This window comes from Platalea leucorodia, assembly GCF_965183815.1.
Source record: "Platalea leucorodia genome assembly, chromosome: 8".
Lineage (NCBI taxonomy): Eukaryota > Metazoa > Chordata > Aves > Pelecaniformes > Threskiornithidae > Platalea > Platalea leucorodia.
In genome coordinates this window covers 42,960,682-43,032,770 of record NC_138830.1, presented here as the reverse complement: position 1 = coordinate 43,032,770, position 72,089 = coordinate 42,960,682, and the positions used below count along the sequence as shown (strand labels likewise).

Genomic DNA, 72,089 nt, shown 5'->3' with positions numbered 1-72,089 from the left:
AAATTTGGATAGAGGCCACTGATAACCAAACAAGACAGGGATCCAAGTAAAGTTGCCTAACCAAATAAAGTTGCCTAACCAAATAAAGTTGCCTAATCTTTTGCTGCCAATTTTTCCCCTGATTCTATGAGAAAAGGAGCATGTGAATCAAATGAGCACCCAATATAAACCAAGTCTGAATTAGTGCTGTGGTATGCTGGCTAACATGCTCAGAGAGAGGGTCTAGGTTAGGAAGTTTACAGTGGAGTTTCTGCCAGACGTGATTTCCACCAGTGAAAACTGGAAATTGCCCTCCAATACAATGGATTTTTTTTATCTGTTTGTTTTTCCGGTACAGGTGGAGAGAAGACTCTGGAACTTCTTTTATAAAGCAAAAGGATAAATACCTCTGCATGATTTTCCCTCAAATGTCTATTTTCTTCTCTTTTTAAACAAATTACATGAACTTGAAAGGGAGACGTAACAGCAATGGAATTCTTTCTGTAGTGTCAGATATGATTCTCTTCATGATTCTCTTACCCCTTCAAGATTCTGTTCTTTATGGTGAAATCTGAAAGCAACCAGCTACAGGAAAGTCTCATTCTACTTTAAAGCGAAACACAATTGGAAAGTAAAACAAAACCCAAAACATTTCCCCCCTGCAGAATTTTTCCTAATGCATCACACAAGCTTTTGCACCATTATTTTGTAAACAGTATTTGACAATGCCACAATATACAATCATATATAATTGTCAGGAATAGAAGTTTTCAGCCTTAGCAAAGATTTTACAGAGTAACATAGTCAACATTACAAAAACTTCTAAGATACTCTTCTTTTCTTCAGAAGTTCATGTAGAAGTCCATCATTGGCAAATTACTACTCACCTAAGTAAGAGTTTTTGTAGGAACAGACTCACAATCTTGCTTCAGCAGGGTTTTGGCATATGTAAGACTAGAATTTGGCCTATGGGAAGTGTTAAACTAATTTATATTACAGAGAACTAGTGACACAGAAAATGAAAGCAGATACAATAGCCATAAAAAAGCTCTCTCATGAATATTCAAGCTTTTATTTTAAGTAATAGTATACATTATCCTACTCAAAAAAGATATTCAACATTATCAGCAGATAAATAGCAGTGGGGCAGAGTGCAAAATTGTGATGTGAGGCAAGGCAGGAGGAAATTCTACTTACAAAGAGAAATATGTATATCTTTGGTTTGGGAACATACATTATGTAACACTTTTATAATCCTGCCTACATATTAATGGCCTAAATGTTTAGATTTGCATCTGGAACAGATGCTGGGCAGGACTTGCAAAGCCTCATTTTCCAAAGGTTTAAAAATCAGAAAAATTTCTTTCTTTCTACAGATACATATCACACGTCCAAATCACAAGAACATATGCACTCAAACATTGAAGGATATTAGCTGGGAAGCAAATTCCTATTTTATTAATGTTGCTTATTGTTTGCTCGTATTTGCTTTTTACCTTGGAGAGAGATGCCCTTACAGGTGAGAATGAACATTGTCAGTACTGGCTTTTAACAAAAAATATCCATATTGCATCCCAGATCCGTGAATTTCTGTCCTGTACTGCAGAAAGTGGGAAAAAATAGCTTTACACATAAGTGGCCAAGTACCACAATGGCTATAACTTGGATGGCTTTAGAGTGCATCTGTCTCGTGCAAGTAGTGGCTCAATCCTACACTCCCCAAACTCACCTCATATTCAAACAGGGGCAAACACTGGGGTATTGCAGTCCCATGCAACCCCTTTCAGCAGTGTGAACAAGCCAGGGAAAGCCCCGGATGAGCCCAAATTCTCATCTCCCATAATTCCTTCTTAAGACCTCACACAATTAAACCACAGGTGGCTTCTGAGTGTCATTTAGATGTGTGGGTTACAGATCAGGGAGTATGTTGTGCTTGAGCCCATTACTTGTTCCATCTTCTTATGAATAATCTGTAGTTGATGATATGGGCCCAGAGAATGTTCTAATAACCTCACATCATCTTGGATGCCCTGTTACTCCGCAGAGCTCATTTCTATGTCCATTTTCCGTAACTGAATCACGCAAATGGTCCTTTCCCACAATAGGTCTAAACCATTTATCTGTGGGAGCACAAGAGGCCACGTTTCTCCTAGACCTGTTTCACATCCATTATTCTACAGTATGGTTTCCTCTTCTTTCCATAACAAACATAGCTCAAAGTTTCCTTATTCGAGGCTGTGTGGAGTGATTCCCTAGGGAATTCTGGACACTTTGTGACAGCTTGACATGGAGGCACCTAGGATAATCAGCAACAGAGCCGCAGTACAGTATCCTTAATTATGAATTCCTGATTGCAGTTTATCTCCACTGACCCATATGTCAGAGAGCTTACCACAGCCCTAGCTCGTGTGGGAAAATTTTGTGCTGACAGGAGACAAATACAGCTAGATACAGTCAGCTGTTCATGCCCCTTGAAAAGAGAAAGGGAAAACTAACAACAAGCTGTATAGAATTCCACATCACGGGGCACTCCCACAGCTAGACCATTCCAGAAAAGCCTCTTTGAATTTTATCACTGCAGCTATTTATCAAATGTAACAGAAGTGAAAAACAAGGCAAACAAACTCCGAAACAAACAACTGGCACAGAAAGATTTTTTCTAATCCCCTCAAGTTTTCAGTTATTGCTGTTTTCAGAAGGAACATAGAACTCCTAAGGACACTATAGCTTGGCACATTTCATGTAAAGCAAATAATTGCCCTTCAAATAGATTTCCAGGTTATGAGACCTCTATCCATACAGCTTTTCTGTTTTTCTTTGGGAAGTGGGGGGATTTTTTTTTCTGGATGAGATTTCACAATCTTTAACCTTTCAGCAACCCCTAGAAGTAACAAAACGTCGTTCAGCTCCCAAAGCCCAGGAATGAAAAAGAAAGAAAAGACATTGTCAGAATCGCTTTGCTCTTTATTCACTATTTGAGGGAAGCAGGAAGACATTCCTGGATAAGAAAATAGCATAAAACACATTTGACCCTTTTACTGCCAAAGTCATCACAACTGGCAGAGAATCCATCTGTTCAGTGCAACACCAACGTATTTGCCATTCTGTCCGTTGATCACTAGAGATGTTACTTATTCATGCTATCACGGTCCTCTGCACATACAAAGTATTCATCTGTGTCTTCAGTAATTAACGTCACATTACCAAAGGGGAAAGCAGTTTCTCGGTAGAGTGCAACTAACTCCCACCTTACACATTACGCATTATTCCACAAACTTAGTCACATAACAAAGACCTAGCAGTGATGATGATGCATAAAAACAGGGAGCCTTGCCAAACAAGATGCCTGTCAGCCTTCTCTACTTGGGTTGTCCCTGAGGTAAGCAATGCAGAGTAAATCAGAGATATTCCTATTTCCACAGAGGAAATATAGTTCACTGATTTATTTTTGCTCTCTCAAACGGTAGACATGCAGTTCCAGATTTTAAGCTGGCAAGGTTATTTTGTTAGGAACATGTTATATTCATCTCCAGGTTCAACAAAAAACACCCACTGTTCTAATACGGAAATATTGGGTATTTCTCTCTTAAATAGGCCGTGGTGCAAATAGGCTGTGAGTGCACACATTTCACTACATATGTTGAAAACCTGTACTGAGAATGAACAGACTATTGTGAAAGATGGTCAGCTGCATGGGGTTTTCTGTCTAAAAGAAAGCACCAGTGCTTCCCCAAGGAAACCCTTCCAAAGAAGAAAGACTCTTTAAAAGGGACTTTCCTCAACTAATGCACAAAAATATTGACTGGAAATCAACCTTCCTGTGTCCTTACCCACCCTGTACAGAACCACGGTGGATAAACTGCATGCATGCAGAACACAAACACTATTACAATCTGGTATAACCAAGTGTTCAATAGCTCTTGCACTACAGGGCATTGTCTCAGCGTTTGTAAATGAGTATTGGCCAAATACAGCTGATAACTAGGAACAAGGCATGGGTTCTCTAAGGCAGAGGAATACGTGGGATTCCTTAAACCAACTGTTCACTTACTTACAAATGAGACAAACCTCAGGGGAATCATAGAGCATTTGAGGTCTTAGACTCTTTGTTCAAAGTGAAAACTACTAAGTAGGGCTGTCTCCACCAGTGACTTCAGAATGCACTCCAAAACCAGCTGGTTCCAAAAATATGTTGATTTCTACGTTTGTCTTGTTAAGCCTCATCTCTTTTTGTCTGGCATATGAGCACTCGAAAGGCATCCAGTATATATACAAGCTAAAATTTTAAGTCCTGGTGCCCTGCATCAAAAGTTTGCAGTTGCATTGATGTTAACTTGCCTTTTATTAACTGTTCAAGTTGTGAGATCAGGCATGCATGACACAGTTACATTTTTAACAACTTGCAGGGCATCTAAAACTTGAGGTAAAAATCTTGTTCTGTTTGTTTTTGAAGTCAAGGGGAAATAAGTATTGATACCATATAAAGTGAACAGGATATTTTACAAGATTCATACATTTCTTCCAGAGCAGGAAGACTCTGAGGATCAATAATCACTGTATCAAAAAGGCCATGAAACAATTGGCAGACACCAGATGTTACCCTTAGATGTTTCATCCAGTGTTCTTAAGATATTATTCCCTCTACCACCCAAAATGTCAAATATAAAACAAAGGTAATGAAATCCAAACAATAGAAATCTTCACTTGAAGCATGCTTATGTGGACCTTCCATTAGCCAAATAACAAGGTCATCCCATATAGTTTCACTTAGGAGTATTTCAGGAATTAAATCTACCTGGCTTGCTCATTGCTTCCTCTTTAGTAAATCTCCAGTAACATTTCACTGAAAGTATGCAGTAGAGCTACATCAGACAGCCACTACAAAGCTGTAAGCACTTTAAGACTCAGAAGATATCACCTTTGCAATGGCCACAAAACCTGAAACTGACATTTTAAGTTGCCTTAAATGTATAAATGTTTAAAAATAGAAGTAGAGACTCAGCATCAAAATTATCTGCACCAAATCTGAACAACTCTTACTGTCACTAGCTACCTAGGAAACTAAGGACCACCAATTTCCTGCAAGAGAAACCTGAGTATGATTTTTATAAGAATAATGAACCAAATTTTAAAAGATCTCAGAAGTACTCCTGATATAATTCCACTGATTTCAGGAAGTTTATCTTAGCAGTTATTTTACTTCTTCAAGTTTATTTGAACCTGAAACTGAACAAAAGGCAAAATCGCATAACCAGAGAACAGGCAGTCTGCATTTGCAGGCTTCAGGATTCCTTACTCTTTTCCGAAACTGGGCAGGGAGCCTAACACATTGACCATATAAAAATAAACAATCAAGATGGCTCAATGCCTGTGCAAACATTTTTCATAATTACTTACAATAGTGAATTGATTAAAAAGTATTCTAACTTCTTTGGAAGTCCTTCTATTGCACACCGAAGCCTGATCTACAGTTAAAAGTTTTTGTCAGCATAATTATGTAAGGTGTATTAATAACCTTACAGAACCTACCCCTTATAGCCATAACCAGCAAGAGCATTTTCCTCAGTAAAATCAGTTTCATTTGAAAAACAGGGAATGCTCTTTTTAGTATGAGGTGAGTTTCCGCTAGACAAGTTTTCCAGTATTCCTTTAATCTAGACCCAACCTTAGCTTAAAATGAACAAATAAATCCAGAATTACCAACTATTCTAAGTCTAGAGCTGAAGAATTTTCCAGTGTCTTCACTCCCTTAGAAATGTGCCTTAAATGTCTACATTTGCCTTTGAAATTTAATATGAAATTTTATAAACCACTGCAGTTTTTCACTGCTTGTGCCTATGAGCAACTTAAAACCCTCATAGAAGTTATCCCTGAATTTCGTTAGCCTAGAACTAACCAGTTTAAGATCAGCATTAGATATTTCATCACTTTACTACTTTGGCATCTGCAAAATACTCTCTCAGCAAATAGGGCTGCCTTCCAAACCACGTAAAGCTTCAGCAGGCCATGAACACAGCTATTTAACATCCCAGATTTCTTCCACACTGAACAAATTGTATGATGCAGTTATACTTCACTTCTTTTTCATGGTCTCAATGTAATTGAATATGTAGAATACGCTGGAAAGATAGGATGAGATTTCACAAATTGCATTGATTCCACCAGATTAATATGTCCAGTTTGCCAGGACTGAAGTTGTTTTACAAAGAACAGAAAAGAATGTGTGTGCAGAGTCATTTCACCCCAGATGTTCCTGGCACTGATTTGCTAGCTTAGCCAACTTTCACACAGCTCTCAGCTGGAAGTGGCAGCTACCAAAACGTTTGTAACTCTGAGAGTTGCTGATGCTGAGCCAGGAACTGGTGGTGCAATGAAACCCAGGAATCGTCACTTTGTCACAGAGGAGAGAGGGACTAATCCTTTTCTTTCTTTCACACACCACATCTTGAAGGAGCACAGATCCACTTCTTGGCATAAATCAGGATGATAGTGATGCATATGTGTTTCTCTGTCAAGGAAAGGGAAAAGATCTTCCAAGAGTCCAAGGCAGTAGAAGACTGAGAAGGAATTTGTACCATTACTACTGTAATGTACTCTCTTTGGTACGCTACAATGGTAATGGTACAAATTCCTCCTGTACCATCTCTGGCGCATTACAGTGCCAATACAGAAAGGTATGCAGGTAGTCTCAATGACTGCGGCAAAACTGCAAGAGCTCCAGGGGCAGAGATGGGAATGTTTGCCACCGTCACTGTACCACGTGACCAAAATATGCCAAAGACACTGGGCAGTGTTAGTCCTCCAATAAATCTATGGGTCATGCGCTAAGCCTGGCTAGATATCAGAGCTTTAACCCAAGATTGTTCTTTCTAAATCATATTTACGTTACATTCTTCTGCAGAAAAGGCCATTTCTCTCTGATTGTTTGGTGTTAGCTTGTCTTTCCTTTGTACATGTGCAGCTCAGATTATGATGGAGCCCTGCCCCCATATGGTGCTCTAAGCTTTACTAAATTGATTACAATTAAAATAGACAGTTCTTTGACTGATCCTCTTTTCTTAAGTAGAGCTAATGCAGCTTAACTGTCCACAGAAAGAGGCTTTAAGTATCCAGTGCAAGAGAAATCGCATATTAAACATTAGCAGTGGCATCACCATGTATCACCATCATTGTTTAATATGTTGTGCTGTTTGACAGTATAATAAGAATGAGCAACTAAAAATATACTTCTGTGCAAAAAGACCTAAGTTTTAACTATCTATCTCACTTGCATTTCATATGTGCCGTCTCATTGAATGGCAGTTCAGACTACAGCAAGAAGTAATCCTTGGGTGTCCTTCTGTCTAAGAATGAACACAGTTGTATATGCTGAAAAATTAGGCTGTCCACAGAGCCATAAATTTGAAATTTCTTAACTCCTTTTGAATCTTAATTTTGTTTCTAAACATATTCAAATACGTAAAATGAAAGAGGTGTGGAATATTAGAATGACTATTGAGACATGACAAACTCTTACAGTAGAGCATGACATTTGTCACAACTACATTCCAAGACATTAAAAAAACGCAAAACATGAGCATGCATAAATTAATTATTAAACCACAGGACTTTCAAAAATACATTTCTTAATTTTTAACAAGGGGTTTATTCTGCTTTGTCGGAAAACTTATGGTCAAGGAAATCATTTCCAGCATAAGCAAGCAAATGAATAGAATTTGTACAACTTAGATATAAAAAACACCGAGGTTTGTATGAGACAGTGTTTACACAAGAAACAGATGGATGCAAGGGACTGATTCATTGGATACTTTAAGTGAAATAAACAGTAACCTTGCTTCATTGTCATTAGTCCTTACAGAACAGATTGATGAGTATCTCACTAGCTGTTGAAGGCACAACAATAAATGCCTGTGGAATTTACACAATTTGCAAATCCATGCTGTTACAAGTTTTTTTAAATATTCGTTTGCTCTTCTCCATTTCTCCTCCAGTGACTCAGAGAGCTTAGACTACAGCTATTTAAGCCCTCTGAAGATATTCCTGGATACAAGCATGAAAGGCATGAATGAAGCCAATGACAGGGGAAAAGGAGCATGTTTTGATTCTTAATGAATATTCGACATGAATACTCAAGAATTACTGAAACATCACAGAAGGGTTATTCAAGCAAAATTAAGCAGTGGAATGTTTGTCAATGCTTCTGTAAGAAATGCACTTGCTTAACTATAATCCAATTTCTAGATGAAGATTTGGCTCAGTTTTGGGAAAGGTCCTCACTCCCAAATAATTTCATTCTTTATATATTTCAGTATATAAAGAAGTCTATTAGCTTTTAAAACTATACAAAAGTATGTCTTAAAAAACATGTTTTGCAACCACCACTTTCTTAAGAAAAAGTATCTTTGATGAATAATTCTGCAGAAACATAGGTATTTAATTTGACTGATATATACTTGATACTCCACTGCCTTTTAGGGACAGAGGGATGTTAAGAATGCATTGAAATAAATGCCAAGGCTAAACTTAGTTGGACTTCTATCAATATGAGAGAACAACCATGACAGCCATTACTTCAGCAACACAGTACATGCTCATGTTGAACTGGAAAGAAACACTTTTTCAAACTGGTTGTACATGGAAGATTTAGGTCTGATGACGTTTTATCTCAGCTGGAATTTGGCCAGGAGTATTAGGTTAACTATGCTGTGCCAGGAGAAATTACATTACACCAGTTTTAAAGATTTTTGGGTGGAGACTTAGACATCCTCCTAAGTTATTTGTGAAAGAATTTTGACAGTAGCCTACCTCCTATAAGAAAGTACTGTAGCACACTGAAATGCAACTGCAGCATCCAGTGGCTTGTAAGGATGCCAGTCTTTTTAGCAGTCACTACACTGTACCTATCACTATGCAGCCCACATGCCACATGCTGTACACTTGGTATTGTAATTCAACTCCCATGCATTGCATGAGTATCACTTTCAAAAAGTGTTTGCATGTGGCAAAGAGTTCTGAGAAGCAAGAACAAGCGAGCCAGCAAGTGTTCTTCAGAACAAACAGATTTTATTATGGCAAAGCACAAGAGCAGTCCAGAAGCCAAGAATACCTCAAAGATTATTACACCATCTGGTATTTTTAGAAAGATTTTTATTCAAATTTAAAATCATATAACCCCCCTGCCAAAAAAAAAAAAAAAATATCTTACATCATGTTCCTTTTTCCTTAATCTAACTTTCTGTCTGAGCAACAAAATGCCCAGCAGTAATACTCTTTCATGCTAACGGTTTAGACTTTATAATATTATCACGGGCAAAGAGTCCCTGCTGAAAGAAGGGATTGTGACAGATGGCATGAGATATTGCAGTAATTTTACTGACAAAGTAGTAAGCATGTGATAGAAGTTCAAAATCTATTCAATGTCATAGAATCATAGAATCATTAAGGTTGGAAAAGACCCTTAAGATCATCGAGTCCAACCATTAACCTAGCACTGCCAAGTCCATCAATAAACCATGTCCTCAAGTACCATGTCTACCCGTCTTTTAAATACCTCCAGGGATGGAGACTCAACCACTTCCCTGGGCAGCCTGGTCCAATGCCTGACCACCCTTTCGGTGAAGAAGTTTTTCCTAATAGCCAACCTAAACTTCCCCTGGCGCAGCTTGAGGCCGTTTCCTCTCGTCCTATCGCTTGTTAATAGGGAGAAGAGACCGACCCCCACCTCGCTACAGCCTCCTTTCAGGTAGTTGTAGAGAGCAATGAGGTCTCCCCTCAGCCTCCTCTTCTCCAGACTAAACAACCCCAGCTCCCTCAGCCGCTCCTCATAAGACTTGTGCTCTAGACCCTTCACCAGCTCCGTTGCCCTTCTCTGGACACGCTCCAGCACCTCCCTGTCCTTCTTGTAGTGAGTGGCCCCAAACTGAACACAGTACTCGAGGTGTGGCCTCACCAGTGCCGAGTACAGGGGCACTATCACCTCCCTGGTCCTGCTGGCCACACTCTTCCTGATACAAGCCAGGATGCCATTGGCCCTCTTGGCCACCTCAGCACACTGCTGGCTCATGTTCAGGTGGCTGTCAACCAGCACCCCCAGGTCCTTTTCTGCCAGGCAGCTCTCCAGCCACTCCTCCCCCAGCCTGTAGCGTTGCATGGGGTTGTTGTGACCCAAGTGCAGGACCCGGCACATATATTCCAGTTGAAGCAAGTTTAACAGGCGTTAAAGCAGAAGCTTGATATAGTAATTTTATTTGGAAAAGAGGAGAAGTTTTCTACACCATTGAAAATACATGTATGACTTTTTTGTTTCCGTTTTCTGGATGAAGACTTAAAACTTCCATTTGGGAAATAAACAAAGGGCCAGTTTACAAGTTACCTTCATATGCTAGAATAGGATTAAGAGGCCTGAGACCAAACTTTAGGGCACTGAAAGAACAGGTTATTTAAGGTAGTGTAATTGGTAGACATTGTGGATTTGATACAGGCAAATGCTTCAAATAGTTCATCCATTTAAACCAGTACTGAGAAATCCATTCACTTTTGCTGACAAATCTGAATTCAGCTTATAGAGACAAGTAAATGTATCACTAAATTTACCAAAATTCTTTCATTAAGGTGTTAATTCTTTATGGATAATCAAATGTTCACAGATAAAAACACTCATGTCATATAGCTTCATACCAAAACACTCTTGTCCAGCAAGTGGGAACTTAATCAAGGATGATCGCATCTGCTCCCAATTCTTCTACAATCCTTTTGTGTGACCTTGGGAAAGCCATTTTACCTCTCTGTTTATGACTTGTCGTTTACCCTCTCTACTCCCCTTTGTCAGTCTTGTCTATTTAAAATATACAAGTTAGAGATCAAGCTGGGATGGAAATAATCAAATCCTTAGAAGAAAGCTGTATGAATTGCTGCAGAAAGAGAAAATAATACAGCAAATGATTGGCATGCTAACAGCTGCATTCGGTGGCATTTTACACAATACCAATATTTGTTATCTTAAGCAAAAGCTCCCACTGTAGCACTTCAGGGGGAAAAATACATAAACCTTTATAGAGACCACAAAGTAAGGATCTAGGCATCAGGACAACACAAAGGATTTTATTCCAGAATTGTTTAATTCTGTTTTAATTCCTAGGGTTTTTCATTTAATAGATTTGGGGAGAAGGTTAAATCTCACAGATCTTTTTCTTGCATGTTCTTATAGAACTGAGAAGCACATTCTGTTTACCAACCAGCTGTACCATACTTTGTGCACTACCAGAGCTATAAGCAAGTCTATTGTTTAAAAGAGAAACCCACTGAGGGGTAGTAAAAGACACCTAACAGCCTAGAAATAGTTTGATCACATGACCATGAATGATTATTCTTATAACCCTGTACACCAAGGTTAAGCAATGGTGATTGTTCCTACGTAAATTGGAAGAAATACCTAAGTTCCTCCCCACTGGAGTTCCTGAGAAATTTTTACTTCCTCTCCATTTTTAAATGGCGCCCTTAATTGTTCCCACTACTTTTGTCAAAGACTAGAAGGACTGTAATCAGAATCCTTCACTGTCACTACCATTCCCTTACTGAAGTGTTCCAATTTTATGAAACATTTTGTTCCCTTCATACAATCCTGTGGTGCTCAGTCATCCTTGGAAGCAACCACAGATCAAGATGACTGGGCATCAGTTTTTCCCAGTTCTCAGCATAAAAGATATCACGTCTTCTTGCAAAGCTTATACCCATCAGATTATAATACCTCTACTACTTTGGCAGCCATTAACAGCATATTAGTAAATAGTTCTGCGGCAAGTTCTAAGCCAAGAAAAGACAAGGAAGGGAACACTACATTGACTGGGTGCTTTTTTTTGAGCTTGCTTAAAGGCACAGTCTATTAACTGTGAAGAAATAACATCCCCTGGGGGTGGTTAGCATGGTTGAAATTGTTGAAGTTCGCCTGGGGCTTTTTCTCTTAGTTGCCAGAATTCCTATTCCAGCGTATATGGGCTCTGTCACTGAGACAGATACATTTCCAACGCCTTTTTATTCCAGCTAAACAACACAAAAATATAAACAGTTTTCTCTACTGTTTCAGCTCATTCTGCCTCCTGTTGCAAGCGTTCAAGCATATGCAATACATGGAAACAAGACTAGCTTTTTGCCCTTTGCCTATGTGGGAAACTGAAATTGCTCCAAACAAAAGTGTACTTTATTTCAAATGCCAGTTGTGTCCTACCAACCTTCTCATTCCACTAAGCCCTTTGCTAAATCATTACCAGAAAAGGCTGATCAGCAACAAGCCGGAACGTTCCATCTCAAAAAAGTAAGCTATTATATTGAAACAAATGCTACTGAAACAAGAATTTCATGTGTGGACTTCTGAAGGGTAGAGTTTTACAACAATTTTAACTTTTTGCAGCACTATAACTTTCATAGTAAATCAGGTGGGAAGATTGAAGTGAAAAGCCTTCTACATAAACGTGAAAGGTTAGCAATTTACTTTGACCAAACAAAAGCCAGATCTGCTCTTGGTTAAGATTTCACTTAAAGAGATGAAAAATAAGACTGATTTCCTTGTTCATTTGTCGCCCTCATTTTGAAGTTGTCTCATAAAAGGCATTCCCACCTCAAATATTATGGTGCAGTTATAAGCCTGTTACTCACGATGTTCAAGATCTACGAGCCATTCAGATGTAGTCCCTAGAAAGTCAGCTGCCCATGAGCACTGGGGGATGTCTTTGGAACATGATGTTTTAGCTTTTCAACATCCAGCAAAGCAGGACATCAGCCTTAGCCGAAGTTGTAAAGGAATACCAAACCAGACAGGTTTTTTTTTCCATATTCAGATATGTTTTGCATGTATATCCCCCATAGGTTAAATCTATAAAAGAAACAAAAACCTACCAGCTTGTAATCCCACAGCAATGTCCATTATACTTATGTGCGGGTAATCCAAAGGAACATTTACCCCAGTCCTCCATGTTCTCCACTGCTTCTTCACCTCTACCAACACCTACACTTCTTGTACTGTACAAATTTTCTTGTGATAAGGATTATCTGAAGATAGGCTTTTAAGAAACAGTACTTTTAAAGGATGCAAAAGTCTTTGGAGATGCAGATCACATACCTGAGAATAACAGAAATATTACTGATATCAACTGAAAAAGAGAAAAGAGAAAATCCAATGGTTATCATAAAAAAAAAATCTTTTCCTAGTTACAGCAGCACAGCTGATAGTTTGATTCCAGAAACTTGATTTTTTAAGAATTATTAAAAAGATAATGAAATCAGTTAATGCTAATGTTGATCACAGCTAGTTAGCTGTTTTAGAAATCATAGGAATATTAATCAAAATGCAAATAAAAAGGATGTTTTTAAAAATCAATAAAGAAATATAGACATTAAAAAAAAGGCAAGCAGCCAGAAGAAAAAGAAGGCAACAGGATCTTTAAGGAATGTGAATACACTAACAGTGACAGGTGAAGCTAATGTTGCTGAAGGCCTGAATAAGTTATTTGCTTTAACATTCATGAAACAATTTGGAGGACATCCCTGAGACCAAAATACATTTTCATAGGGGAGGGTAACATGGTGAATGAAATCTGAGACAGTTTTATTATTCCAGAGCTCACAGAATAGTTCAATAATTAAGACAATGAAAAGCTGGCGTTGCATCAACTGACAATGAGAATAACAAAAAATCTGGGCGCTCCTAACTTGCTCTTTTCCAATAGGAAAGACGATACAACAGCAGAAACTAGAAGATGACAGTGTTGCACTTAGACCTATCAGAAACAAAATGGCTGAGCTGTTGGCTAAAATACTTCCTCACTTCCTAGCATGGAGGACAAGATTGCTTGTGCTATTTCTACTCTTTTGAGAAATATCACAGACCTCACTTATCTAGCTTCCAGTGAATTAGCTTAAAAACTAAAACCAAAATTATAATGACTATTTGCTGCCAGACACAAGCAGCAGGAATGAGCTATGCTCCCTGCAGGCCACTGTCAGCCACATGAACTTTATCAGAGTAACTACACAAAAACCAGCTGGCAGGATCTGTTCAGGCTCACAGAAAGCCTTTGACAGAGTTCTTCAACAAAAGTCTGTTAGAAAACCCAAATAACCATATGATAAAGAGCGAAATACTAGCTCAAAACCAGAAACTGTCCAGGGGATATAAGTTAAAGAAGGAATAATTGGTTTACTGTCAGTATGGCTGAAGAATAAAAGTAACGCCTCAAGATGCTGTACAGCACTGTTTTCTTTGGTAATTTGAGAGAAAACATGAAAATTTCATAATATTTGGCCAGCTTACTCAAAAAAAAAACCAAAACTAAATGGATCATCTGGAATAGAGTTGGTAAGCAACATCCAAAGACACAGATTTGTGGCTTCATTAGGTAGATTTGACCACGTCCTACACAGGGAAAAGTTGTTGGGCCTGTTCCTCAAAAGCACAACAGCCTGTGCTGTGGAGCTCTGCCACTATTGCGGCAGGGATTCTGACAAGCTTTCTCTGATTGCCATGGCTAACGTGTCTAATTTGGTTTCCAAGCTGCAAGCTTGCCAAGTCCATCATAGATTTATACACCTTATCTCCTGCATAAAGGAAATGTTCGGGTAAGTATAGCTAATTTATCATAATCACAAGATGAATTTTAGGCAAACATTAGATTTTCTATTGAAGAAGAAAATTACTCCTGTTCTTTTTGTGAATGAGCAAGGTCATCCAGGAGGCATCTTTCACCTGCCAGTCTTCTGAATCACAGCGTTGAGTTGGATTTGTTTGAATGCCACAGGCCGCTTTTTTTTTTAATAAAATGAAAAAGCTTTCCATGCACATTTCAGCATGAAAGCCACATAACTCCCTATTCTTTGTACTGATTGCAGCACTTAGATAGGAGAAACATCTGCTAGAGCACAAATACTGCAGAATAATCTTCTTTGGGTTAACATTCTGTATTGCCATTAGGAAATGTTTTTTTTCTAACCAGATAGCTAGAATAAAAATTTTAAATCAATCTAATGTACAATGATTAAATACTATGATTAAATGAAGGAGAAAATTAAGCTAAGACCATACAGACCTCAAGGCTTCTGCAGCATCCGTTCCCTGTTGTAGGTGCAGAAGGAGGGACTTGTCATAGATGGGAAGAAACTGAAGCTTTCCACATACTCTTGGAATATCAGAAAGATCAGATATGATTTTATGTGCAGTAAATGTAGCTTTTAATTACATAACAGTAAACTACTTTGCATTGTATGCTGATGAGATATCTAAATGAATTATCATTTTTGGCAGTATCTACTAGGGTTTTTCTAAGATGCTTGCTTCTAGCAGGTGAACAGCAGAATCACATAGAACAAAGATGGCATGGCTGGTTCAGTTCTGCTGCTACTGCTGTTAATCCTTTCCCAAATAGAGACTTTAGGTCACTGGGCCATAGGTATGTGGGTCCTTATGCAAAGCTAACCTGCACACAAGAAAGATATCTGCATTCATCTTGCCCTCCCACATTTTGTGGGAACTGTTCAGGCTGCAAAGACTGTCCCAATTACCACTCTTTTGGTGGAAAGTCCCTAGCAGCTTTGCAAAGTCAATTGTGAAGTTCTTTCTCTTGCTGTGAACTGGTGTAGCTAAGTATTTTTTGAAGTAGCTAAGTATTTTCCAGGGAAGAAGCCTCAATGCAAATTTGCAATGGGTATAGCTAACCTTCACTCATTTTCATTCTTTTCCTCCATTGGAACTTGCCCTACGCTTTACTACTTATAGTTTTCAGTAAAAAGGACTATTTCAGTTAATGACATTTGCTCCGTGCAGCATGCTGGTACGGCTTTCTCTTCTGTGCCGCAATTTGAAAGACCTAATTGTGCCTTGAAGTGCAAAACTGTCTAGCTTTACAGGTGACTGTACTTTTTATGTCCACCCACTTTTCCCGACGTTTTCACCTTGCTTTAGTGCATGTTTTTAAAAAAATAATTTTAAGATATGTGTTACAGGGGGGAAGGAGGACAAATACAGTACTAGTGCTTATGACATTACCTCTACAGTCTTAGACACAAAAATGACTGAGGTAACTTGGAGGAATCGGGAAGCGTTCCAGCAGGGCACTCACACAGGCGAGTGATGCACGCAAGCGGAACGTGCTGTACTTCCCAGTGGACTGGTTTCCGTGAGGTTTAAATCGTTTGTGTACAAATGTTACACCAGCGTGTTTCCCGTCTGAAGCAAAATGCAACACAATCGAAAGCCTCTCCCATAGTGAATGAACAAATTTAAACCGGCTTCCTTTGCCTGTTGCTATAGTAACCAGCTGCAGAAAGTGCTTTGCAGAAATTTCAGGCACTGGCTATATGAATTGTTTATGTAATCATATTTTATATGCAGGCAGATCTCTGCCTTAATAAAAAGAAGTCACTGTATCACAGGAGAGATGTGTGCTTTACTGGCTGCATTAGCAGAACAGATGTAATACATGACTCTGATATGAATAAAGCAAGAGACTGAATTTTCACTATGAATTTTTAACAGTTATGGCACACGATTACTCTATGATGTATCTGTTCTGGGACATGAAATAGAGCATTCTGTCTTTAGGGCTGCCAGTCAAGCACATCAGCCAGCATTAAATCCACTTGTAAAACATCTAAATTTTGTTTCTCCTATACAGTAAATATTTTCCAAAATTACAAATATTTTTATATAATCATAGAGTGTAAAGAAAATAAAAGCCCTGTTAGAGGGACATCTGCAATCTGGAGTGAAGCCTTAGGAATATCCTCAGAATATATGCTATTCAGTCAGATATGACCGTTGAGTCTGTGAAGAGAATTTGAAATCTGAAGTCCCCTATGGATATTTTGTTTCCCCTTTAAAAAAGTTGGATTGCTTGTAAAAAGGGATATACTCGAACGCTCCAGCCCCTCCTGATTAAATCTAAGAAGATGCAAAATAGGAAAGTTATAGCTATTTCGCTACACCTGAAATGCAGTTTTAACCTCCTTTCAGCATTGTAAGAGGAGATTTAAAACAACACACATTACAAAATAAAACATCTAATAAGACTTACAGAAAAGCATAGCATTTCACCATTTTACACCCAAGGTGTGATGAATACAGTTTAAAATACTGTTTTCTTATGGATTTGAAAAACATTTAAGCAAGAGAAGTTATGATTTTAGTCTATGTTAATTTTAAGCACCTTACTAACTCATCTGAAAATATGGTCTCACAAAAGAGAAATGCGTGTATAGCACAAAAAGAGAAAAAGCATGTATAGCATTTGGTAAGATATGTCAGAGTAGTTGTGTGTTCATTTTTTCCTACTTTTGGCTGAAGCATTTCAGAATAAAATTTAGAATAGAGATTTATGCATACCAGACTAAGCTTTATTTTTAAGTCTTGACACAATTTGGCATTACAGTAATGGATTTAGTATAAATTTAGATCGAACTCTCTTCAAACACTTTGCTTTTGGGACACTTCACCCTCCTGTTTTAATTCTCTGCGCGTTTGGTGGCATAACTTTGTTTCTATGGCTTTTCTTCCACTATTTGTTTTTTTCCCCACTTGCTGACAGACTTCCCAGGTTAGAAGCTTGCTGACTGTTAATGGTTTCATCATCTATCATTTAATTACTTGTATTTGTTTTTAAAAAATTAGACTACTGCACAGGTCAAAAGGTTGTCTTGCTGCTTTGCTTAGCAAGAACATGAACTCTTCACAACCCACTAGCTGCCTCTGAAAGTGTTCTCCATTTCGTTAACCAAATCATACCCAGCTTCCATTGATAAACACAATAGCCTGCATTGATTAAGTATGTCCATATTTAAGAAGGCAAATCAGCCTGCTTTCAGCTGAGTGAAATTTTTCCCAGTTGTTTGTTATTCTGGTCTGACTCTTTTTGTCTCTTTAGTGAGATGCTATGGGAATTCTGTTAAAATCTATTTTTTTCTATTCCATTTGAAAGCACCAATTCTTTTCCCTAATCAACATCACTAAGAGGTGGGACATTGCCAGAAAAAAAAAAAAAAAATCTGATTTCTGCTATATCTCATTGTATTTGTACCTCCTAAAATACTCTTAGAAGCTTTTTGCCTGCATTTGTCTTAAATGACCTGGGGATGTTTTTTCTGCCTTAGTTATTTGATTAGTTAGTTTCCACTCTGAATAAGCATTTCTATGTTTATCTGACTGTAAATATATTTATCAGAAATAAAATTATCAGATTATAACCCACTTAGGCTATATGAGCTTAAATTTGCAAGGCTCTACCTTTTTTAGAAAAAAAGCTAAAATATTTGCAGGGGAAAAAATACAGATAATTTTGAAATCATCTAAGTATGCAGTAGTAAACTACTACCCAAATGTCATGGAGGGAAAATAATGGAAAGAGATGTTAGTAACGAAAATCCATTCAGTGTGTTTCCAATGGATTTTTATTTACTGGAGCAGGATGAAAAATTCATTGCAAAATGTTTTTCATTAGACTTTTTGTTTTTCATTTCCTAACACCATACTAACTAGAAACACTTAACACAAACATTATGATGTTTTCAGAAAACAGAGCAATGTTTTGTGAAAATGTGGCTGCTTTTGCAGGGTAGGGGTAGCTTGTCTGTGGTATTGCCATCCCCGGTACGTGCGTGATGGGCCCGGACTGGCTGCCGGTCGGGGGATTATTGGATTGCTGCTTCTCACAAGCCACTTCAGTGCTTCCATGCCCTCCCCACCGGTAGCACCAGCCGCTGCAGGAAACTGGGGGCTGCCAGTGCAGGAGGGAGACAAGTCTGCACGGCATGCTCCTGAGCATCCCAACTACGAGGCAGTGGACGGTCATTTGTATGAGCCACTCCATGTTATAGCGTGCAACAGTCGATAGCACCTCTTGTTTAAAACTAGATCTTCATCCCCCATAACCAAACAAAAGCTTTTCAAGTATGTATTCTTTTGCCAGTTCCCTGCCTGGCTCTCTCCCTCCTCCTTACCCTGCATGTGGCTGCTTCTAGCGCCCTGCTGTTACGGTACTTTGAAATGATGAGCTAGAAATGGATCTGACCTACTTGTGGAAGAAGAAATGGAAGCTGTGAAAACATAAAGACTACAGAATTTAAAGAAAAAGAAGAAGAAAGAATCAGCAGCATTTACCCTACTTGCAGGATTGTTAATGCATAACAGGTAGGGAGGAAATACTGAAAAATGCTAGTAAATCTCATAGCTATGTTCCACAACAGCTGCCTAAGGAAAACAGCTTGGCAAAATGTTTGCAAAGGAAATCAATGGTTATTCATGAAGTGTTGCAATCAATGTCATGTTTCTGATCACACGGCACCACCCTCCACTCAACAAACTGGTGCATCCTTAGAACTGGCTATAAAGGTTGAAGGTCTCAGAGCACCTTATTTTAACACATGCAGGAAATGCTATATTTTACTTCTGATTTTTGCATAGTTTTTTCCTGTCCAAAGAAAAATGTTTTTCTTCTATTCCATTACTTTCCTTTTACATTTTGCAACTAATCTAGATAAAAATATCTTGTCACCCCTTCTTAGTGTTTCTGCTGAATACTTATTGCAAGATCCTTCAACATACCGTGTTTAAAGTCCACCCTTTTGTTCCTCATTTTCCATGTAAAGTAAGATTTGATCTTACTGTGTTCTGAATGGAGGAATCTGACAAATCTTTACTATAGATTTCTTGTAAATTAAACTTCACTTTTAAAGCAAATTTTTTATTTCTAACCTTTAAAGACAGTCTCCTTCCTTTTCAGTTTTTAAAATTTGTTCCTTTCTGCCTCTTTGCAGAAATTTCCTCTAATTTAAAATCTGAGGTTTTTTATCTTTTTCTTTATGTCACTGAATGAGTTTTTCCCCCATTATTTGTAAAGTTGCTATAAAAATAAAATAATCTTTCATTCCATACTTCAGATGTAACTTCTGAAACACTTTACTGCCTTTATCTGAAGCCTGTGCTCCTAAATAATTCAGGCACTTAACTCTAATGCAATCACATTTAAAAAAGCAACATGATAAAGTAAGGCCACACTGCTGTTTCCGGTAATGACCAATAGCAAACACAGAGAAAAATAGAATTAGCAATTTTATACAAAGTTTTGTAGAAAGAGCATTATTACAGTTGCAAAACTAAGAGAGTATGTTTCTTTGTTACAAGACACAGCTTAAATTAAGCTGGCTATCCAACCTATAATGAAATTATATTCTAAGAAGAATCCAGACATCACATGAAACATAATACAAGGTGGATTCTGAGAATAATTCCAGAAGTAGCTAATGTGGAAAGTAGGTTGGGAAGAGAAATGGTGAATTTCACCATAACAAAGGGCCTTATACATATTATTGGTCTCATCAAGGTTCCTATCACAGCATTTTATGTACTATAATAGACATTTATCAGAGTGAAAGATAATTTCCTCTATGCCTTTACTACAATTTCCCCATAACATTAGAGCAGTCTTAGACTACTAATATAGCAATACAGACAAAGAAAACTCTATACAGCGCTAACAAAATAATTATTGGTTTGTTCAAATTACTCTCAGTCAGTGAAGGAAGATAAACACAGATGATGTTTAAATTGAAAACAGGAAAGTAACATCCTCAAACAGTCGGAATGATCAAAGTTACCTTGCATGGAAATGTTGAAATTGATTTGTCATTAGGAGTAAAAATACAAGCACTTCATATACCTAATGGGAAAAAACAAAATCAATGTTCATCTCTGTGGGTTTTTATGGCAAATTCTGTATTGATTTGAAAGAAATTGCAATTTAAAAAGTCGAAGAGATTAATTTACTGTATCACTTAACTATTATTCATCAAACAGCAAGAGTGTACTGGTGTACATGGCCAAAGAGACAGAATAAAAAATATCCTAATGGAATGTTCATGTATAAATGGATACACTGAAATAACAACCTCAATCTGGTTAATTCAGTTGCTTTCTCTGAATTTAATAATTCTAATTAAAATCATCAAGCATCTACCTACCATGAGACAATTACAGGTTTGCTTCTTCATATCCAAAAGACAATGTAAAGCTTCACAACTGAAAAGCAATCCATTACTACAGGATACAGTACCAAAAAGAAAAACATGATTGCCTATGAACCCCCCCCCGAGAATGGAAATGGAATATAAGACAGACATATTTGAACAGTATATACTCGAGCCAGTCACGTGTTTTACCCTATGTTTCCACTTAATCGGGTAGCACAAAGGAAGGACTTTAAAGACCAAAAAAGCAGTGAGATGCAAGTAAGACAAATACTTTCACACCTCCTGTCATCCCATTTTAAGGCCAAAAGGTTCTTGCTTTTTATCCTTATATTTCAAACAAGTCTAAAAAGGAAGAGATTCTTATGTGCTTAAAAAAAAAAGACAAAAATAATCAGGAGTTCTGTCTGCCCCCGGAGTCAAATACCGACACCCACAACCGGGAAAGGATGACACGCTCTCCTAGGCTGCTTCATAATTCAAGATCCAATCTTGCAATACCTTATTCTTTTTCTACATGTTCTGTCTTGCTTTGTGTGTCTTGTACCACCGTGACCATGAGGCAGACTTTTTGAATTCAAAGGAGAGTAACATAATACAAAAGCTATAGCTGTGAGGTAGTCATGAAACCCAGCAATGCATGAACGTGAGTTTGTAAACAAGTATCAAGACCTGTGAACAGCATTACAAGCATAATCAAAAAGAATTACACAACCACTGGTATCGCCCCTCAGAGAACTTAAACAAGAAGCAAGTCATATGTCACCGTCATACCTTTAAGTAAATCATCCACATTTTTGTGTTACCTTCCTCTGTCTATATACGAATTTAAGTGAAGCATGAAGATGTATTACATCCCCCATGTAGAATATTCACTTGGTAGAAACAGTAGCAAACATTAATTGCAGATGTGCTCAAACTTAAAGAATGTGTTTGAGACATCCTGAAGAGAAAACAGAACCTGAATCTCTTTTTAGGAAGTATTTCTAGAAGGACTAGTCTCATAATAAGCAAGTCCAAAAATCCAGAAGCTTTTAGATAGAGGAATGTTAACTACAGGAAAAGTGGAGATGCCAGTGCTGCAACATCTTGCACCCCACACAGAAGAAAACGTGTATCGAGCTTCCTTTTTATGTAAGTGCATTGCACTTCGAAATAATAATTTCTACATTTATATAATCTGCTCCCAGGCCCTAATGACAATAACAATTATTGCCTGCTACTATTATAAAGTGTAGAAACTAGGATAAACTGAAAGACATCTTTGAGCAGATGAATAAGGCAACACCACGACAACATAGCATCATGGAGTAAAAAGGAAAAGTATTTGCAGGCTGCAAAGAGTGTCTTGAGGACAACAGGCAGCTTGACACGCAGTTATGCACAAATCTGCCTTGAGGGGGGTGTAGATAGGAGTTAAATAGACTCAGGTATTGGAAATACCTTCCCAGAGTCATGAAACATTATTTATAATTTATATACCGCAATGTAACCAATATTCCAGTCATGATCGCATTTCTATTTCAGAATAACAAGCAAGGGGTTAGAAAGCTTTAGAAGCACTGAGCATTAGCCCACTTCATTTCAGAGAAAAGGTACGCTGCCAGCCAAAGATGAACTTTAACCCGCAGTATTTCTTTCCCAAACTGCAGTAGGCACATCAGTGAATAGCATTTCCTTTAAAAATAGCTGCACAGGGTGACTTTGTGAGGACAAAGAATGTGCTAATGTGATAAATACCTGTGACAAACATGTTTCACACTATTAAACAAGCACACCAAACCTGGAGAAAAGTATTTGAACAAAAGGGCATGTTTTGAAGGAAAGATCTGAAAGACTCTTTGAGGACTCTCAAGTAAAGTGGTACTTCTGTTATACTACTGCTTTCAAGTTTTAATTTTCTGCTGAGATTAAGGCCTTACTAGAGTAGTTTAAGACCGCCCAGTCATTTACCAAAAATTAAAGTGCATTATACAGTGTGAGCAACTCAAAAACTGCAGACCACGAAACATGCCAGTGGACCTACACAGAGCAGTAGTCAGTCACAAGAGTCAGCCAAGAGCAACTAGAAGCAAGATGATGAAGAAGCTGAAATTAGTCTGAACGCTTCACTGATGTTTCTGTATGAGCCACAGCGATGAAAGCATTCATCCAAAGGAGGAAAGTGTAACTACTCCTGCTAGAACTGGATGATCAATTCACTAAGTAAACTAAGAGATCTGCTTGTCTGTGTGCAGAAGGAAGAACTCTGAGTCGAGGAGCTCTTCAGAAAGTTAATCTCTCACTGCTGAGCACTGAGAAGTCCCACACCTCCAGCCTATTACCCCGCACACATGACACTGAGAAGGGCATTGTTGAGTTGCCTCGATATCTATCCAGATATGGCCTGTTACACATTTCAGTGATGTGAGCTTTGTCTTTGAGGCATTGGTAACATTACGAGTTGGATGGAGGTGTTAGGACCTGCATTGAAACGATACCTACTGGACACATACATTAATTTCCATTTCCTCAATTTCCTTTTTTTCCCCCCCAATGGATCAATACAGTGGTTAATTTATATGCTATCCTCTAACCCACCAAAATTACTAGCCTTCTCTACCTTCCTTTCTTTCCGCCCTTTCTTTTTAGTAAAAAAAATAAAATATGAAAACCAACAGATGTCATTTAAGCTGAGACTACTCAATCATAGGGGTTTGGTTTTGTTTGGTTTTTCCCATGAATTGGGCCAGGGCAATCACATTTTGTAATTGCTTTAGATGTAGCTGGAGCTGAAGCTTTGGCCTTTTCTTTTAAAATCCGGATTTAGAATAACTATCCTCTCTGGTAAGGCGTTTTTGTTTTTTTCTTTTATAAAAATGGAAGGTTGAAGTTAAAGGGATGCTATTAAAAGCACAGTTTGGAGCCACATTGCACTAAAATGCCTAAGCAAAATATTTTTTGCAGATCCTGCCTTAGCAGAGGCAAACGTGTATCTAGAAACAGCTCTAACATCTTTGGCTGCGGCATTCATTTTTAATGGCAACAACTTCTATTTACAGTTGGTGTCATTTTGACATCTTCCCACCGAGCACATCTGCAGCTTTAGGATTGCTAGCTCAGGTACCTACCACAGCATAGCCATGCAGCCTAGAGATCTCTATGGCCTAGCCAGATCAATCTAGGGCACTGGGTATTGAAGCAGCATATAGCTAAACTGCTGCAGCTGCCCTGGCTACAGGTACATTAGACAGTGAAAATAAAGCTCCATCAGCCAATTCACCAGGAGCTATAGGTGCACATTTGATTGCCCACAGCCATGAGCCAAGGAACCTTCCTACATCTGGGCTATCACCGATTTCTGCTTGCCGTGAGAGTCACGGGAATCAGGCAGACCATTCCCTAAGCCGGCTCCTCAGCCCTCAGCTCAGACTCCCAGGTTTTCAGTCTTTGCAACAGCAGGCTATAAAATTCCTTCTCACATCACCACACTTGCAGCTCACCAGAAGGGAGGACAGGACGGGCTGCGCGGCTAGCTCCCTAGCAGTAGAAGACACACCACTATCAACTGGTGTAAGAATGAGCTCAGCTGTCTTGCCCTCGTCTTCCTGCAGGCTTTGATCAATACCTTCTGTCTGTTATTACTCCTTATCCTGCCTTAACGAGTTCAAATATGACTCTAAAAAGTGGACTTCCAGATACACCAAAAAGTTCTTAACAAGCTATAATCCATCCTTGAAAGTAAGGCAGCTCTCCTCTTAGAAAATAGCTAGGTCATCTGGAACAGTATTTGCTTTAAAATTTAACACATCAGAACATGGATCTCTCAACTCCACTTGCTACCAGCATGGTAAATACAATGATTTATATTATTACTAAAAAACTTTTTAAAAACCCTTTTTTATCAGACAACATTTTCAAAGGAAGTACATTGAACAATTTCTCATTCTCAGAAATTCTGTAAACAGTGCTTTTGCTTTTAGTAAATAGATGAAGCAAAACAAAAAAATCGCATGATGCTCCTTCAAATTGCGCTACACAGAAGCTATATCCAGCCTACAAAACATGAAAACCTGCCAGTTTCAGTTTGGTTCCTATATTTTAACCCTCAGTGGTTTGCATATTACCCACAAAATCTATGCTTGCAAACAAAACCCTATGTTAAGTCGTTTCAGCAGAAAATGAGGCAAAACATGACTCTCAAAAACCCTCCAGCCAGCTGGCAAAATTCCTTTGCATTGGGAAAAAGACATCTCTGGCAAGCCTGCTGCAGCGTAGTACCGAATTACCACTTTGACAACATACATCGGCATCATATTATCTCATCTCACATATGAAAGGACAGAGGCTAGACTTATTTCAGCCCTTCTTTAATTTAGAATAAGAAACAGGCACCTTACAGCCTTGATTGCTCCTCTAATTGAGTCTCAGATTAGTGGTAGTTATGCAATAACTTTTTTCTTTTCCCCAAAAGTTAACTTTGTTAAACTGAGTTTTATCACTTTTTTTTTTTCCTCCTTCCTTCTCTCCTCCAGAAAGCAGATATGCGGTCTGGGCCCATGCTCTACTCTGACTCTTCTCTGGTGAAAACAGTATGAAGGAAACTTTAAAGATAACAACATAAATTCTCAGAGACAGCCCAGAAATGATCGTTTAGTTCCTGAATTTCTTTTATGAAAAGCATTGTCAGATTACTTGCAGATCAAGTGCTGAGGTAAAGCGTACCTGCTTCAGTGTATTCCGACTAGGATATTTGTGAAATCATGGCAATTTAAGTGTGAAATTCCAGAGAAATGGCTTAGAGAAAAGAAAAAAAAAAGTATTCTCTGTTCCTGCATAGATCCTCCCCACCGCCCGAGGGTGGGAGGGGGGAACAGGAGCAGAGGTGACGACATGCAAAAGCAGAGAACAAGACAGACCTCAGACCAGCCAGTGGCACTGGGAACAAACCGCTCACATTAGATTTGCTTTCAAATTTTACTTACCTTTAGGTTCTTGCTCTCTCCAAGTCAGACCTCTCCTATACCAGCCAATTGCCAAACCCCTTAGCTACTCACTCCAAGGTTAAGATTTCAGTCTCTTGCTTTAACATTCTATTTTGTATAAATAATTGAGTATTAATCAGAAAAGAGCTGAATGTGATTCTCACACATTCCAGGTGAATGTAATAACCACTGTTCGGACCATTTTGGAAGCAGTGTCTTTAATTTTATACTTCTGGTTTACTAAAACAGGCTTGTGATTTAACCACCACATTATCCACAGGAAAATGTGACTTTTGCAAGGCACAGATAAAACAACAACAAGAAAATATCCTCCTGTGAAGATGAAAGTAATAGGGAAAGACTGTTAGCATTAAAAAAAATGAAGTATATCTCTCTACCAACTGTATAAAGCTCCAAATATTGTTCAGACGAGGAACAGAGTGCTCTGTACAACAGCCGGCTGGGTAGGTCTTGATACTTTTGAAACCAGCCTGAACAGTGAGGAGTAAGGCAGCGTGGTTATCTGTAGCAAACGTAGAGCTTATCTGAAGTTCTGCACTTCCCCTCCTCATCTGAGCTGCTGCAAGGGGCACACTGATGGATTACAGGGAAAAGGGAGTGATTTCAGACTTGGCTTTGCACCCCCCAGCTCATGCTGAGGGGTTTCCTCCTCCTGTAACTCCGCAAGCTCCAGGGACAGCACTGCCTCATCTCGGGGAGGAGGGGGCCGCCTCTGCTCCCTCAGTGGCTCGTTGTCCCACAAAGGCAGGAAGATGTACAATTAAAAGATTAACACTGTTGAAGAACAATGATGTAATTTCCTGACTTGCTAGGGGATGCCTTAGCAAGCAGCCTAGCTACTATACAAGGCCGTTCCTTGTCAGGACAGCACTTCAGACATGCTTCCCTGCCCCCTGGCACCAGGGCCTTCACCTTCTTGCCTGACTACAAGCATCCACGTGTAATCTAGCCATCGAGGGAAAAGCTTGCTCACCACAGAAGCCCAGCCCAGCAGCCGGGCACACCAGCAGGTCCCCGGGCCTTCGGAGGCAGCGCCAGGGGGGGTCACAGCCACAGCACAACCCGGCGCACCTACGCAAGGTGCCAAGAGCACCACGACAGGAGGCGAAAGGCACGGCTAAACCCGTCTCCGCGGGCTTCTCGGGTAACGTGCGACAGCCCTGTGTCTACGTGTACTGCAGCAGTATCATCCCGTTTGGCAGGTGTAGGAGTGGGGCATGGAGCCACTGCATGCCATTCCCAGAGAAAAATCACGGGAAAGTCTAGTACTATAGCAAAGAACATTTTCAATTGCTCTACTACTATGAAGTAGTCTAGGTCGTCTTCCTCCACTGATGCAAATTCAGAGTTCCCTTACACCAATAAAGTTCATCCCAATATAAAAGAATTTGTGCTGTAGCAGCTCTACGGTTTAACATAGCAAATAAATGTTTTATGAAAAAAAAAAAAAAAGTGGGTGGTGAGCTAAAAGTTATGACAAAGCTCACAGCACTTTAGCTTTACTTCCCATGTGTTTTTTCATGAAAATAAGTGAATTTTTGAAATATTGTTTAAAGTTGAGATATTATCTCAAGCCAGTTATTAATTTCTCTTTTTCTAATTATTCATTTACTGAGTTTTAAACTGGAAGCTCCAACTCAACTGATTTGCTTCAAAAGCTGTTTCATATGCTCTAGGCTCGCAGCTACAGTTGTAAAGTCTTTTGCCTAGGATGTATCATTTCTATTAACCTAGATGAAGGCATGTAAATACCAATGCTTAGTTACCAGAATCTGCATTGTCTAGGAGTCCTTTGGGAAAAGTGGGTTCAGAAAACAGGAACATAGATCCAGTTTTCTGTCAGAAAGGTGAAATGAATACAATCTGCCATGCATTACTGTCCAGGGTTCAGGTATGATAAGCAGGGGCAAGACATGCTGCATGCAGCTTATTCCTCCTGGAAATATTTGTATAGCAGTAATTTATCTACTCAGTAAAGACAGGAAGGGACAGGGAAAAGCTTAAAGACAAAGCTCAAGGTTGCCAAGCTTTGAGAAAGGAATAAATAGTGGAAAGGCCAGACAAACAATAAAATGAGTCCAGGACCAACTAGGTAAGCCATGGGGTAAACTTCATTGCACATTTAATAAGCATAAAATAGAGTAAGTACAAGAACAACAGGCTAGATACATAGGGAGAAAGTTATTTTGCAGCTGCTTAAACAGCTTTAGTTTTCTTGAAACTAAATGTTTTCACCAGCTTTTCTTTGACAGCTATGCAAGAAAGCATTCTGGAAATAGTTTCTTATTTAGGAGGCAGGGAACATTCACAGAGAGGAGAGTAGGTCATTAGTCATTGCTATAACATCAAATACCCTTAAGAAAAAATTAAGAAATTTAAGAAAATTTTAAAATATATGAAAAAATTAGAATTTAAGAGAAATATTTACAGATAAGAAACTGAATTTATAATTTCAAACATATAATCCACTAACAAAACGCATCGTTCTGAGTTGAGTGTACAAACTTTTTGTTAGTCAACAGTTCTTTCCCTTTATATTTACACATTTCTCCTTCTGCACTTCAAAGGGGAATTAAAGCTGCAAAATAAAGAAACTTACATTTATCAGTGACATAAGTGATTTTAAGGACAAAACTCTGCGAGCAGAAGGCTCCATTCAAAGCTTAGTCCCTTGAGGCTCAAGTGTCATCAAGAATTTAACCACAGTTTTAGAATACCATTCCTGCACAAAGGAAATGGCTGGAGTTGTACTAGCAGCCTCATCTTTTCACATTTTGCTCCTTGACCTACTGACAACCTGCACAATAGAATCACCGTTGGCATCTGGCACAGGAACAGGCAAAACTGTGCTGGTATTCAAAGCAAGAGAGGTACATTTTTATTGGTATCTTCATAAATGTAAAGCTGAATTTTAAAAAAAGGGAGAAAAGAGGCTGTCAAGAGATAAGCCAGCCTTAAAATGAAGTGCAAAAGAAATGCTACCTACACATCATGAAGGCAGCTCACTCAGAATTACGGTTTTGAAAAGATGAGAGGAAAGAACCACAAAATTAGTTTTTAGCCCCAGTGCTTTAATAAGCATTACACTCGGGAAATAAAGGCATAACATCAAAGCGTGAAATATGGCATGCGACCTGATGAATAGCTTAAGATAATAAACTACTGCCAGTCTTGGCATTAGGCTTTCACTTGACTCAAGTGTTTCTTTATAGTCACTAAGTGGCAAACATCTATGGGTTTGTGCATGTTGAGATACTGCAATGGCATTTATGTTCATCAAAACGCAAAGGCTAGTCCTGAAGTCAAGTGTCCTGAGCAGAACAAAACAGCAGCAGTAGGCCAGGAAAGCTGCAAGGAATTCTGTCGTTCACATAATGGAAGAAAAATGCTTGTAAATGACACCTTTCTCTTTTCCTTCCTACCAGCTGCTCACACTAAAACAAATCAGGTACTGAAGTGAATTTTGATTGTCATCTCAGTTTAAGAATGGCTAGAGTGAAAAATCTGGAGCAGTCCATTCACATCCACTTCTAGGCAACGCATTCATTTCTAGTGAAGGCATACACCTGCTAAGCTACTTTCAGAAATTATTTCAAACTCAACTCGCTGGCAACATGCTTTTCCCTCCTTAAACGCCGTATTTGATTCTGTTTCATAGGATGTCCTGAATCACTTAGGAGTTAGTATTTCCCTGCATACAGTTCACACACCAGTTCAAACACTGACCTACAACTCTTGAAACAGTACAGAAGTTTGAAGAAGGCATCTGGATTTGTAATTAAAAATCAGAGGCACTGAGAAGAAAGAGTCCTCAATCAGGCAGTCCTCCCAATTTTTCCCTCAAGTGAAAACTAATAATGTGCAACCATGAGCCACTAAAGTGCCTTTGTTTTACTGAATGTTCCACAGCTGTGGGCTGATAAGATTGCAGTGGAAAGTAATTTTTTTAAATTTCCATTCATTTCCAAAACCTCAGCTGCTACAAGTGGCATACAGTTTTAATAATTTTAGAATAATGCACTGAGAGGTACCATATGAATACCACTAATAGACAGAGACATCTATTTTGATTTCTCTTTATTCAGATTACTGGAGTTTAATTAGATGCTGTCCTCCCTAAGCACAAGCACTGGTAGCTGTTGGAAGTAAACAGCTGGGCACAGAAAGACACAGAAAACTGAATGATGCCACCCTTCCGACTGCTAAGTTTTCCAGAAAATCCTTCAGGTACAAAACATGGCAGCCAACCACTACACTCCTAAGGAGGAGCATTTCACTAACTTCTGTTCAATGTAAAAAACTTAAAAAGTATGTCAATCTTTTACAGGAGTCAGCTGCAGACTAATGACACTTTTAAAAAAACACAGAGGAAGATGTACCACTAATTGCTGCACCTTTGTTGTCCACTCTTTTGTCATGAAGCCTATCTATATTTTCTTTCTTTGAAGATTCTTTTTTACAATGAGAAGTTAAATAAATACGCTAAAAAAAATTCATCAGAGCGCTAGCAAAGCAGCAGCACATAGATTAGCAGAATACATGCACAGTTTCCATGCTAGAGTTCTGTTTCCTACCATGTTACCCATACTTGCAGCAAGGAAGCAAAGTTTCCACATGCAATATATATATATATACTATTAATAAATATTTGTCACATTTTAGTAACATTATGGAAAGCTAATGGAACAGGTTAACTCCTTGGAAAGCAGCAGTGAAAATAATAGCTTGTGCAAATCTCTTCTTGCAATGCCATTAGGAGGCAGGACTGTCAGAAAAGAAAGGTACCAAAACTTCCTTTCCCATTCCACTTGAACTGATTGCCCACAATAGAAACAAACATTTCCTGTGACATTAAGTTGTCATCAGCCGCTGTGATTCCCAGTTCACTCAGTCTTTTCTTGTGCATCTGGCTCTTTTTTGCAGAAGTAGCCCCAAGTTCATTTGCAATTTCATCATTGCCTTCAGTTTGTTCAGAAATCTCAGCTCGCTCATAAAGCTCCAACTCATCAGTTACACATTCAGGTAGTTCTTCTTGCCTGAAGCCCTCTGCACAGGCTGTCCCATCACCTGACTGGGTAGGCTGTGTATTCCCTAAGTCAGGAAACAATAAGAATGTCATCAAACACGCAAAACAGTCAAATCGTTTAAAACTCCTGGAATTAAATTTTCTTCAGGCTTAATATTTTCACCTCATCCCACTCACTTTTTGGATACCTACTTAGTGCCAGGCACATATTCCAAATACAGAGTAAGATGCTTAAGGAAAGGGTTCTTCTTGAGACGACTTGAAGTTGACAAGTGATAGTGATATTAGAGAAAATTACAGCAGGTTTACACATTGCACTTTGTGACAGTTCTTCTTGAATAAGACATAATATGAGAAATACAGTTGTCATATTTTATTTACTGCAGAGAAAAAAGTTCTGTGCTGGGATCACATCTCAGCTCTAATGCACGAAAGAAAAAATAAGCAGAGAACTATCATGAACCAGAAGAGCTGTAAGAGAAGCCATATCTGCTTTCTTGCTGGTCGCACTCTTATTTCTGTATGACCCAAGGAGGCCATCAGTCTCCTTAGCAGGGAGCACAGATCAGGTATGTAAGGACTTTACTGTGGAAGTGCACACGCACCATGAAGCACAGACATTCACAGTATTTCTTTGCAGCAAGTTTTAGGAGTTTCTTCTGGGAAGAGAAAAATACCTTTTGTTCTCTCTGCTGAAGCATCCTTTACATCAGAGGGCATTGTTGGTCTCACCAGGACCACACCATATCCTTCGTTATTATGGATCATATTATTGACCATGGTTATCTTGGGGATGTCATAATGTTCATCTAAAAAGTTCTACGGCAAAGAAATGGAAATCCAACATGTTATGTCCAGCTAAAGGGATGCAAAGTATTCCAGTTTTAGGTAGAATCAGTTCTATGTATTGGCTAGAATTTTATTATTATTTGCCTGCGCATGTGACATTGCAAAAGGCATTTTCTTTCTGGCAGATAAGAAATAAAACAAGTATACTGCTTTGGTGGACCAACCCAAGGCAGACAAGTACCATCATCATCATATGTGACATATAAGAGTTCTAGCATAAGGCAGCAAGGCTATAAGCCAACCTAAACGCAAATTATTTGCATTAATTCTAGCACCTATAACATTTTGAAAGACAAGTACATTCTGCCTTGAACTGACCTTTATAAGTATTCCTTCCTTGCAGTGGTGTATGCCGTTGTCTAACAAGGTGCACGTACTACCTGGATATATTTCCACACCAGCACCCTACAAGATAAAATTGATGGCAGTTCACAAATAGTTCGGGCACATTCCCAATTTAACTTGACAACTCCATTGCGGATCTTTGTGTTCATCTACCAGTTTGCGCAATGCAAAATTGTGTTACCACTCCAGCTTCACAGCTTTGTTAACCAACTTAATCAGCAATACCCAAGGTTGAGGCCCCATGGATAATATTATTGCCATCAGTCCATAAAAGCTCTGGTAAAGAGTAACTGCAGAGCCTTGCATTACTTTCTTGTTCTTTAGTCATTCGCCTCAACATTCTTCAAAATGTCCTAATCAGAGTTCAATTCTGTGTTTATCATCTTTCTGTAAGAATCAATGGACAAGGTGTCCAAAAAGGGCATTTCATTTGCAGAATGAATGCAAGGTTTAATGAGAAAATTATTTATGGGCAGAGAAAACAGAAAATCACTTTAAAAGTATTGTAGGACATGAATCAGTCCAGCAATGAAGCAACGATTATTTCACAGATGTCCCCTGTTACTACATCGTTTCCATATCATCACACACAAATCAGCACGAGACGCTTCACTGGATACTATTGGAGGCTACAAGACCCCTGGGACAAATCTCTTAAACTCAATAACATGTGGTTGTCCAAAATGAATTTGTCAAGGTTCTCTCAAGAGTGACAGAAGTCACCCCGTTACTGACTGTATTATTTCCAAGCAGAAACCTTTCTTTTAATTTAGGAAATAAGCCAGAGTTAAGAATTTGTTTGTACCTTGGCACCATACAGATCTGAGTTTTTCATTAATAGCTCAGCTGATGTTCGTATTGTTATGCCTGTAGTTTCACATTGTAACACACAATTCTCCAGGGTGGTTTTCCCATGATGGACATCTACATACACAGAAAACAAATACTGTTAAATGAACCAATCATGCAAGGGCAAACCCCTCCTGCAGACAGATGGACCTGTGGCACTTTTGCAGTGTGATAAAATTACTATTTTAATTTTATCCACTTCAGGTTAATTTTACTGATTTGCTCATGCATGGTTTGAACACATGCTATTTTTCTAATATAAACAAGAACACTGCTGCAAGGGAGCGCTAGTCAAAGATTTGTCTTAGAGGTTTTTTGGCCTTTTTTTTTTTTTTTTTGAAAGTGAGAGCAACTATTCTTTTCATTACATTCCTAAGAGAGTTTTGAACACAGGTGTTAATAAACCTTTTAACATGTTTAAAACCAAATGTTTGTTGAGGCAAAGTATTAATTAGCACCTTCTGCAAAGACAGAAGGCCATGGCCAATAAACTTATTGGATACAACTTAGGATTATTTGAGCCTCCATTTGAACGTGCTGTCAGCAAAGTTACACACTACTGCAGCAGCCCATGCCGTTCCTCAGGGAGAGCTGGCTGGGTTCAACTACAGCTGAATATTGCCATGGGGTTTCTTTTGTGGAAAGAGGAATTATTTCCTTTTCCAGGTAGCCTGACATAGGCTGTGCAACAGTCAGAGTCAGGTTGCCTTAACAGCAGAAAAATGATCAAGTCAAACGATCTCATCCAAATATAATAATAGAATAAAATGCAAGAACCACAATAGGTTGAAAGTAAAAAGAGAAGAAGTTATTTTGATATCCACATTATAAGCAAGTTTAAAAAAAGGGGAAGCCTTGATATATGTATACCTGTAGGGCTCCTCTCTACAACATTTTGTTAAAACTAGTAAACTCTAACCCTGGGTCCCAGCTTTAATTCTAACAGTAAATTATGAAAGATTCACAAAAAGCTCAAGACACTTTTATACTTACTTAAAATCCCCTCCACAGCATCATGCTGCACTAACTTCAAGCTGGAGATCCTTATATTGGCTCCTGTACAGTCAACAAAGTTGTCCCCTTTTCCTCGTTTTTCTATCACGATATCATCTGGTAGGCCGTAGCCTTAAAGCAGAGGTGAAAGGCACAAGTTTGATGAATAACTGGTAACAGGCAGGTGCTCAGTACATAACAGACATTTAAATTAAATATGAAGGTTTAAAACTTGAGGTCTAGCATCTTGAATAGGATTTTCCACCCAGTGGCCAGGCTACACCTTACATCCCTAACGTACCAAGATACGGCCACTCAAAACCAAACTCAAAAGTTACCTTACTTGAATGACACACAATAAAATGCGAAGTTATTTTAGACAAACAAAGTTATTTTAGTCAAACAAAAGTTATTTTAGTCGAACAAAAGGGTAACTGAGCTCACATTTACCAAGGCCAAAGTTCTCACTCCCAAAAGTTACAACAGAGCAGGGAGATGCAGTAACCAAGAACAAACGGGCAACTGCAGTCTGCTTTGAAAGTACAGAAGTTCACTAGAGCAGGCAGAGGTTCCAAAGATCATGAGGGGAAAAAGCAGTCACCACCACAACACAAGGAAGCAGGTGCAAAGGACTTCATGTTGTTAGTAAACTTCACTCAGCTTCCCTATTTAAATGAAACTTGGGTCAAAATTTAATGTTCCTGTGTTACGTGGGCTTCCAGATTAATTCAGATTAAAAAGAAACTTTCACAAGCATATGCCAACATTGATTTACTAAGCCATCCACAGTTGTCAGCATTCAACCACTTACAGGGAAATTTATGAGCATGTAAAGCTTTTATTGCTTGTCACTGACAAGAATCATGATAAGGAAAGCAATAATGCAACGTCTATTAAAGCAGCGTGAGTCCTATCATTTTCTGAAAGCACACACGAACTCAGATAAGAAGTGCCTGAGCAAGATGCTAGCTTTTAACCAAGTACATAAATAAATACTGTAATGTGCAAGTAGAAAGGTTAAAAAAAGAAAAAACCTTTGAACAAGTGTTGGCAGAAAGTTTTAAAGACAGCAGATTTAATGCAAAGTTAAGTGATCGATACATCAACACACTAGACTATCTAGAAGTCTTTTCCCACTGCTCCTGATTTATGGTCACCCCTGGGGAGGAGGTGGCATGGGGCAGTTTACTTCCAGGACATAAAAAAAGAGAGCACCACGGGACAACAAGTGGCACATCTAGCTTAACTTCACACCACTAGAGAAAGAGGTTATTATGCAAGGCAAGAGTTTTAGGAATAACTGTCCTACAGACTACCTGCAGTTTTTCTAAGCATGCTTTTAGCTTGCTCTACACTTCACCTCTGAAGCAGCAGCTCTAGCAGTAAGAAGGAAGCCCGTGACAAGACAGGGGATAGAGAAGGAGAGAGTCACGTGCTGTCAAGTGGTGTTCGATGCACAGCATGGTCACGGCTGTACGCCCTGCCTGTAAGCGAAGTGACTCCACAGGAGCTAAAGGCAATTGTCATCCAGCAACGCTGAGCACAGATACTAGATGGGCTGATGCTACAGGTTCTGATCCAGCTTGAGCAACTACTGTACAAGCAGGAGGCAAGTTCTCAGGTGCCTTTGCTACACATTTTTATCAAGTGTTAAAGTTATCCTTACCATGATTTCCTGCAGCTGCTACTGCTTTAACCTTATTTAGTCTTTATTTATCCCTGACTTACTAATCCTCGTACTTTCAACCTTAGTACTGACTTGCACAGTGGCTGGAAAAAAATAAAAGCTCCACTAAGCAAAGTGACATTATATGTTTGATGAGTCACCCCTTCATCCCAAGAAAGCCACCAAAACAGCCAGTTGCTCAGATTAGTGCCAGCAAATTTTTTCTTGATGCTCCTACTTCAAACATTTTTGGCTGCTACTATTGCTATAAAAACTTCTCTAACAGGAGTCCTTATAAGAAGATTAAATACCCTGACACGCACTCATTATTCAGAGAGTGGTTCGTACTAAAGATATATATTTATATGCCTTGCTCCTTAAAATAGAGCAGCTCATCCTTTAATAGGTGTGCTATTGCACCATTTGTATTACTGTTTCCTCAAAGCTAGAAAAGCAATATGTAGCACCCCACACAATTTTAGAACAAAGTCATTCTTGCGGATAAATAAAGCACTTTAAGGTCATTTATCCTGCAGGTGCATTGTCTAGCAGCATGCACATCTCTATAAATCAAACATTCACAAGAGAAGGGCGAGAAAGAAAATGACACTCATAAAACAAGGGCGGCAAGAAAAATAAAGTCCAGAACAGCAGGAAATTAAACTCCCAGCCTTCTTCCCATTAAGAAGTTTTGACAAGATAAAAATGCAGCTAAATAAGTATCTGAACAGCTGCACAAGCCCCAGTGATATACAGACTATTACACTACAACAGAGTATGCATGCCTAAAGCAGAAGAATTACACTGAGAAATCAAGAATTGTGAGGAAGAGAGAGTAACATGTCCTAGACAAGGCAGAAGTATTTCAAACACAAATATTTTGCAAGAAAAATGGAATCACATATGCTGTGCCTGTTTCTACAGAATAAATACACGTTAAATCAACAGCTCCCTCCTCTACCCATGCACTTCACATAATGCAGATTCACATTGATAGCCCCCACACGCATCGCGTACATGCAATAAGTGCCATAAACTAAATTCTAATAGCACTTGGCTCTTTCCCTCTGTATCCACCAGTGCTGTACTGGCAGTGAGTCTCAGAATATACCTCTGAAGCAGATTAAGACATGCAAAGAAGAGCAAGGACATCTCTCAAGTACTCTTAAGTTACTGGCTCTAAAAACTGAAGCCTCTCAGAATCACTTTTGTGCTTCCTAGATTAAAAAAAATAAAGTTCCTCATGTTTCTGTTGAATCCTGTCTATTACCTACATAATCAGGATTTATCCAAACAAATAGCTAGGAGGAAATGAAGAATTAATCAGCAGAATTTGCAGTTTATTTGCAGAAGTAACTATGGCTAATGAAACAGCTTACTCCATCCCGCGTTACACATGGCTCTACAAGCAGAAATAGGAACACTGAAGAAAAAAGCAAATGCTCCCACCAAACTTTGCAAAAAGTAAATCCTTATGCAGAGCTAGTTTAATACATTCAGTTTACTTTGTTTTAAGGCCCTTTATGTTAGCAAACCTTCTACCTTCTAGTTCAACTGAATCGGCAATGCAGAACACGCCGTCTACAACATAATGACCAGGACAGATGATGACTGTGTCTCCTTCATAACAGGCATTTACAGCTGCCAGTGGATCACTGTGAAACTGTAAAAGACAAACAATATAATCAGCTCCTGAAGAATGCTATAAAAATGGATGCATTTATGCCCTTAAAGCTTGCTTTTCAATTAAATGTTGCTGCTTTTGCTTAAAAGAAACCCTTTTTAATGGCACCAATAATACACAATTTCTACTTTGAATTCAAGAATCAGCACTCTCTGGACAAAAACAGCCTTAAAACATTCCTTTGATGTTTGTGTCATGTCCATTCCCCCACGAGAAAAGTGGGGCAGAGACACAGATTGAAGAGCATATGCACCGGAAAGCAAACCTCAATATGGCCTTGGTTCCAGGCCAACATTTGAATTGTGCCTCAAGTGACTTGCCATGAATTACTGAAGAAATAGATGAGAGAAGGTAAAGAAAATAAAAAACACAAACAACTCAGCAACTAGATTTGAGCTGGTCTGAACACTGATGCAACCCTTCGCTCCTGGTGCAAGTCACCCCAAAATAGAGTTCAGATATTACAGTGGCAGATACGGGGTCCACATGGTCCTTTTTCTTGCCCAAAGAGGGCAGGCTGATATCCTTCACAAATATTACTGGGGGATTCTGTATTGAAGGATAACAAATGGTACAGAAAAATTGCACATTTATTGCTTCCCAGCAAATTCCAGGGTAAGCATAGTGAGAGCATTTTTCAATTGCCAAGTCAGAAAATCTGATTTATAGCCCAAAAGTTGATCCAGGACATTCCCTGTGGCTCCATTTCGGCCATCTGTAATTCATGAATTTGATCAGAATACAGCAAGCAATTTCATTTGGGCCCAAGGAGTCCAGACTGTTCTTAACTGCTGAAGTGGTAAGTCCTGTCTGAATTCACTAAAACTAAACATAACTGCTCTAAAATAAATGTATCTTCTACACAGAACTAAGGCAACAGAATGACATTTCGTTCTTCAAACTCTAGATCATTATCAGTAGCATCAAAAGACACAGGTATTTCAAAACTACCTAGAAGTATTATGCCTTACCATGTTTCATTGTAGAATTATTACAGAAGGTTTATCTCATTATTTTCTACACACAGGAAGGGAACTGCTTGTATAGAGTACTCAGCAGACACAAATGAATTAGAAGAGATTATTTGTTTCATCCAGTCTTACCATTTATTGTTTAAATTACAGTGCTTTTTTGAACTGACAAAAAAATAACACTGTGCAAATGTAGTATCCTGCACATGATAAATTAACTTATTCTTCCACATTATTTCTTGAGGAGAAAAAAGTATTAGCAGACAGACAATTCCTGTTTACTGTACCTGTATTTCTAGTTCTTCACCACAAGATTCAGGGCAAAGTTTGTCCCTTATCAATGACTGCAGCAGACTTGCCATCATGGTTGAGGATACAACATGAGTGATCTTGGTACCCGTTGGTCTCAGTCCTTTAGCTTGGAGACCACTGTATTTTTGGTAACCAAACACATACCTAAACCAAGAGCAACAAAGCCATCAGTTCTTTCTTCAGTAAAGATGTCCATGTATAGTTTCCCATATGGCCCTCCTCCTTGCACAAACCCACCAAGTACCTCAGCAGAGGATTCTCGATTAGTTTTAGCTTTTGTTTTAAGTGCTCTATTTTCTCATACAATTTTAGTCCTTCCACCATGGAGACGTTTTCTACTTCTGAGTCTGAATCACTGCTTGATATGCTGTTCCTCACATTTAAAAACTTCCTGTAAAGCTCTTCACATTGAGCCAACAAGTTCTGGTAATCAGCTACAAGCCCAGAAGGCACACGGTGTTCAAGGATGTCATAATGCCTGCAATTCAGAGCAAGGGGTCAGTATATTTTGCATTTACAATTTTGAAAAGTCAAATACAAACCTGGAGAGAACCTGAGGAGTTCTGCATCAGTACTCTAGTCAAGATTCTCCACAGTCTATATCAACACCGCTCAATTTTTTTTGCAAGCAGCAAAACCAAAAATCTGAACAGACACAAACATATTACTTTCTAAATAGTTGCCCATCCACCTTGAAAGACTATACAAAATTATGAGAAACTCACTCTACAACAAAGGCGTAAGCACAGCCGTAAAAAATAGTAGGTAATTAGATATAAAAATTAGTATATTTTTAAGCATTTATTAGAAAACTGAGAAAATCATAGCTGAAATAGAAGAAAAATCCTATAATGTGAAGTCTTTATTAGCAACAATCTAAACATACCTGGACCAAAACACAGAATGAATAAGAAAGGCATTATCAGCACCAGATGAAGATGTGAAGGCACTGCATAATAAATTTTGCACTATCCCAAGAGTATCCTCTACAAATGAAACTGCAGGCCAGAAAATGCCAGCCCAAAGTTGCACTGCCAAAGTCAGAAAGATGAGGACATCTGCCAGCTAGATGGTGCCAAGAACTCCAGGGCCAATCATGTAGGACCAATCACGGTCTACAAAAAAGCTGGACAGCAATTAACAATACAAATAAAACAAGATTTAATTATCTCACAACATTTTTGTAGGGAACCAACTGAACAGAGTATAAATAGCTCTATTCAAGAGGCTACGTGAAATAAGGGCAAAGACGTTCCCTCAACTTTCAGAGGTTTTTTAAAGGGTGCACTTAAAGCATGCTGCAAAGAGCAGGAAAATTTAGTCAGAGCAGTCAATATCTATAGAGTTCCAATAAACAGGGCGTACAGAAACACAAAAAGCCTCACAAAATTTTGGCAATGGGGTTATCAGAGGCAACAGAGTAAGTCAATGCAGCACGATTAGCAGCAGAAGAATTTATAGCAATATAGAAATATAAAATATTTGAAGGAAACTGAATGTTGTACATAATTTGTCCCTGAAATGCATCCTCTACATTTTAGAGCTGGTCACTATGAAAGCACATAAAACTATCTTGCTTTTTCAAGCTTTAGTTAAACAGCTCATACAGCTTTACCTGCCTCAGAAGACTAGTACAACCTAACGTGCAGTGTAAAGGTACTGTCTGTTCTCATTAGAACAGTGCACACCAGAGACCTGAAAAGTTTAAAGCATCATGTGTTTCCATGCATTGAAGATTAATGTTATTTTGAGCTGACACATCAGTGTCAGATCACAACACAGGATAGCACCAACGTCAGTGTAGCTTGGAGGACAGGCTTTGTATCAAGCACGGTATGGGAGAATAAGAAAGGATAACATTTACTTTTCTGCTTGAAGACATTGTTTAAGCATTTCGGATTCTCGCTAAAATGGCCGTAAGGCCACTCACAGTGTTAAAAAAAATAATAAAAACATTATCCCGTGGCACATCATTGCATTTTGGTGTCATTCCATGCAAAGTCTCCATAAGGCTCCAAAAACTCAACAGAATAGCCATTTGCTGGAGCGTACGAGTATAAACACTTCAGAAACACATACAATTTCCATATATAACACTTCCTCCTAATTTGTATGATCTCAGCAAAATACAGGCATATCAGAGTCCTCTAATGTCACATTGTGTCCTGTTTGAAAGAGAGGCCTGCAGCCACCTTTACAGTGCAGGTAATTATACTAATTTCCTTTGTCAAGCACATGCTATATGCTATATTCTAGCACATGTAATGCCATATTCTAAATAGCATTTCAGGGTAGGTTATAAATATTCACTGATGTAGTTCCCCAGCATCATAGCAGTATCAAACCTGGATCTGAATGACACACAAACTTCTGGATACTCACGATGCTAAGTTATAATAAGTAAAGTAAAGGAATTGAAAAATAACTCTCATGAAAGACTTAAGAAAAAGATAGTGCATCAAATTTCAGGGGAAAACCTACAGTAAAAATCACTTTTCAATTATTTGTTCCAGGTATGTTTTATATGGTGTGCTTTGGTTAGTTAGCACCCTCAAAAACATACCCAGATTGTGTCCTTGTGCACTGCTTCAGTTCCATATGGCAGGACAGCATTAAAAACCCACCTTCAGAAAACCTAATGCCGACTAATCCCACTAGGGAAAGAAATGCACACATTCCTCCTTCAGCATGACCAATTTACAAGTTTTTGTTTACATTCAGTTCCATTCTGGTTCTTATTCTATGCCCAGAGGTATCAGAGCATCCCACGCTAGCTTTAATTAGGATTACAATTCATACGCCTGCAACTTGAAGGAGGCTATAGCTGGGTTTGGAGCGCCATCTGATGGAAGGTCAAGGATTACAGGGAAAAACGGAGGGTTCGGAAATCAAGCGGCAACCTCAGTTGCACGGTCTTTCCATGCAATATCTTGACCATCAGACAGTGAATGCCGTTAGAACAAACTTGCTTTGATTTACTAGTGAACAAGGTTTTTTTTAAATCTAGTTGTGTGTCACTGTTCTACCCTAATATCATCAAAGGTGTTGCACTTACAATCTCAGTCGAGGCTCAACACATCGCACAAAGTAATCAAATTCATCCTCCTCCTCCTCGTCCCAGGTCCTCCAGATGCACTGATAGAAGAACCTTTTGAAGCAAAGTAAGCATTTAATCACACAAAGGAGGCCACGTTTACCTGAGCAGAGACAACAGCACTGGAAACGCAAATGTAACCAATTTGAGAATTCATCTCAAAGCATCACCTCTCTCCAGTTCCATGTTACTGTCCTGTAAACTATTTAGTATACACAGAAGTTATCTTTCTTGTCTGTTGTTTATCTGCGTAACGAGTTTTATTTTGTGTATCCGAGTTCAAAATTCCTAACAGCCTGAGTCCCACTTTCATCAAAAGAGAGTGAACAGCTAAAAACTGGATTTGAAAACAAGACTTACACTCTTAAGATCCTGAGGCTTTTTGGTTGTTTGGTTTTGGGCAGGCATCCTTCAGCTAAGCTTTCTTTTTGACAATGAGTTTGTCACCTCCATCATTCAAGCTTAGATCTCTACTACTGAGTAAGTCTCAACAGAATGTCTCTCTTCTCCCCTTTTCCTCCCACACCCACCACTTCTGAAACAGCCCATTTTCTAGACGGGGTCATTCCTCCTATTTTAGCTTTTTCATCCAGTTCTACTGCCTATTTGTAGACAGCTTTCAAACAGTATGTAGTACATGAAAGTAAGGGAGATGGAACAGAGACAGAGAGATGACAAAGGAAAAGAAAATAGAAGGAGTAAGATGTGAACAGACACCTGAAGAATAAAAAGCAAATTTAGGGGAGGCGGCAAAATGCAGAAAAAAGAAGAATGGGACAAAAAAAAAGGAAAAATCCACCAAAATGTTATAGGAGAGAAAGAAACACTGCGCTAGAGACAGCAAGGTGATACAGCCCAAGGAAATCTGGGGTGGAGAAGAGGGGGAAAGCAACACAAATTTTTTTTTTTGTCCCCTTTTGACACAGAAAGCAGACTGACGATGAGCTGCAGCTAAATGTACCTTGTGATTGTGTGATTACCTGCAGCTGCAGAGGACACCACAGATATTCTTTGTGAGCAGTCTGCTCATAGTACCAGTCATCAGATTTACTTTGGAAAGCTTGGCTTGTGGAGCTGCTAGCATGACCACAAGAACTCAGGGCACCTCCCACTGGAGTATACTTGTTCAAGACAAAAATTAAGCCTTGAGCATTTTCCTACCTGACATGCTCTACGGCTAGTGCTGTCTGGTCAAACTCTCCTGACTCATCATACACAACCCACAGCTCCTGCAGTGGTATCTGACGCTCCTTCAGCTCCAAGAGCTCCTGCATGCACTCCAAGGTAAAGGTGCTATCCCGTGACTCGCACAGGAAAGGGTCGCTGAGTTGCACAACTGCTTTCAGAGCTGAGTATTCCACATCAACAACCTGTTGGAACAAATAGCTCTTAAGATTTCTGAGACCTTAGGTACAGCTGAGGAAGGCTAACATGACGTGCGTAAGTCAGCAGGCCATACTGCAAGTGCCAGTTGACCCACACAAACCAATGCACGTTGCATAGTACAGTGAAGGCAATCTATTCAGCTGAAGTGATAACCCCAGAATTAAGCTTCTCAGAACCACACATCTAGAGCCTTTTCCACATTCAAAACTTCATTCAAATCCCTCAATACTCATACAAGACCAGGAAGCTGCTTCCCTATTTTGATTTTTTTGTGGTTGGTTGGTTTGTTTGGTTTTGTTTTGTTTTTTTTAAAAAAAAAAAAAGCTGAGGGGGTACAAAGTTTTGCCCTCTTCAAACATGTAATGGAACTGCAAGTTTGAACATCCAAGGTTTGCACGAAGATGGACATTGAGAGACCTAGAAAAGGAGTATCCGAAACCAGGAATCCTCAGTGGGTCTATGACAGGAGTATGCAATGCGGAAGAGCTACTGTTAGTACCAAGGTTAAAGGGAAGAATTTTACTGAAAAAAAATGACAAATGATCAGGGCCCAATATCTGAAAAGACTGCATTACAAGAGCCAGCTCTGGACCAAGTACTTATTCTCTCTGTGCCCACAGAGTTCTACCTCATGGCTCACTCGCACTGACGTGGTGTTCCCCCTTCCACTTTCAAGCAAGGAGGCCTTCGGAAAAATTCCGATTGCTCTAGCCATCACGGGCAATTAGATATGAAAACCTTACTATTTTCTACCAGATTATAAACTTCATAGATAAATGATCTGTCTGTTACAGAGGTAAATGATGTTAGTTGGAGACAAATGCCTGAGCAACCCCATTCCATTTACCTCAACAAGGACCTCAAACACATTAGTGCGCCAGACTGCCTGCCATCCAGATGGTTCAAGGACCTTCTCCAGGTACTCAGCTGTGAATTCTTTCACCTCAGAAGCTTTGCAGTCAGCTAAAAAGACATTGAAGACAGTACATTTATGCAAGGAAAGAAAGAAAGGTCCTCCAGATCATTGGAAAATTAAAGTCAACACAGTTGAAATGTTCCTCTACCACATCTAAAGTTGAACTTCATTGTGTTTTGCTCATGATAACCATAAGCATTTTTGCTGTCTCCCTCAGTACTGAGAGAGCTGGAGAGTCACCCGTTTTGTGCTTCTCTGGAAGAAGAGATCCAGTACTCAACCTTCCAGGTACTGAAGGTTTCAGTGTCAGTGGTATTAAACAGCTAACCTGTGCCTTATCTTAAACAATCTTACTACACACAATAAAGTTCTAGTCAGGTCAGTTAAAACAAGGCACAGAATCCAGTATGAGCACCTTTTCCTTTCAATCATTCAGATTTTATTTACTTATATTAAAACCATTGCCTCCTGGTCCACCAGCTAGAGCAGCTGAGGTTATAGCATAAGCGATGGCAGTACACTACATCTTTTCTAGTCCCTGTTATTAAGAGCATCTCACAGTTTAATAAGGAATTGGCTCCATTTAAACTGGATCATTTAAACAGTCACTACAAGAAACCTGACTACATGTTATTTTTCTACTTACTTTTCTACTATTTTTACTTACCCAAGATGTAATCCTGGTAAGCTTTAAATCGCTCGTAAAACAAAAGATGATCGGTGTGAAAAATATCTGGAAAAAGCACATTCCCATCTGGCACAGTCCTTCCTAAAGCAGTCCCTGGTTTGTCACGACTGCCATAATCACTACAGGAATCATCACCTTCCTGGAACAGATCTGGGGAGAGGAGTGGGAACAAAGCGAACCCCACAAACTGTCAGTTCAATGCAATCATCGCTCCCTCCTCTATTCCCAAAGAGTTCCTGTTCAGCCCAAGATCTATCGTGAACCTGTTTTCTACAACACATCTTAAATTATCCTTGGTGAAGAGACTATCTTACTTGGTTACTTGCTCTCTTCTTCAGAGTATTTGCCCTGTCTCAAAAGAAGATCTCCCTATTTGTTGCCACCTGCCCTGAGCTGCTAATTTACTTTGTTCTATATGTAAGATCTACAATCCTTTAGCTAATACGTTACCATTCATGTACACGTTATGCCTTGTTAGTACACTGCCCGCATCACCCAGATGTGATATCAAGCAATAATCCAAATGATTTGGGGGCATGTATAAAACGAGCTGATCCCACACAAAACTGATCCAAAATAATGCACAGGATCACTGTGATCAAAGAGCAAAATATAAGACACATAATAAAACTGCAGATACTAGTCTCAGCTAAAGATGTGCTTTCATAGTTGCGCTTTCTTTCTCTTAAATCTTTCCCTGTTCTTCAGTACAAGTATTCTTTTTGTATTTTAACAAACTAACAAATAAAGTCTCCACGCCTGATGTCTCCATGGAAATTCCAAGCAACATATTTAGACAGAAGGGACACAGTGTTGTAACTTTTAGCCCACTTAAATGGCCACTGGCTGAATCTTTACTTTGAAGGGCTCGATGCAACGATAGCACCCCTTTAGTAGTCTCCAAAAAAGTGTCTCTACTTGTGTTCTCATTACAAACTCAGTGAACTCAGTTGCTGTTGGTCTCACAGTATCTCTCAGGCCTGGTCATCCATAAGTTCAGAAAATATTGGAGAGATGACTGCAGTAAACCAAGGGTGATGATGATTCAGGGTTGGGTTGGGTTTTTTTTGTTAATCTAACAGCTCAAGACACCCTCTTTAAAAATCCATAGGCCTCTGCATTTTCATTAGACTACGGTCTGACCTTTACTATATACACCTAAAAAAGAAAAAAAAAAAAAAAAATCACCTTTTATTTCTAACACATCCCTTACATTTCAGGATGCGTTATGAAAGCTAGCAATTTTGACCTTAAATTTGTTAAAGTTCTTACATATCTGGGGCCAAACTCAATCAACAAAACAAAAATCAGAACCAGTGTATAAGCCAATTGCCAGTGCTTAGACAATATAACTTTTCTTCGTAGCAGAACCACTGTAATAACATGTAAAGAAAGGAAATGAAAAGGTGATTTTAATGATCAAGTATGATTTATGAAATATTTTAAAAGATTCCTGTATAACTGTAGCAGTGTTACAGGTACGCTGTAAATAAGACTTTTTTTCCCCACACACCCATCATCAAATCCAGCAACTGCAACAGCAGCACTCTGTACAAGCCACACTATGAACTCCAGAGCACAGCATATGTTCCAGAACCAGCTGTTTAATTTAGCTTGCTCTTTGTTTACAAACTGCAAGCCTATAACCACATACCAGTAATGACCTGGCACTACGCAAAGATACTCAATAGATACTAAAAGCACCAATATCCCAATATTGTGCTATTAAGGCAGAGGGCAGGGGAGTCACTTCCAGGAAAGCGTTTTTTTCCCGCTGTCAGCGTTTCAAACACGTACATGTTCCTGGACACCGATTTAAACGCCTGTGGTATGCACCTGAGACGCACACCATAAGTTCATAATCAAAATAAAAAAAAATATTTCACGTTATTGTGTTTATTTCCAAAGCCATCCCTGTGTTCCCCCGCAGGGCACCATTCCCAGCCCGGTCCCACCCCGCGCACCCGCAGCCTCACGAGCCGGGGGGCGCGGAGCCGCTGCCGGGGGCCGGCGCTGGGCACCGGCGCGGGCAGCGGGCGGGCCGGACACGGGAGACGCCTCCCCCGCGAGGGCGGCCCGGCAGCCGCACAGGCTGTCCGCGGGGGCACTCGAGCCCCGGCCGGAGCAGCTCTGAGCAGCCCGGTCTGATCTCGCAGCCCCTCGCCCCGCCGCAGCCGCAGCCTCCACAGTCGGCTGCCGCAGCTGCAGAGCCGCCCCGGGCAAACCGCGCGTCCCCGCCTGCGCTGCCCTAACGCGGGGCGGGCGGCGCCGGCGGCCCCTCCCGCGGCTCGCCTCTCCCTTTCCGAGCGGCGGCGGCAGCGGGGCGCGCCCGGCCGTAGGCGGCCCCGCGCCTTCGGGACAGGGAGCCCCTACCTGGCTTCGCCTCCTCGGCACGCTCCTGTAGGCCAGCGCTGCTCACGGCCGGCAGCGCGGCCCGGCCTCCCCGCTGCGGCCCCGCCGCCGCGCTCTCCGGCAGCCCCGGCTCGGCCATGCTGCCCGCCCGCCCCGCGCGCCTCCGCCCGCCGAAATTTCAAACTTCCCCGGCAGCTAACGCTCCGCGACGTCACCGCCAGCGGCCGCCCTGATTGGCTAGCGGCGGCCGCCGGCCGCTCCGGCCGCAACGGGAGGGCGGGCGGCGCCGGGGCCGCTGCGCGGCGGGGCCGGGCCGCGGGGCCGCCGCATCTGCCGGGGTGCGCTGGCGCGGCAGCGCCCGCGGGCCCGTCCCCGCCGGTCGGGCGCGGGGCTGGGCGTGGGGCTCCGGCGCTGCCCCGCCCCGCCGGCCGTTGCCCTTACCCGCAGCTGTGTCCGGCGGCGGGGATGACTGTGACCGGTGCGCTCCCGTTTTCCACAGGGCTGGCCGGGCTTCCTCTGGAGCAGGGTGGCAGCCGGAGAGGTCGGAAACGGAAAAGAATGCTTAAAAACTCGCGCCTGTCAGCCATAACCCAACCGATGCATTGGGTCCGTCCTTACTAGCCGAGACAGGAGCGGCGGCAGGACGGGCAGCGCCCCTTCAGAACGGGGGCTGGCTGCCGGAGGCGTTTGTGGCCCCGGAGGGGTGCTGCCGCCGCGCGGGGGAGCCTCCGTCAGGCGCGGCCCCAGAAATGTAAAAAACCCAGCAGTCTCCTCCCCCCGCCACAAAAAACCCCGTAATTCACTGAGCGACTTCTTCGCCTCACGCCAGGAAGACGCGCTTGCTTTTAGCTCCGACCGGTTGCTACACAGAAGGCACCTGATCAAAATTTAAAGCACGGTTTCTTCCCCTCTGAATTTCTCAGTGCTTTCGATTTTGTGTCTCATCCATCTTCACATTCGCATCTCCCATTTCTGTCTTGACATCTCTTCACGATCTGTTTCACAACCCAGCTCTTCTCTTCAAGCCACTGTTCGTGTTTTGAGCTCTGTTACCACAAGTGCCAATAAGGACTAAAGTCAAAACGATGTAAGTAAGGTTGAGCTAAGCAGTTGGAAGACGTTAAATATTAACTGAGTAGATATTTAGCAAAGACGAGGTGAGTGCAGGTCATTTCAGGATCTGGGGACAGACAGGAACTAAAGAAAGAAAAAAAAATTCAAGATGCTTCAGGAAGAGTAAGCAGCCCTCTGTGCCATGTAGTTCAAAAGAAACAGGATCAGTGTCCTGTGACAGAAGACAGCCACGCAGATTTGGGGTAGGACAGATCGGTTCACGTAACGTACCTCTGCCAACGCTGAGGCCAGGTGTGTGGGATTGCCGCTGTAGGCCAGGCTTCAGAGAGCTGCTCCTGGCAATTCAGTCATTTCAGATCAATACCACACAAAAACTGGCTTTGACCTGTATTAGCACCACAGGTTGTTGGTGTTATCAACACCTTTAACAAGTGTAACAGTACACAGTAGAAATTTTAAATCGGGAAGCATTCATTTCTCCTCCAAACAATGGCTATTTTTAAACGGTTTTTGAAACAATTGCTTCAAAACATAAATGGCCACGAGGGGGCTGCCTTAGATTTCTAACAACATGGTTAACCAGCTACAAGGTTAGAGTTTCTTCATGTTTCCTTCCCAAATGTTAATTGCTATTGCAGCAGCAGCGCAATGCCTACAGCAGTTTACACGTTCAGAGTAAACCAACAGCCCTATTCATCCCGACCTGACACGAGTCTGCGTTGCCGTAGCTCCACTGAAATCAACCGTTGCCCAACATAACCCCAGAAGACAAGAGAGTATCTTAGTCGCCAAGACTTTTCTGCAGTATGCTGTCAGAATTTAACCATTAGACTGAGCATGCGTGTTTAACCATACTCATGTAGTTTTCATCTATCATAATTAGTTACAAAATTACACTAAAACATCTAAATCTCCCCCAAAAGCTTATTTTTTGTGGAAGGTCAGCCTTCGAAGCAGAGTGTGTTTGTAAATGAAGTGTCCGTAAATTGATAAGTTTTAAGTAATTAAGAATTGGGAGTTTGTCCCTACTAAACCTGCAATACCATTGAACATGGTATTATATTTAAAATGGGATCCTCCATATTTAAAGAATAAAGTGGCACAGTTATTCACATAAATTCTTTGCTATAAATCCACAGCATTGAGATTCTGCAGCAGGCAGGCAGCACACATTTGTTATGTTCCCACAGAAGAATGTCTCTGATATGAAGGAAACTTCACTGAATGAATAAGGGTTTTGAATCCAACCTCAGCAACACATACTAGCAAAATTGTATTCAGGCTGTACACTGAGTCAGGAGCAGTAGAGTAACAGTCAAAAACAGGAGAAAAAGAGTGAGTCGTCCAACAGAGAGGAAAGATAATGGAGGAACAGCAATATGGACTTTCACAATAGGAACGGGAAGGAAGAGACTATTTGGAAAGAACAGTACTGGAAAAGGGATATTCCACCAAGAAGAAGAAGGTCATCTTTTGGCACTTAGGTCTCAGTTACCCTGGTGGGATGTTCCTTGTCTTGTACTTTTTTCAACACCTAGAATGAAAAGAGACTATCAGCATGAAAGGACAGAAATAGCAAACATAACAGGAGAAAAAAAACAAGAAAGGCCAAATAAAAGAGAGGAAAAGCAGAATGCCAAAGATAGCCTGGAAGATACACAAGAAGCCCGTCAGTCTCAGAAAAAAATCAGGTAATGTTTTTGTGACTACAGGAGCACGTGAACAAGCTTTTTTCCTGAACACAGGAGCTAAATAAAGTATTCAATAAAAAGCATGAGGTGGATACAAAAGGAAAGAAAAGGGGTAGCAAGTGAAGAACAAGCAAAAAACCTCATTCTATTATGTATTTTAGATATCTGCTGTTAAATGTCCACTATTACATATTTATGTATATAACCTTAGGCCCACAGTCTTGCCTATACACATAACTTTATGCATAGCGTAACTGTATAACCATAGTAACTATATAACTGTAAAGTTATGGGTATGTGGGTTCCTATATTATTTGAATGTTTAGATGATTTTTTCTCTAGATAGATACAATGAATTCAGGGACTCATCAGGGCTCACAATGGGAAGGTCAGTTCTTTCACGCCTCGGTGAAACACTGGCACAACATTGCGAACAGAACAATCCATTTACCCCTATTTGTTCACTTTTGAGCATAGCTGGGGGCAGAATGTGTCCTACTGTATAAGACACTTCCACAGTGTTCAGTTAATTATCCCCGATCCTTGCAACAGAGCTGTTTTACTTCAAAGAAACACAGTCCTGGCAGGGATTGCTGCTGCAGGCAACTAAGTCATGGACTGATCAAGCTCCATTGTGTTCAAAAAACTCCACCACAGTTGGTTTCTTTCCCCTGGAAATAGAAACTCAGTCCTCTTATTGTTGGAAACATTCCACTTTCCAGCTTGCATGTGCATGCACAATGCAGATCATCAGTTATTTTCTTGAGCTTAAACAGTTCTTTTTCTTCCTACAATGTTTATCCACCCAATTTATTCTTGAGCATGAGTTAGCGCTTTCCTGAACCTCTTTTGGTAAGTCACAATCTCTCTCTCCTTTTGCACAGCAGGCTCTCCTTTCCCCTCATCTCACTAGTTGCCCTTCTTTGCACTTTCCTCCAAGCTTACTTTTTTCTTGAGTAAGAGTGACCAGGTCTGTGTGAAGTGCAGAGGACTGGCAAGACTTTACATGGAACATTAACACTCCTGAGTTTGAAAGGAGGAAGAAAAAGTGATTGCCCTCACACCCTGTACTCAGCTCTCACACTTTTGAATGAAAACTCATTGCTATTGCTCCTGTCAATGAGATGTGTGCACTTCAGTCACCTAGATGCTTCTAAAACCCCTAACCTTATCTTAAGCCCCAAATATATTTGCTCAGCTGCCTTTTCCTTGAAATTTTAAAACTGTGACGAGTGCTAGTATGCAGAACTCTGACTTTTGAAATCTGAAATAGACCTTCACTCAAAAACATGACATGGCAAATACAGTTTGTAAATCACAGAAGGCCATTAATTGCTTTACAGAAATTAATCCAAGTGCAGCTACATAAACCTAAGGAAATGCAGAGAGGAACTAGTGTCTTAGTACTAAAAGATAATTTTCTTTTGGTATTTCACTAGTTTTAACTGAAGGAACACAATGGTAAAACAGATCCCAAGTGTGGGATTTAGCCAGTCTGGGTGTCCTGACGACACGCAGATCACAAGCAGTCAAATTACAGTAACTCTAATGCAGGTGCCACGTAGGCATCGATAAGACTGTGTTGGCTCAGAGCCTGGTGGTAACCCACACCCCTGGCTAAGAGAAGCAGCAAGCCAGAAGGGCTGCTGGAGCTGACGTATGCGAGTCAGGCTACAGCCTCTTGTGGAGCAGGACTGATGTGCAATGGAAAATTATTGCCGTGTAAAATTATGCTGAGCTGTTGCTTCAGCTCTTCACAGTGCCAGTCTGATGGCTGCCAGGTATTAAAGACAAGAGCATGCAGTTCACAGGGTCAGGACAGCCCTTCCTTTTATAGGTGGGCTTATGAAGAAAAAACACCCATCTACAGAAATATATGTAGGATAACAAACTTACTTGGTTACTCTGGACCAGAGCTTCATTATGTGCCATTGATTGCACTGGAGCAATGTCTGTTCATGCCAGCTGAAAACTTGATTCCAAAGTTAAAAACCTGAATAAAAATAGCAGCGTGTTTTACCCAGTGTTCCTCTCCAAAGAAAAAATATCTTAATTCTAATTCGCTGCTGGAAGATAAAGCTCTTGATATTAGTTCTCTTTTGTGGACATAGATATATCTCAGTTGAGAGCTCAGGCTATTTCTGCTTTAAGATGTCTTAAATAATATCTTCTTTGTCATGTCTCATTACAAGGCAACCTTAAAACACAAATAGAATCAAAGATAAAATTATCTTATTACATGTAATGAAAAAAATTGTTAGTTAATATAAGGCTTGCAAATTGGAAAATGCCTATCAAATGTGTGGAATAAGCAGTTGAGACAAGCCAGCAGAGATGTGATAGTGATGGGAAAGAAACAACAAATATACAGAAAAGAAAAAAAAAACTCTAAAAAGAGACTGCTACATAAGACAGTAAAAAAAAATCTGTGTGCTTTTCCTCGTCTTGACACAAATTTTCTTTGTTGCCATGGCAATCACTTTAGTCTCGCTAGGCCTCCATTTGCCCACTATAAAATGCAGATAATATTTTTCACTGAATATGTTTCATTAATTCATGTGCAAACCACTTTTATGTCTGAGGATCAATGGTGTCATGGACTGTAGATTGCTATTAATTAGTTGGGTTATTAGCTATAACTGATGTTCTTTGACAGGTATTTCATCAGACTTTAGACTTCCTTTTATAGCTGTATAAACTTAAACCATTGTAAACCTAAATAAATTGAATCCAACCAGAAAAGCAATTAAACTTTTGAAAACCTGTATAGTTTCATTCCCTCAAACAGTCAAATCCAGTTATTTTTTATGAACTATTTTCGAGCTTCACATATGAGTTCTCATCCAAATGCCTACATTTATCAAAGATGGAGCCATATCACTGAGATCAAGATATCTGACTTCCAGAAGTCGGAAAAATTAGAGCTGGAAATCACCTGCTTGTATCACTGCTTCTCTCTTCATTAACAGAGGACGCTTTCTTAAGTGGTTTCTCCAGTGTGATTTGAGTAGTTTTCAGAATCTTCTCGATATTGGCTTCTTCAGGAAGGTACTGGGTGGTCTAACAGCCACCTCATATTTTAAAATCCCAATAACAGCATTGCTTATTTGGATTTTCCTGTTCATAGACCCTTCTTTTCTTGCAATTCACCTTAACAGCTTCCAAGATTCTTATTGTTTTGCCTGCTGAGTGCTGAGTTTTTCTTAACCACAAACATGCCTGGTATTCCCAACTTCTGAATTTTCAGAAATGCAAGTTTCAGCTGACTGACCTTGCAAACTGAACCACTGCTTCTCTTATCAAAGAGTTGGTAAAACAGATTTTAGCCTTTTTGCTCATTGAAGAGGATATTGCAGTTCTGTTTTCACTCACCCCTCCACATGTTTTTAAGTTCCACTGAAGAACAGGCAAGGTGCTTCAGTAGGAGTAGAACTGGGTCCAACTAAGGACTGACTTAATTTAGATGAGGTTTTTGGGGTTTGTTGGTTTTTTTTTTTTCATTATTTCACATATATTGAGCCGTATCTGCCTCTCAGCTGTGCTTTCGTCTCCAGGAACATTCAATCTAGATATTGACTTAGAGGAGGAATCTACATAATAATGGAAAATTCAAGTTTATGCAGATTACTTGACTAAGACTCATCTACAACAGAAGTGCTATTGATCATGCTCCCTTAGTATTGGGTAGGCCCCTTCTCCAGATACTCAGCTCTCTGGAGGAAGGTCTGAAAAGAGCCAAGAAGCAGGTCCTTTTTTAGATGTTTCAAAGTTGTCAGGAGCCCCAGAAGAATAGACCGAGCCTTACACAAGGTGTTCCTCAGCTGACTGCAGAGATACAAGAGGAACACAGCCCATAACAAAATGTTTTCTTTCTTTGGAGACAAACAATAGGCAGGCAGATTTTCCAACAAATGTTAAAATTGAAATTGAGTGTTGATGGGAATAAATAGAGACTTTGGACAAAAATGGAAATTGTAAACAGGCTTCAGCTTTATGACTAACACTGTGAGATTTATTTATCAGGCATTGAACATTGTATAACAGAGTGAATGCTGTATTTTGCCCTATTACTGTCAAAATTTTCATTGGCATTAGTAAGAATAGGCATCATTGCCATCACCGACCCCTTAACTTTCTGCCCCTCTAGGGCTGCTGACCACATCTTTGAAAGAATAGCAAAAATGCAGTGATTAAAGATAAGGATGAAATCATGATTACTGCAGATGCAGAACGCAACAAATCATTAGGCATAATTATGTCGGGAAGAAGGCACGCTTGAAAAGAATGAAAATTGCTTGCACCAGTGATTTCACATGATCATAGCACCTCTTCATTCACTATAAACAAAACAAAATTAAATTTACTAATGATGCAAAAGAATGCAGCTGTTGGTGATGGGATATGTTGTTTTGATCAACGCTTCCTTTCGTTTCAGTTAAAATTTTGAACATGGCTGTTTAAAAGCGATTCTCCTATAATTTTGTGATAGTTCAAGTACTTTAGGTTCTTTTTTCCAAAGGACAGCTGTGTCGTTATCTTGACAACTAATGTGTAGTAATGATGGCTCTTGGGTCTTAAAAATTAGCTACTAAAGTGTGTTGGAAAAGAGATCAATTAGCATGAAGTGATTTCTGACAAACGCTTGTCAGTGGGCTTATGATTATGTCTTAACAGATGGTAGTTTGAAAGGTTGGAACTATCTGAAGTGTGCTGCTTCGACTAATAGTCACAACAGTGATAGGCAGCCAGTTCATTTTGGGCATTATAAGCCAGAATAAAGTATGCACAGGCACACTGGACTTTTCTAGTTGCTTTTCTGTTGTTGACTTGGTTTTCTGTGCTCTGCAATCTGCTTAGCAATTTGTGCATAATCACAATAATTTTACTACATACTACATAAACGTGTATATATAATAATGATGCAGCATATAACTACATACACACTCAGATGATGAAGTCAACTCTTTTTCTAATGGAATGCTTAAAGTATTTTGGAATTTTAAAAATATGTTGAAGGCCTTTCAGGAAAAATATTTCAGACAAAATACAGGTTTTCTGCTCAATACAGCAAATACTGGAGTATATTCTAAAGTCCATGGTTTATAAAACAATAGAATATGTGACCCAGTGATCCCTAACAACCGCAATCTATTAATCTAGATAAAATTTATATGAATCTTACTTTTTATAGGTAGAATGGCATATATGTTTGCATTCATAGGTGTACATGTTTCTAGAGCCCCCAAAAATGTTAGTAACAAATGACCAGGAGGAAAGTTATTGTTTTGTGTGGTGACCATACTTTGCTGGGGCGGGGTTGTTGGTTTAGGGGTTTTTTTTAAGTAAATAGACTATAATATGGAGCTTTTGGGAGACCAAAACCATTCATAAATTCGATCAAATTCAATTAACAGAACAGCTTGTATCAAAAAAGTAGCTTTTTTCCCGAAATATCAAAACCTATTTTGGTTACTTAGTGAAATGTTTTAATTCAAATATGACAATGAAAAGATGCAATTCAACTTGTATATACTATCTTTAAATTATACCCAAATGAACAAATAAAATAATGATTAAGTAGTGTAAAATAAAATATTATTTTTCTTTTGAATGAACTCTTTAGTTTTATCCAAACCTATTTCCCCTCTGGTGGCCCTTTAAGTAGCTGCAAATCTTACCCTTCAAAAACAGAGACTTATTTATTTTAAAAATAAAAATGATAAATTTGAAAGTATTTGAAGCCACTGTATTTCCTTCCTTCGTACACATCACCACTCTGTAATAGTGTCTATAACGTAGAACCGATTTCCACTGAAATGGAAAATACATCTTGTCCAGCTAAAAAAAAAAAACAACAAAAAAACCCAAAAACCAAGTTCTTGATGTTGTTTGTATGCTCTTTTTTTTAGATATGCCCTTTTTTAGATATACCTTTTTTGTTTGTAGCAAAGCAGAACACTGTGTGCTGATGAGAATCCATTGCAATGTCTGTGCAGTCAGGCTTCTTCTCAAAATAACTAAAAATTGTCCTTAAAACAAGACTACTGCTAATGAACTGTCCCCCTTGCTAGCTTTCCTCCTAGCTTTCCAACACAGGAAAAACACATAGAAAATATCCATCATTGCAAACAGACATGTATAAGTAAAAATCCCCAATGTGAAAAATAGTCTTAATAGTCTTAACTATTTCAAAAGTGTGTAAAGCCAGTAATTTTGCAAGTTCCTCTCAAACATAACATTCTGTAGGTAACACTGTGCTGGACAGCAGGATCTTCCCAGGCTCAATCCAGTTCACAGCTTTACCTACCACGTACAGCCACTGCCGCTATGCAACAGTGCTTACAGGAAATGCACAAGCATCTCAAAACCATGGTGGATCGATCCTTACTACACCCTCGTGCGGCCTAGAAAATCTTATTTGCACAGAGGACCTGATTTCCCACATCATCAAACACTCATGCTTCACTGTCTCAACTAGTAGGGGCTATGCTCAGGTAATCCCTGAGCAGCATTACAAGAAAACCAAGTATTTTCAAATAGGGCATTAAAAGTTTACTCTTCAAGTTCCATGTACTGTATGTGACCATTTGCAACTAAAAAGAAGACAGAGACAGCTTCTAAACTTCTGCATGCCTCAAAACTGGGGGGATGTGTGAACTGAGTGCTTTGGATTATACCCAAGGAGAATGGACACCAAAATAAATGCCCTTGTGGCAAATACAATGTAATGTTGATGGAGAGAAAACTGAGACACTCAGATGCATCACTGCTTTTTGAATGAAATGCAGCCACTCAGCAAACCAGCCTCAAAGAGCAGCATGTCACCAAAAAGGATGTGTGTGCAAGGAACAGGACAGAACGCAACAGGCAAGTTAGCATGTTCTCACATACCTGGAGGAGAGGACACTGAAATATTTGTGGCTTGCTCAACACATTTTTAAAAAAGGAAGGGGTAAACAGAGGAGATTCTTTCAGTGTATGACCAAGGTGAATTAAAGTCTGGAAAGACTTTGTACCAAAAGCGACTGAAATTGAGCCTGTTAATTCAAGCATTAAACCATTTTTTAATGTTAAAACGATTAGCTTTTTCACACACATAATAGTGCACACTGTTCTATGAGGAGCTGGTCCTCTCTTCTGAGAGAAGACAGATAACTGTGATGAAAAATAAATTATGGAAAAATTTACAGCCATCACCTGAGCTACAGAATGTCACATTACTATTCTAATAGGAAGAGTTATTCAGATTGTTTGGTTTTTAATTTCTTTTTCTATTATTATTGCACTTCCATTTAGAAACAGAGACTGATCACTAAGAAGAACTTGTTCTACCTCTTTTCACTAGCGTAAGCCATAATTGCTAGCCTTCAACATCAGCTGCTTTTGCATATTCCTGCAGGAAATACTGCATTTGGTATTTCTCCACTGAGAAGACAGATACAGAGGACGCCCAGGGTCACACCCATCTAATTCTCTAGCTGCCGACCGGTGTCCTCAGTGTACCAGATAGCATGTGCCAGCTGTGCTGCAGCACCTGAGTCACAACACAGCAGCTTACTAGTACAAAAGGAACATTAATAAATAATGGCAGCACAGCAGTTTTGATGGATGGACAGCACTAAAGCAGTCAACTTGGTTCAAATGCTTGTTATGCCATAAATCAATATCTTCTCAGACAATGCGACACATGCTTTGTATCAAGTGTACAGCTCAGAGTACCTGTTTGTACAACTTTCTGTCTGTGGGAACTCACAGCCTGGAGGCTGTTAATAGAGTGAATCAGGCCCACGAATTAACTAATTCTTCGAGCTTTCAAAGAGGCACATCCTGAATATTTCTGTGGTGACAGAGCCTGCAGCAGAATGAGCACAAGAATCCACACCCAGAGCTCCACAGCTCTTCCCTGCAAAATGAGTGGTCAAAAAGACACTCCCAATGTCTTCTAATCTTTCAGAAAGTGAAAAGCAAAGCAAGAGTGAGTGGGTTTTCTCCCATTCAGTCCCATTTTTGTAGCCAAATCAATATTCTCATCTCTGAACAAGGGACCTAATATTCAACTGTTGTAAGCTACCGCGTCCCTTCCGACATTATAGAGATAATACTGACATAAACAAGCTGAGCCCCTCTGTATCTGTCCCGCCTTCCAGGTCAGTATAAGGCCTCCCCTCCAGGTAAGAAACAAACGTTTTATAGTCTTTATTATCTCCGTGCTAAAAGTGCTGAGCCTTTATACAGCTTACACAGTGGAAAAGTGCAGGGAACACATCAGCATTGCATACCACCATTCAGTACCATGACTTTCACAAGCTGGGTGATGACTGGGACACTGCTGTGGCCTTTTAGTTTTGACTTCCAGAGGTACGGCAGAAAAATAAAACACCAACATGAGTGACAGTAGCCCTGCTGGCTACCACTCTAAGCTGTAGGAGGCCTGGCAGTACAACTGGACCTCTGAGTTCTTGGCAAAGTTTGTCCAAAAGGAAACAAGTGACAGGACAGAGCTGGAGGTGTCTTTGGCCTGGTAGCATCTAGAGAGGTCAGCAGGAAAGAGCAACTAATAACACAAAATTGTGGTACAGAGTAAACAGCCAATGCTATCGCTGTTTTGCATAGTACTTTGAGACACCCAAACATTTTCCATAGCAGGATTGCTTCTTTTAAAATATTTCCCTTATGTTATAATCCAGAGCACCAAAACAATGGTTTAAACCAGCTGTGAAGAAGTGAATGGACTGAGCTTTTTATGTTAGGCATTAGGAAAAAGGATACTGACATCCTTTTGGAAATTGCCTGGGCGGAGGGGTGAGAAGTTTCCAGTGTTAGATGTTTTTAAGAAATAGTCTAGCATCTGTCACAAATGAAGTGGTTATAATGAGCTTGTCTTTGCACAGCCCTACTTCCCACAGTCCAGTGTGCTATTTTGTAAACCGAGTTTTGAAAGATACTTCCAACATACTAATGCTTTTTCATCCTCTAAAAGGAGATGAAGGTACACTTCAGCTGGGATCTGCAGGCATCTGAAAGGAAAAAAAGGTTATATCTGCTTGATGTATTGTGTAAGAGATCCCAGATTCACTTGCGCTTGCTTTTTGTTGAACCAGCTTGTGATGCTAGTATTCAAAGATCAATTTTCCCCCTCTTTTCCCATCTGCTACTATGCACACAGAGCTGTCTGTCTCTGTCAATGCTGAACGAAAGCAGGTGGAAAGAAAAGCCTCAGTCCTTAATGTAAGCAACTCAGCTAGGTGCTGTGGTGATTTACTTACTTCCAGACAGCATAGCAGCATTGTGGGAGGCTACGATTTTACCTTCAGGAATCCCAGGCCCCCGAGGCCAGTGGGAAAGCCTGGAGCAAGGAAGACATACCATCAGTGGAGGAGGAATAAATCAGGGAACATTTAAATGCAGTGGACATACACATGTCCATGGGAGCTGATGGGATGTACCCAGAAGTGCTGGGAGCTGGCCAATGTTCACTGTGAGGCCACTCTTGATGGGTTATGGTGATCAGGGAAGTTTTCAAGGAAGAAAGCAAATGTCATTCCTATCTTCAAGAAGGGCAACAAAAAGGATGCAGGAAACTGCAGGCCAGTCAGCTTCCCTTGATGCTTGGGAAGGTGATAGAGCAAATAATTCTGGAAGCCATTTTCAAACACATGAAAGACAAGAATGTGATTGGGAATAGTCAGCATTAGGAAGAGGAAATAATGCTTGACCAACCTGAAACAACAGCAATGAAATTAGTAGCTCGGCGGATGAGGGGACAGCAGTGGATGTTGTTTATCCCGACTTTAGCAAGGCACTGTCTTTTATTACATCCTTGTAGACAAACTGATGAAGCATGAACGAGATAGGAGGACTGTGGATCAAAAACTGATTGAACTGCCTGGGTCAAAGGGTCGCTGACAGCAGGATGAAGTCCAGCTGGAGGCAGTCACTATTGGTGTACCCCAGGGGTCGATAGTGGGGTCGACTGTTTAACCTCTTCATTAATGACCTGGATGATGGGACAGACTGCACCCTCAGCAAGTTTGCAGATGATACAAAACCAGGAGAAGTGGCTGATAGATGGAAATGCCCATCCCATTATATGCTTTAAACAAAAATTCTTCTCTTGGTGACACAAGGGCAACTCCATTTAAACTAATACCAATATAAGAAAAAATGACTTGTTTTGTTAAAGTTCTACGACAATAACAATATTAATAATAATTATTAGATAGATAAAGCTCTTAATTATTATATTTTAGCTCTTTTTCTTTTATTACTTTCTTTCAGTCCCCCCTCCTCTGATATCAGTGTTCTCTGAATAGGATAGATGTCATGCTATTTGAAATAAAGGGCAACTTAAAAGCAAAGATTGTTCCTTAGATAAAAAGCTCAGCCCCATACGTGGTAGGACAGTGGTCCCATCTGTTGTTGGAACAAAGCTTTGGGGAAGCAAACAATAAAAATCTAATTAAAACTGCATTAAAACACATGCAGTAGGGGGTGGGCTAATTCCCACAGCTTCCAGACAGTATTGCTGTGGTGTACTCAGCACCTGTTCAAAGAGCTGGTGTCACAGGGGAGTGTGGATGTGCTCAGCTGGGTGGGAAGTGGCTGGCAGCATGGTGTTCTCAGTGGATGAAAAAAATTTGTGTTCATGATGGTGCTGATGAATAAAGGCTGACTGGCTAACATCATACCCATCTCCTATCTCATCTTTAACGTACTAAATATGCAGCTTCCTGCTAGACAGATAAAACTCCAGCACTCCCAGTCTCGTCTATAAAAAGCATCCTTTACTAACTTCCCTCCATTGGCATCAAGTATTCTGCAACACTCATAACCGCACCACTAGCATGTCCTTGTCACTGATGCTTTTATTGCCATATTATCTAACTCCATTCAAAGTAATACGGAGGTTCATGTGTTGTCAGTGGCAACAGTACGTTAGTCACCAGTGCCCTGCATGGCACGCTATCTCCTGTTTTCCTGCTGAAGTCTGGAGGAGTGAACTTTCAGGAGGCACTGAAATACAGCAGATGACCTGAAAAGCTTTTGCAGGTATATCATCAATATACTTCTAATAAATGTGCTCGGTGAGAGATCACACTTTTGACAAGACTGCAGACAGACTCCTCTCAAAGACTTCCAAGAAATGGCACAGTCCTAATTCCCCATATGTGTCTTCATAAAAAGGTGGTGTTGCCCAGGGCTTAGCTCTGGTGCCTAAGCAGATCTTTCACCTCTGGGAAGATAAGGCAGAGAGAGGCAGGGAAAGACAATGCTCTTGTTCAGAGCTCTGTTGCTGAGAACAGGAAGAGGTTTTCTCTAACTGTATCAAACAAACCTGGTCCAAAATAGAATATCCAGTATTTACATACATTTGCTTTCTTTATGCCTCATCCATCCTGATCTTTAGCTGTTTCCTTGAGTCTATCAAACATTATTCGATATGGAACTCTGCATAATACTAACATACAGCCAGCCGTTTCAAAATATATAATAGGACAAAATGAAATGTCCCAAATATTCCCCTGGTAAGATTGAAATAAGATACTGTACTCATCACTTGTCAATTAGCCTGGTAAAAAAAACTTGTCATAACCCCTTGCCAGAATTGATATATACTTGAGAATCATAAAAAATAGTAGCTCTTAATAAAAGGCCAGGACCAAATCTGGTTATTTTCAATGTCAATCACACTACAGTGCCACTTACATTGAGCTGTTGTGCTGCATGGGAACCAAAAAGTCCTGCAGAAACTTGCATAGCCAGGATAAACAATTCAAGGATAAAGCATACAGGTGGGGGCTGAAAGACCAAAACAGTAGCACAAATCCAAGCACAAGCAGTGAGTTTTAAGGGAGGACAGAAAAAGTATTTTGTGTGTGTGTGTGTGTGTATATATGCATATAAATATGTATGCAGAGACCTTAATCTAGGAAAAGACAACATGAAATCAGTAACAGAACAGATTATAGCTGCACCCAAAAAAGCACAAGTGATACCAAATCATTTCTTTCTTAGGTACTGGAAAGAAAAGTATAGCAAATAATAATATTACACCTGTGAATAGAAGAAGAGGCTTCTGGGGAAGTGAGGTTAGCCTAAATACTGTAAATACATGATATTTTCTTATGCTCTACTCATGATGTTATTCATCTAATCTTTCTGGGACCGTGGACTTCTCCACAAATAACTTACAAAGTAAGAAGGCTCAGTCTGGCACCACTTCTCTCCTCTAAAGCATCTCCCTTCAAAACAGCTAGTTAGCATGGCTCCTTGTTGTAAGCATAACAACAAGCTTAACAGTTATTTCAGAGCCATGAACTTTGCATATAACTGAGAACTTAAAAGTACAAATACCTGCTCAGAAACAGGAAACCATGCCCAAATTATTGCTTTGCATAGTTTGGTCATCTCATTTAGTTATAATCAACAGGTACCTCATGATTCAAATTTTTAAAGTCAGTTTAACACATACTGTATGGTAACTCACTAGCTTCATCTGCAGTGATGTGTCATAACATTTTAAAATCATATTAACTTACTAGTTAATGTCAAGTGCAAATGCGCTACATCAGTTCATGTCTGAGATGTTATTACTACCTAAAATTGACTTCATGTTGCCTATATAACTACATAACTTATCCAATTTCTATCCAATGAGCTGAAGTAGCCAACAGCTCCACAGATTACACAGTAAACAATTCAACATTAGAACATACCACAAGTTCTTCAGCACTAATTTATGAGGATTACATAATTAGTCACAAGAACCCTAAGAAACAGAATTTAATGAAAGACACAATGAATGCAGTGTACTACAGAAGAACACTAAGAGGTTATGCTTCTAATACAACTACGTTCTTTATCCCAGACCTCATTGCTTCGGTTATCAGGCACAGCAGGAGAAAGTTTCAGTTAATACCTAGACCTTGCCTTTTACTTTAGTGACAACTGAATGTCCTCTTGTGCGTGATGTTCAAATACTCTTTATTTATATAATTTATATTTATTTTTATATATTTATATTTATAATATTTATTTATATTTATAATATATATGTTATATATTTAATATATTTTAAAATATATTTATATATTTCTTTTTATGTATTTATATTTATATATTTATAATATATATTTTTTTACGTATATATATAAAAATATATATATAAAATGCCAGCTGGTACTGTACCTTTTCTTGTGGCCTGTGCAGAAAGCAGCATGCCTCAACACTGCATTTAACACTTACCGCATTTTACATTTGCCTGGCCGCCTTCTATTCAGTTCTTTGACCAGTCCACTTGATGCATAAAGTCATGAAAAACACACTGTATGATTTCTTGTTTTATTTGTATTGCTAATTGTTGTCCAGCTTTTTTGGAAGTGACTGTGATTGGGTTTTAGGTGATTAGCCCTGGGGTTCTTGGCACCATCTAGCTGGCACATGCCTTAATCTGTCTGACTTTCGCAATGCAACTTTCATAGAATCATAGAACCGTTTAGGTTGGAAAAGACCTTTAAGATCATGAAGTCCAACCATTAACCTAGCACTGCCAAGTCCACCACTAAACCACGTCCCTAAGCGCCACATCTGCACATTTTTTAAATACCCCCAGGGATGGGGAACTCAACCACTTCCCTGGGCAGTCTGGTCCAATGCTTGACAACCCTTTTGGTGGAGAAATTTTTTTCCTAATATCCAATCTAAACCTACCGTGGCGCAACTTGAGGCCATTTCCTCTCGTCCTATCACTTGTTACTTGGGAGAAGAGACCGGCCCCCACCTCACTACAACCTCCTTTCAGGTAGTTGTAGAGAGCGATAAGGCTTGGGCTGGTGTTTCTGGCCTGCAGTTTCCTTTGTACAAGATACTCCTGGGTAATGGTGCAAAACATATTGTGCAGTGAATCCAATGCAACTGTGTCTAGCAGTGTGACTCTTCCTGGAGTGAAGCAGATTAAGAAGCCAGCCTGGAAGAGGTAAATTCTGCAGGAAACAGCCATTTACTGAGAAATGAGACATGTTGTTCAAATTTAAACTTAAAATAATAAAGAAATTGCGGCCACATACAAATAAATACTAACAGGCTTTGTCCTCCAAGTCACTCAATGTGAGGAAAAAGAGTAGCCAGGACAGAAATTCACTAATAAGTCATACACCATGTCACACACAGCTTCTTCAGCTGTGAGGTGGAGGGTATGTCTGTGCTGCACATGACACTGCATTGCTGAGACACTGCATGGCTGAGACACCCAGTGCAGGTTGGTAGCTGGCTACTGGAAGCTGCGCAGAAATGAAAGGATGGAGCTCTATAGCTAAAGAAGTTCATCACCATAATTAGACTGCTTCTCACCTAACGTGCTTGCAGTACAGACATGCACACAGTCACCTTTCCCCCCTCCCTTCTCTTCTTTTCCCCAGATCAGATCCTTTATCATTGAGTGTTCCATGCAGGTTAGAAAGAAACAGCACCAGAAGCAACACTTGTTTTTCAAGTGGGATCCTGATCTCATTGCCTTATCTGGGGATAGAATTAGATCCTTCAAAACATGAATGTTTTGTTGGAACCAAAACAGATGGGAGACACACAGACTACTGAAGCAGCAGCTGGAAAAGGCAGCTGGTTCATTTAAAGCAGGCAGCAGTTCTGCTTGTTTTTAGGGAGTCTTGTTAGCAAACGAACTGGAATGGAGACTGCTCAGGATTTGGTGATGAATGTGCTATTCTGCTGCCTCTGCAGCTGAGAAGAGCACAGGCTGATCAGGGAGCATCTCTCCTGACACTAGCTTAGGAACAAAGTTTATGCAAGATTTTGAATAAGAAAATGAAGCTGCTATCAACATATCAAATGATGACAGCAAATTAAAAGCAGTCTGTGGCCATAGGGAACAAAACAACCCTTATTTTTCTTAGTTTCATGTCACAGATGACTAAGTGGGAAAATATTTTAAAATTACACTCTCTGGTTGGTTTTATTACACTGACCTCCTGATTGCCAAGAATCCCAGCCATTGTGTATCTCTGCTTCTATGAAAAGGTCTCATGCAGACACAACCTTTGCATGATGACTAAAGGAGAGAATCCTAGGAGGAAAAAAACAAAACAAAACAAAACAAAAGGTGCCAAACAGCCACACAGGCAGCTTCCACAGATGTTGATGTATTTCACAGGAAGGCGATGAGAGCTTTTTCTTATGGAGTAGATTCTGCTTATCTTATAGCCTCTTACTGTTTAAGCATTCCTGTTAAGGCTGAACTCAAAAAGGTGGTCCACAGCCTGAACAGATGCATCAGAGCTTGACTCTAACTGTAAGCAGCCCTTGAAAAACTACCCAGATGATGAAGAGAACCTAACACAGGAAAAAATGCCAATAATAACTATTATTAACAATTGCAATATCATTCATCATTTACCGTAGTGTCACCTCTCAAAAAACCGAGCATGGTCTTAATCATGATCAGTGTAGGGGCAAAAATCTTTGAGTATCTTTTCTCAGGTTAGGTCCTCACTGAATTCACTGATGAAAAGTTCACTGGTAAGATAGAGCAGACAAGGGCAATTGGAAATTGGTGATGGAATACTGAAAAATAGCACATTCTAATAGACAACTGGGGAGAGAAAAGGAGAATGTTTTAAGTAGAGAGAGAATTGTTATACCCTTTTCACCTTGAAATTTTCCAAAAAATTGTTCACCCTGTCCATGGAATAAATAAGGCTATCGCTGTGTCAGACGAATGCTTCTGAAGGGATATCTGATGGAAGAAAAGCAATTAATCTCTATGATGAGATGTTCATCATATAGCTAGCAATGCAGCACCTGTATTTCCACTCCATTTCAATTTTATTCTTTGTACAAATAATAAAAGCTGAACTCATCATCAAAGGACAGTAGTAATACTTTCTTCAATCTACCATAAAAGCTAGTTTTCTTACATTGCTATAAGAAAAAGGTTATAAAAGCAGAGGAATTAAGGCAGATGCTTGAAAAGAATCAAGACACGTTATCTTCAGCATTACATTATCCCTCCAGACCTAGACTGCATTTAAGTATAAATTCAGCACAGCATGGGTGCATGGCTGATTGTTATTTAACTCCATTATCTCCATGTAAATCAATGTATACCTAAAGTATTTTGTCAAAGAGGGGCTAAACAATTTATTGAACTGGGACCTGAGTATGACTACAGGAAGTCCAGATAGCTTCCACCTATTTCCACCTATTATCTCATATTTTAATATGAGATCACCTAGATTTTGCAGAGAAACAAGGTATAGAAAATGTCATCCTATTACTGAAGGGATGTCTCTGCAAATAAAAAAAGTGTATAATGCCAGGAATTAATTCAGGCTTTTTAAACAGAAGTGCAGGAGAGGTCATCCTGAATGTGGACTATGGGAAAAAATTAAGAAACTGGGAAAAGAATGGAGAGAAAGAGGGAAAAGGGCTTGCTAAGTTTTTATTAGTATCATGGGCAACATTCACATCTTTACCAGCAAAATGCACTCTTCTGCAGAGTGTACAATTGTGCTATCCCTGTATGTGGCTGACACTTCATCTTTCATGCTTGTGTACCAGACACGGGATTTCTGGGGATGCGCCTATTACCTGTGTCACAGCAAGCTCCAGAATTTGTCGTATCAGTGCACTGGCCATCTAATGTGAACAATTGTAGATTTTAACCTTCTTCATAATGAAGAATTCAGTAGTTTCTAATCATACCAAACTGGTAAGATTTGTTCAGAATTTTGGTAAGTTTTCTCTATGTAATTTTAAACAATGGTTTAACTGTGGTAGGGTGATTTGGAAAAACTATGAGGCAGATATGTCTCCATTTCTCTGCTACTATAAATTGCACATTTCAAGTGTCCTATCATTTTTCTGGTGGTTTATTTTGTCTAGGAAATATTTATATAGCTACAGAAATGTAAACAGAACAATAAAATACCTTATCTGCTTGATTTCTATTTATTTTGCCCTTAACTTAAAATGAGGTTGATTACTGGAATAAGTGTGAATGTTATCTTAAGAGACCTTATAACACGCAGCAGAGAAAGCTAAGTGCAGGAATTTGATCTATGACTAAACTAAAGGCAAATAAGTTTCCCATTATTTAATACAGAGTAATGACAGTGGGCTATCGCACTTCTTGTTCCTAGTCATCATGAACCTTATCAAGACAGGTCACACTTTGAAATGAAACATCAATATAGACTTGACACTTATATGGCTCTGGATACAAAAACAGCCAAAAGAAGACCAGCCTTGCAACAACGAGGACCCTGAGATTATATACCTGGGGAAATCAAAATCCCTGCTCCACATTTGCAGACTAGGACTTCAAGCCTACACTTGGATATGCACAGACAGGTTCACATTCCTACTCAGAGCCCGCTACATCAGTGGAGTGTCTGTCCAAGATAATAGCACGAGACCCATGGAACATTATCCCCCAGTCTCCTGAAAGGCATTTCCTCATTCCCCTAGTTATACTTAGGCCTAGTGTGTTTTCACCCTCTCCTCTGCTCTTTGGATTCCTTCCAGCTACCAGAGAGACTGGCAGTGCCCCTCTTCCTGGTAAAGAGCACTAGTGATGGCAACAGTCAGGGCTATCTTGCTTTGACTGAAGGCCATATAATCTCCCAGGAATATATACCTTACACTATAAATAGCTGAGAAGATGCCTATCAAGTTTAAAGACCACAAATCTGCGCTGCACTGAGATATGAAACTCAGAGATGATTGCTGCAAACCATAGATTAATTTGTTGTCCTGTGTTAAGGCAGGAGGTCATTAAGCTTCTTATTTCCACCGTCGTGGTTTAAACCCAGCTGGCAACTAAGCACCACACAGCCACTCACTCACTCCTCCCCCAGTGGGATGGAGGAGCAAATCAGAAGAGTAAAAGTGAGAAAACTCATGGGTTGAGATAAAGTCAGCTTAATAGCGAAAGCTAAAGCCACACATGCAAGCAAAGCAAAACAAGGAATTCATTCACTACTTCCCATTGGCAGGCAGGTGTTCAGCCATCTCCAGGAAAGCAGGGCTCCATCATGCATAACGGTTACTTGGGAAGACAAATGCCATCACTCCAAATGTCTCCCCTTTCCTTCTTCTTCTTCCCCCAGCTGTATATGCTGAGCATGACATCATACGGTGTGGGATGTCCCTTTGGTCAGTTGGGGTCAGCTGTCCCAGCTGTGTCCCCTCCCGACTTCTTGTGCACCCCCAGCCTCCTCGCTGGTGGGGTGGGGTGAGGGGCAGAAAAGGCCTTGACTCTGTGTAAGCCCTGCTCAGCAGGAACTAAAACATCCCTGTGTTATCAACACGGTTTTCAGCATAAATCCAAAACATAGCCCCATACCAGCTACTATGAAGAAAATTAACTCTATCCCAGTCAAAACCAGCACAACCACCATGGCCATGTACCAGTTACTTCAAGTTCTTAACAAATTACAGTGGATGACAATACAATATAGGCAACAAAAAACAGTGTAAATCTCTTACCATCAGGCATCTCGGTCCATCTGAAAGTCAGACTTGAACATAGAACTAGAGAGAAGACTTAAAATCCCAGCACTTTTTTCCTCCAGCTAGATATATCCACTTCTAAATTATATTCCTTCTCTTCTCCACTCTGGTATGCCATATCCTGACCCATCTGGGATATTACCTGTACACTCCAAGTGGCATTACCTAACTGCACTTCCCAGTATCTTGGAAGAACCGTCAATGGAAAGGCATGCCCCAGGGGCTGGCCTAGGAACACAGTACTGCCAAGGGCTCAGGTCATGGAATAGTCCCTCCAGATTTCATAGCTAACCATAATGTATATGCCTCAACCATGACTGTGCATAATACTCTATGAAATTCGCTTTTAGCTACACATAAACTGGCAGGAGAGGAAGCAACACTTTCAAACTCTGTTTGCTAAATTCCCAGTGTTGAATTTTCATTGCCAAGTAATTTATGTTGCCTGGATTGTACGTCACTGAGGGGCAGCCTGAAGAAATGCCGCATCCCCACTGTGCCTACTTAGCAAGTCAGCACTTGAACTTTGTTTGGCTCAGATGCGACTGAATAGGATGGAGTTTAAGGAGGTAAGAACCCAAAGCATATGTTCATAGCTTAGTTTTACGGCTTTTATTTTCCCAAGAACATGTGCTCAACTTTTAGTTATCCTTTCAACTTCAAAAGCTTATCTCAACAGGCAAAATGGAAGCAGTGCTATTTCAACCATGTAATTTTGTCTGAGGATATTAAAACAGATGTCCACTAAGTTGGCATAATTATGTAAATTGTCCAGGAAACAGGAAATATAGGACTACATTGCCAAGGAGACAGAGACACATTAAATTTCCATTCATTCTATTAATACTCAAGACCTCATCCTGCAGAAGTTGCTTAAGTGCACACAGTATATAAATAAAAAAACAAATTTTTTTTTTTTTAACCTTATTTTTAAAAGATAAAAGCTTACTAAATGTACGAACAGGTAAATAATATATGTGTTCATTCCAAATAATTCACTCTGTTTCCCATGAGCATTCCTTTTCATTTTATTACACTAGAATGACCTTATGAACTTACTACAATGTAGTAGGTAAAGATTTTACTGCATTGTCAGGGAGCTGCTTCTTACACTAAGACTTATTAAGGACTATTTGTAACCTGTTCTGCAGGAGTTAAGCTCCAAAATTTAGTACTCCAGATTTCTCACCATCCTTCTTACAAGCAAGACTAAAAATTAAAGTTGATTAATCTACACCATGTCAATAGTTCCAGCAGATAGACCTGGATAAGTGAGTATTCACAGCAACTTCAGGCATTTAATTGAAGTTCCAATGTTCAAAGGCTAGGTCACTGTATAGCCCTTTGGGAAGCACAGACCCCAAACATTGGTGTCTGGATTTACCTTTGGAGGCACCTAGTTTATAAACTTCGTCAGCAGAATTTGGTAATTTACAGCAATGACCCTGCAGAGCAACAAATGACAAGACATGTGTAATTCATTTACAATTTAGACTGGGATGTGAAGCTGTGTGAAGAAAACAGAAAATTCTCATTGATTTCTATAAATCCGAGATCACTTTCTTCTTCTGAACATCTCTTAAATATGTAACAATCAGCACCATACAAATATTCCACTCAAATCTGGATTTTGACTCTCAGAGGCTGCATACACAGGTTGTTGTGATAATGATTTGAAGGCTATGAATATGCAGAACAATGTCACAAGCTGGTTTTTATGAGTCAGACATAATAAATGCATGCACATTGAAAGTCAATCCTTGAATTTCTCGGTTGAAAGGTCAAAACTTTTGTGAAAGGCTTAGGAAAAAAAAAGATTTTTTTTTTTTTTTTTATAAACACAATGAGGTCACTTAGCACATGGAAGGAAGTATAAATGAAATCAAAAGTTAAAGCAAAATATTAACAGTTCAAGGAAGATAAAAGGTGATGGAATTCCCATTTTTGAATTGGCACTGAAGACTGGTTCAATGATTATAAAATTCAGTGCAAATCTAAGAACAAGATAATTCCCCCTGACAATAATTACCAGGTCCTGGTATTAGCAAGAAAAGGGCATTTTTATTATTACAAATGTGTGTAGCAGAAATGTTATTATCTATTAAAGTCCCCCATTATTCTGCTGTCAGTTACCTTCTGTTAATGAAGTCTTCATGATTTGACAACTTGTTCTTTAATTGTCACCCCATGCTAGCCTCTAGTTCACAGCCACGTTGTGAGCTGAGTTTTCATATATTATACATATTATGTTCTGAGTTTTCCGAGCTTTCACCTTTGATATGATCTTTACCTCTCTAAATGACATTCTCCTACGCAGCCAGCACATGGCTTCACAGAATGCTTTGTGGAGTGATAAATTACCCTCTGTGTTCCTTTGAAAATGGAAGAGTATCCTTATGATCAAGCATTTCTTTGGTATATAATCCCAAAGTTTGCAAGTCTCCTGTGAGAGACATGTCAACTCTAACATTTGGCATTAAGAGGTCTTTAATGCTAATTATCCTGCCATTCCTCAACTCTCTCTCAAGAGTAGTTTTTAAGATTCCATAGATACCAGCTCTATAGTTGTGTTTATTTTTCCCCTTCAGAAAAGTGTATGATATTTATTCCCTCAAGAAAAGACTGCTTATACCTAGAAACCTGTACAACTACATTTATGTGTTGTAATGCCTCTTATGCAGTGTAATGCCTCTTAGATGCTAGGCTCCCTGTATGATATTCACACCACTTAAGTTAGGTGCTTTGGTTGTTATATTCTGTGTGTGTCATTTTAAGAAAGATTCACAAACATTCAGCACACTAAGAAGGAAGCCACAAAAGCTAGCCAAAAGGAAACACTGAAAGAAACATATTTTAATTACTTCTTTTCTCAATTTTAGATGGCAAATTCTTGTTTACAAGGAGTCATGTATACAGTGGAATTCTACAACTATAGCATCCTCTTGGGAAAAAAAATGGGCAGAGGTTATACTTCAAAAAACAAAGCACATGTCCAAATAAGCAGGTTGCAATGCACACTCCCTTCTTCCCCCACTCTTCCTGCAATAGCTGTCATTAGAGCACTTCTGTAGTGATGTGGGGAACTCAAGTTCAGTTTTCTCCTCAGTCTTTTAGCTTCTAGCCTTGAGCACATGCATGAAGAGATGGCTAAACAGTTCCATCTCTGTCACGTCACAGACAAGTAAAATGTAAGAAACACCAGCCTAAAACTCTTTATGATATAATCAGGTTTCACCTAGGTAAAGATCTTAGTACAGCAACATAAATAAAGATCCTCCAGAAGTTAAGATATAGATACAGTCCAAAGTGACAAAAGAGTAAGGGAGAGGTGTTGAATATGCATGACTGTTGTCTGAGGTCAAAGTCTCCCAGGACTAGCATGCTATTAAATATCTTCCTCAAACACTTGGCCTTTTCAACTTTGAATGGTCATTTTAGCCAAGGTGTGACATCAGTACAGATCTGCGCACTGTCTTTCAACACAAATGGCTAATTCTGATATTCTCTTTTGAATTTTACAAAATGCTTTTGATATCCCTTCCTCCAACATCCCAGGTAACTCAGTTTACTACCTTATGAATATGTGTTTTCAGAATTGAAGAATTGCTGAATGTTCTAGGACTACAGCACAAGGTTGAACCAGATGCTTGGCAAGGAGCAAAGGCTTAGCCTTTGTAAAAATGTACTAGCCATCTTGCCTG

General features: G+C 39.7%; 1 protein-coding gene across 1 annotated transcript; it reads right to left on the bottom strand.

Annotated features, from left to right (window-relative positions):
* Window positions 1-30,735: 30,735 nt before the first annotated feature.
* Window positions 30,736-47,237, bottom strand: SHCBP1 (SHC binding and spindle associated 1; the record flags this gene model as incomplete). Its single annotated transcript, XM_082319623.1, has 13 exons — window positions 30,736-31,058; window positions 31,671-31,812; window positions 32,161-32,247; window positions 32,993-33,111; window positions 34,030-34,161; window positions 37,238-37,358; window positions 38,638-38,806; window positions 38,907-39,140; window positions 41,718-41,810; window positions 42,918-43,126; window positions 43,990-44,105; window positions 44,726-44,896; window positions 47,120-47,237. 13 exons carry the CDS (start codon window positions 47,235-47,237, stop codon window positions 30,736-30,738), a joined length of 2,034 nt encoding a protein of 677 aa, XP_082175749.1.
* Between the last annotated feature and the right edge of the window lie 24,852 nt (window positions 47,238-72,089).